Source organism: Lactuca serriola, chromosome 1 (assembly GCF_051521515.1).
Source record: "Lactuca serriola cultivar US96UC23 chromosome 1, Lser_US96UC23_V15, whole genome shotgun sequence".
NCBI classification, from domain to species: Eukaryota; Viridiplantae; Streptophyta; class Magnoliopsida; order Asterales; family Asteraceae; genus Lactuca; species Lactuca serriola.
The window spans coordinates 218,091,094-218,163,182 of NC_136408.1; positions in this window are offsets into that span (position 1 = coordinate 218,091,094).

A 72,089-nucleotide genomic window follows, 5' to 3' on the forward strand; every position below is an offset into this window, starting at 1 on the left:
AAACTATGTATTTATTCCTAATAAATCTATCATAACTTTCTAAGCTCAAAATCTGATCTTCGAATCCATGCGACGGTGATCCATTTCTTCGTGATCAGAATAATCTTGCTTTTTCATCAAGCTTCCTCTCTTTTCTCTGATTCTGCAAAACATTCAAATGTAATCTTGTCACAACTGTAAATTTTGAGCCATGTAATCTATACATTCAAGTTAATGTGAATCAAAAACTTCAATCAAATACAACACGCTAGTACTACAAATAGTCATCAAACAATTGGAGACCCTAAAAGTCCTTGTTAAGTCCATTTTGGATTAGGACTCCCCTATTGGATCCAAATGGACCAATAAGCTTCCAATTAGACTATCATGGGCTTAGAACCCTAATTGGGCTCTAATTGGACCCACACTTATTTATTTCAATATTTTGGGCCATATTGGGCCTAGGATGAAATGAATTGAAAGCTTTGATCCATGAATACCCTAAACTAGTTCAACAAAAATGGAAAAATCATACTACATTCTTTTAGGCATAAAACACACTCTAACTAACTCTAATTTTGGGCTTAAGGGAAAAAGCCCAAAATTTTCTTTTCCCTTTCAAAAATCTCGGCCCAAGGCCCAAATCCAAGAAGATAAGGAAGAGTTGACTTTAGTATGCCACCTCATTATTGTCCCTTGGATATCCATGCAATTTAGTCCATGTTTCCATGTAACATCACTTCAAAATCACTTCTTTCTTCTCTCCTCTCTCATTCTCGGCCACAAGCACACACACACACCACAAATTCTCTCTAGATCACTCAAGAACATCTCTCCCTCTCCACTCAAAAATCTCGAGTTTTAGGAAGCATTCAAGAGGAAATCTCCACAAAATTCTTCATCTAAGGTAAGATTATACTTGGATCTATGGTTTAGATTCTTTTGTTATCAAAAATCCTTTCCTAATCTATGCAAAAATCGTGATCTTGCACCCTAGAACCATCTCAAACTCGAGATCTACCAAGGAAAGGTGTTAAGGCCCAAAAATCATCAAGTTTCCTTCCATCTTTTCTTCCAAAAACCGAAACCACACCCAAGGTGAGCTTCATACCCCCTATTTTCTGTTTTTATGAGTTTTATGGGGGGGGGGATACAAGTGAAAGTGTAGATCTATATGTGATTTGTATCCCTTGTATGATTTCCATACTTATGTGTATACATTTGTGTGTTATAATGTTGGATCTAGCCATAAAACCCCTCAAAACTGAGATATATCTTGTGTTAAATGATTTTAGCTTCAAATATATTTCTACATACAAAGTGTTTCAAGAAAAGTGGGTAAGTAGGTTAGTAACAATTTTCTTTGGGTTAAAAACACAAATTTTGGGCCTAAAATGTGAAAAATACAAAATTAAGGGTCCAAATTGGCTTATCACGAATTCTGTTGGATGAAGTGTGCCAAAACAGTTTCCATAAATCAATTTCTGGAAATATACTCATTTAGGGGATTAAAAACATAAATTCCAAGCTTAATGGGCTAAAAATGACATTTTTGGCCCAATGAGGCCCATTATGCGAATTTTTCTGTTTTGGAGGGCCAAAACTGTGATTTTCTGTAAAACAGTGGACCATAAGTGATCCAAGTCCTTTTCAAAGGTTTAAAATGCTTTTTAAATTTAAAAAGGACCAAAGTTGCAAAAATTTTCCAATTTGGGCCAAAATTGTCAAAATTGCGAAAAAGAAGGGTTAAAACCGAGAAAACTGCATTTTCAGGGACTTAAACTGTTTTCTATGAAAAATATGCTGAAAAATATTAATTTCAATAATTTTTGGTGTTAAAATGTCAAGAAAATTAATTTAAGGACCAAACCGGGAAGTATTTAATAAAAGGGTTGAAAATGTAAACTTTACAAACAATGAGGGGCTGAAAACAGAAAAATTTCAAGGCTAATTCAATATACACAATTTGATCAAATAATGGCACCACCGCTTTCGACGAAATACAATACGTTACAATACCAAAAGTCGTTGTTTAACGAATTGGCTCGGTCTCGAACCAATAGAAACCTACAACTACTAACACTACGACACTACTACACTACAGTTCATACAAATAACGTTTGGGAACTTAGCTTACATACGAGTGTGCACAGACGTCTACGCACCATCTTCGGGCCCCAAAAGTGTAAAATCTTGCTTGTTGGGCCTAGCTAGCCCAATGACCTAATCTTAAGGCCCGAAGACGCATATTTTTCTACGAAGTGTTGAGTTTCACCGACTTGGCACAACGTAGAGGGACTTTCAATGGCTTGTATACCACTAGTCCCCAAGGGTCCTTTGGTATTGCTAGAAGAGTCTGCATATTTTGCGAGGCGGGTCGGGGACCCCTCGTACGCATATTATCCCCAACCGATTAATAGAGTCATCGAGGCCTTCGTGTCCTCTTACTCTTCGGATGTGGGACGACACATAGTCAGGGCGGCTGGATAACGTGATTTGTACGAACGACGCCTTCGGGATCGTTAGTATTGCTATAAACTGGGCGTTTGTGTAATGCGGGTTTGTAGTAAATAATCATGCTCAAAAATAATCCAACGTCGCCTGGGAATGACACTTCTATCTTTGTAATGGTTTCAACGCAACTTAATGGATTTCAAAGGATTAGGAAAACATCGGGTTTTCCTAGGTTTTTTCAAAACATATCGGATTCGAAACGCATATAATTTTTAATAAACAATTTTCACAAGTATAGAAACAAACAGGCATACCTATGGATCTTCACAACATTTTTGAAAGTCTTTCTTTTCAGAAAATATCAGATTTTCTGGTGGTTTTCAAACAATACAAACATTGGATTTCAAACACTACTTATGAACTCACCAACATTTCATATGTTGACGTTTTTCAAAATACTTGTATTCTCAGGGAACCAGTGAATCAAAGGAAATCATATTCAGTGACGGTTGCAGTTTATTTATGTATGAATCGAACAATTTAATTTTTGGGAATGTAATGTTTAAGCAATGTATGACATGTAAACGCTACTGGTTGTACTGTATTAATGAATGGTGACGAATGTTGTTATGTTTCATATATATTCAATGTTATGGTATTCAATTGAGTCACGACAGCCCCCGGACGTTTCCGCCGTCTGGTTCGGGGGTGTGACAAATCTTATCACATTATGTATTAAGAATCAATGAATAGGAACATGATGGAGTGAGATAGTGGATTTTATACCCGATGAGGAGTCATAGCACTAGACTCTCCCATCTCTTAGATCTCTCAGGTAGATAGGGCAGCTTCGTCTCCAATGCCCCTTCTCTTAGCAATAAAAGCAAATGGACTCTTTTGGAATGACACAAGGAACTATCTCAGAGTTTACCTTATCTGGATCTCCAATGTCATCATTTTCAATGTCCATTGAAGTTTGGGAGTTTGATTCACCAGACAAATTTGCTTGATCAGCACGCCAAATCATTGCTGATTCAGCAGCTATAAGCAAATAGGTGAGATCAATGAGGGTCACGTCGTGATCCATCATATAGTACTTTCTAACGAACTCACTATATAATTCAGGAAGTGACTGAAGAACCCAGTCAACAGCCAACTCACTTGAAATCTCGACACAAAACATGCTTAACCTATCAATGTGTGACTTCATCTCTAAGACGTCTGCACACACAGGTTTCCCATCTTCGTTTTTACTTGCCAAAAGGGATTGAGTGAGCTTGAACTTTTCAAGCCTTCGAACTTGTAGGTTTGGGAGAACAACGGGAGGAGGTGGAGGAAGTGGAATCAAGTTAGTCCACATGGTAGGGATTGATCTTTCACCTTCATAGTGGAACAAACTTTGAGCAGGAATACTTTTTCCTTTAGATTCGGGAAGACCATGGTTAGATTCAGACATCTACAAAAACGGGAGAAAATTCAAGTTAGTTGATAAGAATCTTTGATGTAACACCCAAATGAAACATCAAGACTAGGATCCAACACAACATTCCACAAATTGGAAGAGGGATGCCGTAATCCAATTTGCAGAATATTTGAAGGTAGGTAAATGACGATTTACCAATTTCCACCACGAAAAACGAAAAAAAAGGTTAAGTTTTAAATGTATTGGAAACTCCTAGATTCTTTGAGATACATTGAAACTATTCAATGGCATGTTTTAATCTCGGATTATGCTCTTCTATTTGTGACTGGGATGCCGAGGATCACAAACAAGATGTGAATAACCATGCAAATGTGCTTGGTAACCTCATTGTCTTTATCATTAACTATTGATGTGCCGGTAAACCACACACACTCCATCAAAATGACAATTATGAGATACCCATCACTACTCGTTATTAGTTCCTTTTAGCATACTTTTCACATTTTTTCTAAAGTAACTAGAGTTGGGATTTTATAAAATAATGTTCTAGTACTTTCTTTAATAACATTATACTTTTAATGAGATGTAGTTGTCCTATCAAATCCGTTCTGCTAACGACCCTCCACTAATCAAGGAAGCGGTGGGTGAGAGTGGGCACCCATTCAACTACCATTTTATAGGCAGTTTCCTTATACCCCCCCTTATAGATTAGCTTCGTAAATGAGGCATACTAGCGATTTGACTGACCATATTCTTATACATATATAATATTTAACTTTTAATTATAATATATATAAGGTGTGTTTTAAAACATTTTAAAACTCCAAGGGTTTATATAAATTTTTCGAAATTTAAACTATTAAATTTTAAATTTAAGTAAACCAATTAATTAGATTTAATATTTATCTATTAACTTTTAATTAATTTTATTAAATCTTTTAAGGATTATCTAATTAAATTAAACAATTAACTTAATCCTAATTCATATCCCTTCTAGATTTCGAAAATATGGGGATAGGATAATTTCCTTATTTATCTCAATAATCCAATAAGGCAACTATTATCCAAAACAAAGAAACCCTAAAAGAGGGAGCATATTTCGAAATTACAAGGGGAGGAGGCTACGGTTTTGGAAACCTTAACCCTAATTTCGACTAGGGTTCATGGAGGCAAGGGTTTTCAAAAAAACCTTTGATCCACAACCCTAAAAATCGAAAAGAAAGGCCTTTAGGGTTTAATAGCTATAAACCCTAATTTGCAATTCAACAATTGTAACAATTCAATTTAAAAACAACAATGGCTCTGATACCACTGATGGGTTTTAGGTAAAACAAATAAACTAGAAAAAACAATTCCTAAGTTCACATGCAACCTACTTTGGATCTATGTTTTATCTATTGAACATACAACTTTGAATTGCATAACAAGAACCCTAGAGGAGAAAGGCTATAATCGAAATTTACAACCTAGGGTTTAGTAATTACATACCTTTCAATTGTTATAGTAAACAATTGATAATTCCCTTGATCTTGATCTTGATCTTCTTGGAAGCTTAGCACCACAAGTGTAATGCCTCTAACGGAATCACACCCAAACTAGAAAGAAGGAAAGTAGAAGGAGAGAAAGGGAGTATGCAATTTTTGGCCCTAAGGGTTTCTTCCAAAGAAAGAGTGACCAAAATGTGAACCAGGAGGCTCCTTATATAGTTGAGGGATCTAGGGTTTAGGAAAAACCCTAATGCTCCTTACTTAGGGCCTAAGCAAAGCCAAAGGCCTTATCCAAGCCCCCTTGGACGAAATCCTTAGGGTTTCCCCTATAGATTTCGTCCACCTCCTTCCAAGGAAGTTCTGGAGCCTTCCACTCAACTATTAGATAATTGCAAACTAGTCCCTACACTTTATAATTAATTCTTTTAACCCCAAAATTAATTCTAATTAATTTACGGCTAACAATTAATTAAACAAAATGATTTCTTATTAATATATTAATATTTTAACATATTAATAAATTCATTTATATTAATTTATTAATCTTATAATAAATTAATATCTCTCCTTTCATAATTTCCTTGTCCGGTTGCTAGATTTGAGGGCAACCCAAAAGGACTGTGCTGCTATCAATTCAAGTATATACCAAGTATAGTTATGGGCTTAGAAACCTAATCCAACATCATGTGTATATGTCAAAGCCAGTGGGAGTATAGTTAGCTTCCTCATTTTGTATGTCGATGACATACTACTCATAGGAAACGACGTCCCGACAATAAAAGAGGTTAAGTCCTGGCTTGGGAAGTTCTTCGCTATGAAGGACCTCGGAGAGGCTTCCTATATTTTGGGAATAAGGATAGTGAGAGAACGAAGTAAGAGACTAATAGGACTTAGTCAAAACACTTACTTAGATAAAGTACTAAAACGTTTTAGTATGGAAAATTCGAAGAAGGGGAAATTACCGATACTAAGTAATGCCAAGGATAGTAACACTCAAAGTTCGAGTACCGAAGCCAAGATAGCATAAATGAGCCGAGTACCATACGCTTCCGCAGTTGGCTCAATCATGTATGCTATGACTTGTACTCGCCCGGATGTAGCCTTTGCTTTGAGCATGGTCAGTAGATATCAAGGGAACCCTAGCAAAGCTCATTGGATTGCGGTCAAGAATATACTTAAGTACCTTCGGAGGACGAAGGAATGGTTTTTAGTCCTCGGGGGGAGTGATGACTTAAAGGTGCAAGGGTATAGTGACGCCACTTTCCAGACCGACAGGGACAACTACCGTTCGCAGTTGGGCTGGGTCTTTACCTTTAATGGAGGAGCAGTAACTTGGAAAAGTTCCAAGCAGGAAACCGTAGCTGATTCAACGTGCGAATCAGAGTACATTGCAGCGAGCGAAGCGTCAAAGGAGGCAATATGGTTGAAGAACTTCATTGGTGATCTTGGAGTTGTACCTGCCATAAAGGAGCCTATGGAAATTTTCTGTGATAATGAAGGAGCGGTTGCGTTGACCAAGGATTCGAGGGATCATGGTAGATCTCGTCATATAGACAGAAAATATCACTTTATTAGACATCGAGTAGAAGAAGGATACCTCGTGGTTAGGAGGATATCATCAGAAAATAACCCAGCAGATCCGCTTACGAAGGGACTGAGTAGGGTTAAGCATTTGCAGCATGCTAGGAGTATTGGACTGAGAGATGATATTAGATTAGATTAGATAGTTTAGAAACTTATAATAGATAAATGTAATTGACATTTGATGATTAAATAAAGGAGTATTATTTATAAGTAAATTTACTGTCTTATGTTAATTGGTTAACTATTGTTTCACTTTGCATGTTTTGACTTCCAGAATAATTGAGTTTAGTAAGAATAATCGAATTATTCAAACAGTCGACAATCGTTCATATGTTGGAAGTAGGTATGAATGAAGATTGTCATGACTTGGTGTGTAGATTGTCTAAATGGTATTATACATAGCAATAGTTTGCTACAACGTTCATGAGTGCTTATGAACTAGTTTTGAGCATTGGAACAAACCCGTGCTTGCTGGAATCACCTTATGGAATGTGATAAAAAGGGTGATCGCAAGACGATAATATCATATGGTCTTAAAACCTAGATATATGGTTTGTTATTTGTTAATTGGTTGTACATTGATAATGCGAAACCACATCAGTAAATTGATGTTATAAAACGCATTGTTGTGTATAATTGATTAATGAATAAGTAAATGCATATAAGTCGAAGTTTATCTGTTACTTTTATCCTAAGAGGGTAAAAGTGATATCTCGGCCGCTCGATGATTTGATTTGACTTATGTGGCAGGCCCGGTCAGAACTAAATTGATGTGTTTGATTAAGTTCTATGTCGAATAAATCTGAGATCAAGAAACCAACTGCTGGACAAATGATTCCATAGAATTGTCCGCGTAATATTTAAACAGAGGACTATACGATCCCTTATCTAAAGGACAGGACTGATAAGATCAGAGTTTGACAGCGTCTTTGAGAGCTACAATTGCTAACCGGATTATGCTTATATAGTTACTAAACTTATCCAAGTGGGAGACTATTGGAATAGTGTCTAAGGCTGCAACTATAATTGACAAGTACTTGACCCGGTTGTGCATGGTCCTTTTAGGTTGCCTTCACCATAGCAACTTGATAGGATGATTTATAATGAGAGAAGAAATATTATTAATATATTATGAGAATAATATAAGGAATAATAATATTGTTATTTGATTAATATAAGTCATCAATTAATTAGGAATTAATTTGGTGACTTAAAGAGATTAATTGAATAAAGGGGCATAAACTGTCAAATGTGTGATAGTTATGTTTTAGGCTATGAATCCTTAAGGATAAGGGGTGAACGATTTTAGGGTTTGGAAGAGCCTAGAAATCGTCCAAGGCCTAGTCCGTAAGGATTATTGGATTGCTTAGGGCCTAAGTTATTCAATTAGGGATTAAGGTGTAACCCTAGTAGCCATTAGTATATATATAGACCCCTTGGGAGGAGGAAATCGGCACTCTTGCTAATGAAGAAACCCTAGAGCCAATTTTCTCTTCCTCCTCTCTCTTTATTATCATCCTCTTGCTAGTTGGTGTTTGTAAGCCATTAGAGGAGTGACAATTGTGACTCTGAGCTCCAAGGACAAGAAGATTCAAGCAAGCAACTCAAGGTAATATTCTAGATCTGTGTTTCATATATGATTTGAATGTTTTTCGTTAGATCTATCAATCAAAGTCTTGGATACACTGCATGTTCAATTATAGAAACCTAGATCCAAGCATTAGGGTTTGCATGTGCACATAGGAATGTTCTTATGGCTCAAACCCATCATACTGCTGCTGTTACAGCAACTTGGACTGTAGCAGAGTCCAATTGCAGGAGCGGTGTTTCGTAGGTATGGTTGTTATTCCTGTGGGATGACCTTTTCCTGCTGCACGTTAATAAGCCAGATCGCAAGTAATGATCACCATTCCTGGTTGTACTCTATAAATTTCGCGTCTTGTCGTATGATTCTCATTGTTTCCATCTACATTCCTATGACGTATTTACGGTAGCAGGTAATCGCAGACTTGGCACGATCGTTACGTCTATCCCTAGAGTATATGGGTTGTTTCGGTTTTGAGATCCTTAAGTGTCTAGCGGTTTTGAGGGTTCGGTTGTGCATTGAATTTATGTAGTAATTTGAAATAAAGATAGCACATAATTGTTCCATTGGTAAGTACCATCTTAGTACACGAAAGAGAGTCACATCGGATAGTAGGGGGGAAGAAAATAAAAAAGGTTGATCCTAATTGTGGCGGAAAGTGTCTGGTTGTGATGCTGATGAAGTGGATACATCTCGGGGGCGAGCTACTTGTTGTTCGGTATCTCGTAGTCGTAATTACCAAACTAACTGTCTTGCTCGAGAGTCTCCGTTCACTTCCTGTGTTTTCTTCTCATCTCTCTCAATAGCAAATCACATTTGTTCTGTTCGATTTGGGGTGTCCTGAGCTTGGTTATCAATACCTCGGGTGCGCCGGACCATGACTGGGCGGGCCCGATCAGCTGGTCCTCTATGACTAAGATTGAAGAGACCTTGGTTCCTACCGTAGTGTGGTCGTATTCTCTGCTGGTGATTCTGTCTCTAAATATTGTGTGCCCAAGGGGGGGGGGGGCATGGGGCACCGAAGCCCACACGATAAGTCGGTACTCTGGCACTACATAGAGGATTAATGGCATCAGATTCTGCATCCAAGTCATCATCATCGTTTCCCTCGAGCTCTTCCTCTTCGAGGTCCACTATTGACTCGGCGGGTCCATCTGCGAGTTCTACTTCGTGTTCCTCCTCTGGTTCTTCCTCTGAGTCTCATTCTGGGCCTTCCTTTGGGTAGAGCCACCCTAGTATTCCCTGACTACAGAGATAGGGGTTTCCTAGCTAATAATACTCATCTATAGTGCATTGCACGAAGGGGTATAAACACTAGAAATAAATAGCATACCAATTACTCCTACAATAATTTAGTTTTGTTTAGGTTTTGTTCTATAAGCTCTTTGGGTAATTAAATGGTAAGTTTTTGATTCATTGTCCATCATAATTACTCCCAAACACATGTTGGTCATATTTTGAATTAATGTAGTTGATCATGCTACATTCACCCCCAATACGACTACATAACAGCCCGGGGTTTAATAGCGATGTTCAAATCCTCCAAAGACTTTTACTGTTCTTGTTGTGTTATTATTCTAAAATGCACACAAAGGTATGTATCTTAATTATTATGTTCAGATTTAGGTTAGTCCCCTTTTTTTTGGTTTATAGTTGCATATCAATGTGTAGTTAGAGATGCTAGTTCACTATAAACAATGCTCTGATACCTACCTGTCACACCCCCGAACCAGCTGGCAGAAACGTCTGAGGGCTCGTGTGACTTTAATTGAATATCATCACAATAAATATACATGAATTATAACATAAGCGTCACCATGCATCAATATATTACAATTGGAATTGTTTATATCAAGTACATTGTTTTAACACTACATATTCATAACCTAAATAGTTTGAGTACATTTAGCAACATACATCTAACATAACTTCTTAACCCTTCTGCTTACCTGTTACCAGAGAATACAAGTTATTTTGGAAAAACGTCAACATACGAAATGTTGGTGAGTTCATAAGCAATGTTGTGATAAAATGATTGGTGTATTTTTTAAAACCCAGAAAATCCGATATTTTCTAAAAAAAAAACTTTTGTTTACCAAAGTGTGAGATCCATAAGTTGATGCATGAATGATTTTAAATACATATATATATATATATATATATATATATATATATATATATATATATATATATATATATATATATATATATATGAAGGGTATTTCGTATTATAGTTATAATATTTCGAACTAGTAGTATTGAATTCCCCGGAAAACCCGATGATTCCCGATGCTGAAATGTATTCGTGATTACTGATTTTTGTATTGTCTTAACGAATGAATATTGAATTAATCCATATTGTATATTGTCCTAATTTTATCTACTTTGATTTCTCGTAAGCCTTAACAAATGAAGTGAAGGGGAGTATTATGTCCCACTACTATCGTAAGTTCCTTAGGCTGTCGTGGATGCGAAAGGCATGATGGTCCAACTTGCATTTGATTACGGTGACTTTACTAGCTTTTCTAGCGGGACACTTTCGCCCACTAGCACACAAAGCTATTGAATGTCCTTTTATAAAATATTGGGTCATTGAAGGCCCAATAACATATAAGCGTTATCCCTTTGGGCCCAAAGATCATGTTGGTGGGCTTGCAAGGCCCAACAAGCATAATTTGAAACTCATAAGCCCAAAGTTTGTAGAATTACTCATTGTAGTCATCACGTATCTATTGAAGTGTTTTGATTTAACGTTTGTTGTTTTGTATTGATTCGAGACCGAATCAATTCGTTTATAACGATATTTGGTTTTGAAGGTGTATTTGTTTTTCGTTTTTTCACTAGCCGGATATCTTGTATTTTGTCTTAATGAATTAATTTGTTTAGAAGTATGACTTTGACCCTTTTCACTACCTTTCTTTTATAAAAATAACACTTTTAGTCCTTAAAAATATTTTTTTGACACTTTTGTATCATAAAATTGTTGAAAGACATTTTTAACCCAAATTATATTTAGTAAACAGTTTTAGCCCTTCCAGAATGGTGTTTCTCGGTTAGAACCCCAAATTTTGCAATTTTTATAGTTTTGGCCCCAAATACAAAAAGATTACATTTTTGATCCTTTTTGGAGTTTAAAAGCATTTTTGACCTTAGAAATAGTTTTATTTCACTTCATGTCCCCTGTTTTACAGAATATTACAATTCAGCCCCTTAAAACTTCAATTTTCGCAATTTTGGGCTTGTTGGGCCGAAAAGCCCATATTTAGCCTAATGACTCAAATTTTTGCATTTTAAGTCCTTTGAAAATTCTAATATTCAGAAAAATAATTCTAAAAACTGTTTTGACTCTTTTGACCCACATGAAACTATGACTTGGCAATTTTTACCCCAAGTTTTGTATTTTTAACATTTTAAGTCCTAAAATGAGTTTTATGTTAAAGTATGTTCCTTTTAACATTATAAGCTATTTTTATTGACTTGATTAGTGTAAAATAATGTAGATTATATTTGTTTCATTTCTCATGTCATAGATCTCGAATTATCACCCCTTTTTGTTACATATTTATCACAAAAACACATAACATCACACACATACATGCATAATATAACACATAGCATACACGTACACATAGATCTACACATTTCTTGTATTCTCCCCCATAAAACATATGAAAATCGAAAATAGAGGGGTATGAAGCTCACCTTGGGGGTGATGGATCAGTTTTGATGAAGAAGTGGAAGAAGATTTTTGATCCTAGCAAGCTTTCTTGAGTAGTTCTTGAACTTAGATGGTTCTCAGAACATAATCCACAAAAATATGGGTGTGAGAGGAGATTTTTGAAGAGATCAAGAAGTTAATTCATGGATCTAAGAAAGAACTTACCAGAGTTGATGATCTTGAAGAAGAATCTCTTGAAGCACTCTCTAATTCTCGAAAATTTAGAGGAAAGTGTAGGAGTGTTCTTGTGGGTGTTTGAGATATTTTTTGAGAGAGTTTGTAAGTGAAGTGTGTGTGTGTGTATCTTGGCCAAGAGTTAGAGAAATAGGGGAGGAAGAGAAGGCCTTGCATGGAGGGTAAAGATTTCATGGATGTTTGTGATGGCCTAGAAGTATGCTAGACAATTATGAGTTGTCATCACCTCCTAATTCTTTCCTTAATTCCTTTTTCCCTTTCTTTTTTCTTTTTAGAATGGGCCGAAAATTGGGCTTAGAAGGTAGGAATGGAATAGTTTGAGCCCATTAAATTTTTTTGTTAGGATTTTTGGACCTAATCATAAAGTTTTCGGCCCATTGGGCCTTTTGGGTACCTCACGGCCTATTTTAGCATAAAGGAATGGGTTTGAGTCTATTAAAATTATTTGGATTTGTTATGGCCCAATCAGGCCCATTAGAAATAACATGGATCATTTTAGGCTTATAAGGCCCAAAATATTATGTTTCATGCGTATGGGTCAAATTAGGGCCCATTTGAGTGTTCTAGGTTCAAGATAGTTAACATAGTTGTTGTTGTTACAATGAATCAAAATTTCCTAGTTGTGACAGGAGTAACCTTAGCAGTGAAAGTAACGTTTTCGACTTGACAGTGCCAGTTGTCTACCCATTCGACTAAGCTTCCTTTATATACTTGTCCGCTTTTGAGTTCTACTGCCACAATGTGACCAGCGGCCTCGTGTAGCAGCTTCACCGGTAACCCTAAGCTCTGACTCATCCCGAACTTATCAGAATCTCTCTCTCTAGAATCTTTGTAGTACTTTGACCAAGAGGGTAGGGTGGCGGCCGGTGCTGGGAGGCATAAGGATGGAGGTGACGATTGGAGTTGGAGATGGTTTGATTAGGGTTACGGTTTACATTGGAGGTGGTTTTAAAAAGAAATTGTTGAAGTCAATGGTTAGCATAATTATAAGATATTATTTCTGGAAACTAATTAGAAAATTACCTATTTACCCTTATTTATCTATATAATTATTTATTTTTATTTTAAATTTTGATCAGCCAACATTTATGCACACAATAACACAATAAACACTTTAAACACCTGAACCTAGCTCTCTCTCTCTCTCTCTCCATATATATATATATATATATATATATATATATATATATATATATATATATGCTTAGGTCATTCTATTTAAACTAATTATTATGTTATTGTATGCGTAAATGTGAGCCAATCATGTTACTTATTTTAAGAAATTGATTAATACATATTATTAAATTAATGATAATTGAAAAATACCATCTAATTTCATTCGAAGGGTATTTTAGAAAACTGTGATAAATTTAGAAAAGGAAAATTCCATATTTTTTGGTATAATTAACTCTCTTGATTTTAAAATTCTAATTTTTTAATTACTTTAATTTTATTTATAACGTAATTTTTATAACTAAACACAATTTTATTCTGTTAGAATGTCATTTTGTTAGAATCATATTCTCTAGGAATTTTAGGATATATATTTCTATTATAATGATATTCTATTAGAATGCCAAAACCGACTAATAACAAATTTTTGGATACAACTTCAAATTTTTCATTACATTCTTAAAAATGTAAAAACTTTATATAATAGTCTATGACAATGAAATACTCACTAATAACAAACAAATCCATGTATATTATTCGACCTGAATATTCTAGCAGAATATATTATTATATATATTCCTATCATTCTACTGTAGATTATTCTATCGGAAGAATAGCTCTTTCCTTTGTGAATACCAGTGACAATTGTTCAGTCTTCATCTAATCTTTAAGCCCTTGATCATCAATGAAATTAAACATTAACTGCCATGAATCAAATCATGTAATAATAATATTATCTAAGAATGCTTTTGCATGGCAAATAAATAACACAAAATTTTAGTAAATCTGACAGAATGAATACCATATGGTATTGTCAAATTATTTTTCAGGAACTTCCACAAACACCTGTCATGCATCATAATAAGCTCTATGACAAATTTCACCAAAAGATTGTTAATTTGCAAATTCTAACAAACCTGAAGTGAAAATAAAATGAATTGCAAGTATGTAAGCTACCATGCTTCTATGATTCAATAGTAGGCTACAAAACCTCATAATATATGTCAATCAAATCATATGTTGCAATCATCTCCCCTTTCCCTGAATATATGAGTGATACAACTTTTTTGGATTTCTTACATCTTTCTTCTTGCCCTAATCACAGCCGAAACAGGACTTTCCAACATCAACTAACCAGCAAACTACATTTTTTTAGCCATGCTTTACTTCAAAATTTACATTTTCAAGGCTGATCAAGGGGGATATATAGACGTGCACGCACATACACACCAGTGATGAAGATTGCATAGCATGTAAGGAGAAACATCCCTTATGGTAGCCACATCTTTCTATTATGAGTATGTTCACAAGAGCAGTAACGCTTGGGATTCAGGGAGATAAAAGTGTTACAACAAACAACTGATTAAACTCTTGTACAAAATCATTTTCAAATCAGTATATATTAAAGGTGATGTGTACACCTCAATTTAGTGAATGTTTTATTGAGAAGACAAAGAATGAAAATACACATACACCCTGGTAGTACCATGTCTTGAATTGATAAATGATGACCATGAGGCATATCCATCTTGACATATGGACTCCCATACCCTGTGTACCATTAGGATTTTGACGAAGGAGTGAAAATTAGAAACGCAGAAACAAAGATGATGACTTCTGGCAAGGATCCGTGGGTCTGCGACAACATATTTCAAAAGAGTGGAGATGTATACTAGTTTTGAAATTGGAAGTAGAGATTTGACAACAAACATCAATTGAATCCACTAAGTAAACAGGGATTTATATCATGAATCCGCTGAGAATCGACATACCGATCATCAATTTCAATGGAAATTAAATCGGTAAACTGAAAGAAAAGGGGTTAACAATGAATTACGAGTTCACTGAAGCACCAAAGGTACGGCTTTCTCAAAGGGGCTGAAACGAGAATCGACCAAGAAACCTCACAACACACTTGCCATACATACGCTAATGAGTTCAATGAACCAATTTCCACCTCTTCATCTCGTCGATTGAACCACCCACCTCTCTTCCCTTCACACACTATGCCAAAACCGAGAGAGAAGCAGCCGATAGTTGAAGATCTACACCTAGTAACCTACAACAAAAGGTAGGTACGGGATTTGATTTTCTTCTGGTTGACTTCGCCAAACCGAATGAAATTTCATCGAGTGTTGACTCTACCATCCCATTCTGTGAGCTCCCAATATATTTCTGTAATTTATGTCAGAGCAACAGACACATGAAAAATAATTGGTTGGCTTAATCTAAAGCAACAATGAAATTGAAATTACCTTGAGGAGATCGAATAAATTGAACTTTTGGGCTTCGATTTGAAGAAGCTGATTGCGGATCATAGATAAGTCTTCAAATTCTTGTTAGATTGAATCAATACTAGAGCTGCCAATGTTCTCTGCAACTTTGTAGCTTGACCTTTCTTCACCTTTCATCTGATCTTTGATTGATTGTAAAAGGTCGATGATTTTTTCAAGGATTTTAAAGCGGTAAATGTAAAGGATTTTGCCTAAATTAAAGGGTTTATGATTTGAATAATTAATTACCAAAATTAATTAAAAGCTAAGATTACAATTTTACCCTATCTAGGCTTTTAAATTGATTGGTCCATATTTATACATACAATAACACAATAATTACTTTAAACACCTGAACCTATCTCTCTCTCTCTCTCTATGTGTGTGTGTGTATATATATATATCCCCTAATCTAATAAATAAGTATTTTTATTTTATGTGGCATTCTGTTATCCTCCCCCAATTGATTTTTCCCGCTCCTACCATCTAACCGTATTTTCAAAATTGCCCCTGCTTTGTTTGACTTGTATCCTTCATCCTTATTTCGTTCCTAAAAATTAGGAAACAAAATAGGAATTGGAATGCAACCATTACTAATTTCGATTCCATTTCAAACTTTCTAATTTATAAAATGTCTCTGTTAACAAAACCCTATGCTGGTTGCCTTCACCACCACCATCTCTCCTCCTTCATCCTTCTTTTAAATATATTTCTTATTTTACTAGTCTTGCTTAAGAAATCTACTGCGACCTTCTATGTCTCTCCTTCTTTGTCTCGCTGCTCAATTTTTCTTAATGGATGACCGCTAAATAATGGCTTTGATGTGCAGGTTTGTCATTACTTTTTTATAGTTAGGTTAGACTCTTCCCCTTTCTCAATTCTTTTTCTATTTATGTTATTTTTTTTTTATGATTTTTGGTTTCAAGGTTTGGTAGAACTTTAAATGATGTTTTTTTTCTTCATATGTAATTAATTAGCCTGTTGTAAGTAGGCAAAAAGGGGTTGGTTTTTTTTTTTTTTTTTGTATTCATGTTCTTATGTCTTATTATATTGTTGTTTTATAGAGATGCTCTTGGATGCATCTAAGATTCGAAGAACTCAAGCAAAAAAAAGGAGTTGTTTTTTTTGTATTCGATGATCTCAATCTGGATTCTTTTGTGATAATCCATGGTAAATGTGTAGATTTAGGAGTGATCTAAAGGTGTTCGACAAAATATCTAAGAGAAATACAATTACAGGATCACTTATGAGACTCTTTATTTTGGTTTAGTAGCTAAATTCGTCAGTTTGGGTACTACAGGTTTGTTTTCTTTGCAATTTTGTATTATTTTATCTATTTTTTTTTATTATTGATATGTTTGTGTATAAATGTATACATCTATGTCGTGACAATATATAATTTGGGTTTGGTTGGAGTTGATACCTTTAAAGTTCTAGTTTTTTTCTTTCTTTACACTACATTTTTTGTTCTTCATATAATTAAACCCTGCGATGATTGTTAACATTATACTAATTGACTTGTGCTTCATTGCTTGTAGATGTTTCATGTCTTCTAATTTCACATTGAGTATAGTGGAATGGGAATATGTGAGTTGTTTTCTTCTTTTTCACGTTCTTTAGTTAATTATTAAAAGCTTTGTTTTGATATAGAGAGATATGAAGAACGGACTCCAGTTGCTTTAGAAAAAAAAATGTGTAATAACTTACATTTGCACTATCTTCATTTGGTTTTATTAAGTTGAATTGCAATGTAGGTAATTGTGGTTTGCTCATAAAGTGTAAAAGGATTTCTTGATATTGGTTAGTTGGTTACTAATTATAAAAGGTCTACAAGAATTAGGCTTAAATGTCGGAATTCTTTGCTGCTCAAAGTCTCCATTAATACTTTATTTTCCTTCTTTTTTTCATATTATTTTTTATACTAATTTTGGTGTTTAGTTTTATACAAGCATAATGCATTTAAAATCTTTGATTTTCTCTATTTGATTGCCGACAGGTTCGATTTTTCTACAAATGGTGAACTTTTCCAAGATAGTTAACTATACGTTTCTTTATTTTCATTGATTTGTTCATTATTTCATTCTACTTTACTTTTCCTTTCTATTTATTCTAAAATAACAATATACTTTGAACGTATGTTCTTATATTTTAATAAAAATTTCATGTGATGTGTAGGGACATTGGGTAAATCATTCAAATGACTACATAGCAATATAATTACATTTCATTTGCTTAAAATCATTAAAATGACAATATATAAGCTATTTTGCCACATATAAATATATACTTTTATCTGAATTGTGAACTTTTATTTAAATACCCTATAAAGGGCATTTTTTCCATTTATAATGATGTACTTCCATTTAATTTTGAAAATTTTTACTAAAGTTATCATTAAAGTTGTTTTCTCGTTTGTAGCAATATGTTTTAGTTTGATTTGATAATGTCACACACCGCTAAAGCATAAACATGGGGCATGGAAGTACAAAGGGTCTCATAGCAAAAGTTAAAAGACAACACTAACCATAGTATTAAAAGCATTACAATTTACAATGTGTTTGGACATCTTTTAAAAGAAATTACAATGAAATTGAAAGACAACACATGTGAATGCTCCTAAAAGTGATGTGTCCCTAAGTGCCATCTTATAGACGAGTTCCTGGAAAAGCATATAAAATGAGCTGTCAACTACCGAAATAGTTGGTGAGTTCACAACTTAAAAATAATATTGGTTTCATAAATTGAAATCAAAGTTTTGATAAAAAATTCCATGAATAAAAATATATTGCTAAAATGAGTAAATAAGTTTGCATAAACAAAGTTCGTTCTCATCATGAGAAATAAAGTACGTTGCCCAAATGAGATGCAACATTCATATTCTCATGGGAAATAAAGTTCGTTATTAAAATGAGCAAACAATTTCGTTGCTACAAGGAGCAAACAAGTTCGATGTTACAAGGAGCAAACAATTTCTTTGCTAAAACAAGTATATATAAGTTTCTAGTAATAAAAGTTCGTTGCTATAATGAGAAACAAAGTTCATTGCTATAATAAGTAAGCTAGTTTGTATGTATATGAGCAAATAATGAGTTTACAACCAAGCCTATGACTGATGCACAATCAAGATCTATGCTTATCGTTGCATAGATGATATGGTATCATGCACTCCAACAATCGGGCGAGTGAGGAGTTGTCAATTCCGAATAGTGCTATCCATAATGACCATTGGCACAAAGAGTAAATGGCTAGAGTAAATTGTAAGGGAAGGGACTTAAGACGATAAGGCCTCATGTTTCAAGTTGCATAGACATACATAGCAAAATATGTTTATCATGTTTGATACAAATCAATTTAAATACAACGAACAATAAACAATTTTTCGGACATGCTTTTCCACCCCAACAGATAAAAACCGAAAACAGGGGAATGCATGAATCCTCACAATGCATTGAGATGATGCAAATGAAGCCTTGATCTAAGTTTCACTTGTACCACTACCGATTCTACAATAATGGTATACACTAGTGAGTCTCTAATCGAAATCTAACACTAGTATACTTACTACTACAATAGAATTATGCCAATAATGGGTCTCAATTTTGATATTGATAAGTTATAAACATTTTTCTGTTAAAATTAGATTTCCATGAAACAATTTGTTGAATAACAAATTCAAGTGGAATTTCCCATTATTGAAATGTTAATATTTAACATTTTAAGAGGTGTTCCAATGAATAAATATTCAAAAACTAAATCAATTTAGTTCTAAAATTTCCCAAACTTTGTATTTCAGTTTCAAATGAAGTCAAAGATGTTAAGATAAATTTTATTGAATTTTTGACATGTCTAGCTATTTTTCACCATTTCAATTAGTTTAATAACCATAAAATCATGAATAATACTAAACAGTTGATAAAAATTACCAAATTTCATATTTTGGTTCTAACTGTGTTAAAAGACTTCTAGATAAACTTTCATGGATTATAGATATGTATAGCCATATTTCTTATATTTAATTCTCTAAATAGATAAAAATTCATGAAAAATAGCAAGCAGTTAAGAAAATTTCCCAAACTTTGTGCATTACTGTTATAAAACATATTCAATCTGGGAAAAATATAAAAGCTGATTTTAAAATAGTTTAACATGATTTTTCAGATATTTGTGTATTTATTCTATCAAAATAGAGATAAATCGAAAAAAGTGTCAAAAATTCCCCAAACTTTTTTACTATTGTTATTAAATATAAAACATCTGGGAAAAATATAAAAGTTGGTTTCCAAACAGTTTAGATAATTTTCTTGGTTTTATTCACTTAAATAGTCATTAATTCAAGAATAATTATTAAACATGTAATAAAAATTACCAAACTTTTTGTAAACTTCATATATAGTGTATATAATCTGGGAAAAATACCAAAATTGGTTTTCAAATAGTGTATCCTGATTTAATGATTTTTGTGTGTTTATTTTAGCAAAAATGAAGATAATTAGAAAACAGTTTATAAATTTTCCCAAACTTGGTGTTCCACTTTTATTAGACATGTGTAATGTGGTAAACATTCTAAAGGTGATTTTCATATATAGGAGTCTAATTTTCATAACTTATCTGTATTTGACAAATAAAAATTAGAATAAATAGTAAACAGTTAAGATAATTCCTGAAAGCCTTAGTAAAATTATTTGATATTGTATATAATACGGGAAAAATATCAATAGTCATTTATAAATAGTGGATTCCAGTTTTTGGCTTTATGAATGTTTAATATTTGGAAAATAAAACAAAAATAGCATACAGAAGAAAAAAATTATCCAACATTTTATATAGCATCCTAATATAATATACGATGTTCTAGTAAATGTGCATGAATTTTGTATCAGTAAAACTATTTTTCCCTATTTTAGTCCATTATATACTCAAAAATCATGGAAAAATATAAATACATTATGAAATATCCTCAAAATATTTTTTTGAGTGTGTAACATGACCTACACAAAGAGAAAATTATTAAATGGTCTTTTAATATCAAGGAACTTAGTTTTATGTTTTATTTAAGTCAATCTTAAAGAAAATTAAAAATCATATCAAACAGTAACAAAAATTGATGAAACTTCATCAGAGATGTTTATTAACTTTATGGGTCATCGAATAATTTATTCAGGATTGATGGACCTCAAAAAGTATTTTATATAGTTTATTGATCTATTTTCTTGGAATAATTATAATAATTCGAGAAAAATGAATTACTTTCTGACACTATATAGATCATGTTAGTTTGTTGTTTGGATTATGATAAAAATCATATTTAAACAAAAAAGAAGTTTTAGATATTTATTTGGGAATAAATTCTTTATGAACATATTTGAAAGCTTTAACAACAAACTTTGATCATCTAGCATCTAAGCTTGAAGATCATCACATGCATGTTGGTTTGAAGGCCATTAACGAGTTTGAAATGTTCAAAAGTCAATTTTGAAATAAACTTAGGATGCGTGTGGTGTTTTCCACCAAAACGTGTAGAAAAGTGGATTTCCTTGATTTTTACTTAGGTTTAGGTCATGGATCTTCACCATTTCGTAACATGGAAGATGTTTTTGGTGAAAATCTAACACCATCATCATCAAATCCAAAGGGTAGATGAAGATTCATAAGATTTTATCATAAAGAAAGATGAAGATGAAGATAATACTAAAAATATGTCGAAAATAAAGATGTATAAGAAAACTTAGAAAATTATTATGGATCTTCAAAAGATGTATATAGTTTACCTTTTCTATGATTTGTGCCTTCAAAAACACCATCTAAACTTGTAAATTTCGTGTCCTTTTTGGTTGATTCATAGAGGGAAAGAATGACGGTTTTAGAGAGAAGAAAAGAGTGAAAGAAGGATTTCATCTCTCTAGATACCCAATTTCTCTCGTCATCTCTTTGGGGTTTCTATTCACTAAAATGGGTCACCAAAATACAAAGATGTGTTTGAAAACATAAGTAATGAACTTGAAAAATCTCTCCTACATAAGTTGCTTCTACAATTTGATTTTATTTAGAGAGAAGGAAGAAAGTAATTTAGAGAGAGAAGTAGAGTGGTAGAGTGAATAAGTGAGTGAATTGATTGAGTTTTGGGGAAGAGTGGTCTTGGGAAGGATGAGGAAAATTTTTGAGTGGAGAGAGGAGAATTTATTTTGTTTTATTTATTTATTTTATATTAATTCCTTAATTTTTATATTTTTTGTTCAATTTATATAAAATGTGTATTTCATATAAAATTTGTTCGTAACTCTTGAATTATTAACTTAGAAAGGTAAACTGTTAATGTATTAAATTAATTTCCTTGATTTTATTTCAAGATTTTGAATATATTAATTTGAAATTTTATTGTTTATACTTTTTTATTAGATTTTAATATAAAACTTCATAAATTTGAGTTTTTATGACTTTTAGGATTATAAGGAATTTTGTAAATCTTTGGATATCAAAATAAGTTGAATCTTCGAGACTTCTAACTATTTTTGAGTTTCATAACTCTTATTCAAGTTAGAAATAATGTTTGTAATTTATTTTTATCGGTTTATTGGCATTCTATGTAGTGGTTTCGAGATTCATGCGAAATTGAGGAATCAAGTATACTAGTCCTAGTTTTTAACTTTGACTTATGTTTCTATGAGACTTTGACCTAATTTCTACTATTAGGTCAAGTGCATGATGCGTTTATATGATTCATGAAAAGGTGGTTGAGTCAAAGAATGACCCGAATACGTATATTCATTATAGTTAAGTAGTGGTAGAATTCACATATCAATGTGAAATCTAAGTACACTTTCCTTCAATTCTACTTGTTTCCAAGTTTCTAGTAGGTTATAATTGAGCTTCTAGTTACTAAGTCTAGTATGTGTCGTGCCTACATGTGCAACTAATTTTATCAATTCTAGAACCGGCTCGGATTTTTGACGGTTGTCACAAATAAAAACAATAAAATGACCATGTGGATTTTTCTTCAATTTATAACAATGTATTTTCATTTATTTGAATAAAAAAATGACCATATAGGGGCTGTTTTGTCATTTACAACAATGTACATTTATTTTATTTGATTAAAAAATAATAGCAAGCCTAAACAGGGGTAGTTTTTCCATTTATAGCAATGTAGTCTACTTGATTTCCAGAATTTTGTTAAAATGACGGTCATTCCACATGGGGGTTGTTTTTCCCATTTACAATAACGTAGTTCTTCGTTGTTTTTTTTTTTTTTTTTTTTTTTTTTTTTTTGTTTTGTCTTTTTTGCATTGCCAGATAGCATATCCCTATTTATAGCATTATACTTTTAAAGTGCGTTGTCATTCCATATGGTGGTTGTTTTTCCCATTTGCTAGTTCTTTATTTTTTATTTCTAAAATCTAAGTTATGCTAATTTATCACCCGTGTAGCAAACGGCTTTTAACCGTGTATATATATATATATATATATATATATATATATATATATATATATATATATATATATATATATATATATATATATATATATATATATATATATATATATATATATATATATATATAACCAAAATAAGTCATACAGCCTTAAAACCACCTATAAAAATAAAAATCTATTATTTCTGTTTAATTGTTAACCAAAATAATAGGATATCATTAAAATACACATTTATGGTTATTTATGAACATATGTATGCGTTTATATCAAAACATACGTATATTTATATAACTTGTTGCCAAATTAATATTAATAAGTGAACATTTACTTGTTGCCAAATTAATATTAATAAGTGAACATTTATACAGAAACTCATAATTAATCAAGTTCATACATGTTAACAACTAAACATATAAGAATGTTATGATTAAACATGAATATCAAATATATGCAATTTGCCTATGTTCATAAATCAACATTATGTTCATAGACGAACATTGACACCGATAGTAATTATAATCATTAAAACTTATAGAATATTCATATGTTCATCGATTAACATTGTTACAAAACCCCAAAAATTATAATGTTTGTACAATTTCAATACTCATGTCGATTACGAACATACACATGCTTGGTTATGAATAAATATAAACTTTATGAATACATTGTTTGAATATGTTCATGGATGAACATTTCATGTTAAAAAATGAATACCTATGAATGTAAACCATTGAAAAATTTCCAAATAAGTAAATTCTACCATATGTTGAATATAATTACTTGATTTGCAACAATAACTCATCAATATTTTTTATGAACAATAAAAAATCTACACACAATTGAACTAAAAAGAATCGATTAAACCTTATCTGATTATGAAAAAACTAAGAAATATGAAAAAAAAACCAATAACCATTGGACATATGAAAAAAATTATGATATATGCACTTTAAGTCTGCATGACGACTCTATTACTAAATATCCAAAGCATATTCAGTCAGGAAAGTGCTCACAAGACGAAATCAGGTATGCTTATGAAAAATACTTGAATTGTAATGCTTGGTCCAAGTATGAATTAATTCTAATTATTTTTAAATATTGAAAGGAACTCAGTGATTTGGGAGGCTCCAACTCGACGAGTAGAACGCTTTCCAGCCATGTAGATTGGAGGACCTACTCGACGAGTTGGAAGTGGAAAGGAAAACCCTAATTGTTTGGAGGAGTGAACTTGGATCCAGAAACTCTACATCAAAGGTTGCATCTTGGAGCTATAAAGTCATAACCTTGACATAAAGCTTATTAGACCTCATCTTTTGACTGAAAATGTTAAAATTTCTCAATCTAAGCTTTAGATTTTGAAATGAAGTATAATATTCTCTCCCTTAATTATATTAAAACAACTTTTCAACCCATGCAACTTTGCAAATTGAATCTTTGTTTTTCTATAATTAATATTGCTAACTTGCAATACTCGCCATAATAATCATACAAGCATAACACTTATGCTCCCACTATCATGATGATTATTATCATATAAGCATAACACTTATGCTCCCACCAGCTTTGACATGTATTCAGAAAACAAATGAACTTTCAGAAAACAATGCCTATTGAATTTCTGAAATTCATATTTCTAATACCAGATGCTTCGATAAGCCTTTATCTAGGCTTCTTAACCTTATACACCTTTGTCTTAGATAGCTCATATGTGTGTTTAAACAATTCAGAACTTATGTTACTAAGTTCCAAATGTTTGAAACTAATTGCCAAATCTCACAATTCGAACTATGGAAAGGGATGCCATAACCATAATCGAATTTGAGAATACAATTTTCACAATTGCTATCTTCTTAAGATCTCTCTTAGTGAAAGCATTTCCTCACAGTCATTTTCATGAAGGAGAGAATCTTATGACACTTAGATCTTACGGTGTATTAATTCCTATCCATGTGAATTAGCCAAAACCAAGGTTTGCGACAAATCCAAACTCATATGGACTGAACTTTCTTAATCTTGATTTCTTGCCTTGTGGTAATACGAGTGCCCACCATGTCTTCCAAGCAGTTTAGTAATTTGTCCTTACATATCAATGTACTTTCCATCGACTAAGGCTCTAGTATGCATTCAAATGAGATCTCATAGAACTCACATACACAATTAACTTAATTGGAATGGCATAGAAACAAAATAATGTCAGTACGACAGGTTGTAAACCTCAAGTCGTGTGCTAGTGATGATCAATAAGGTTTATTCTTGATTTGTTCTTGAAACCTTTCAAGACCATTAAGACTCCCACTGACTCCTTGACATATAAGATTCTCTTGTCAAGAAACATTTCTTGACAAAGCAAATGTTCAAGAGTTAGTGTAGTTCTTATCAAGACAAGACACTTCACATAATTGGTCCTAGTTGGTCTCTGTCTTATCCAAGACAGCATAACTTACCAATTTCAAATGTGCAAGAATAAGAAAACATTTCCAAATTCCACATTTGTTAAGTGTTATAAGCCTACTTAAGACTTTTCACTCAATGTCACAATCTTGACTCTAAGACTTGATATTGGAATGAAGTATGATTGACTTATTGATTTAACCATTTCTACAACACTTGATTCCTCTTCTTAGACATGCAATTGCACTAAGGCTCACTTAGAGGATCTATTGAGACATGGTTCTTAATCTTTAAGACTTATCATAAAACACAATAAAAGGTACTCTCCCTTCTTCTTAGAAAAGAGAAACTTTTATCTTTCTGCCTACTTGATTCTTCTTTATTCATTCTACTATTCATTGAAACCTTTTCAATCAACTCAGAATTACACTCAATCTTATAAGTATAATCATATTTACTAAACTTTAGTAAATCATGACGAATATCTTTGTCACTCTTGTGGTGGACTAGATCAACGCACAACCTTGTGTACTTGATCTCCTTGTCCTTCAATAGACACTTTGCCAAAGAATTAGTCTAAGTTTCCCAAATGTGAAAGTTTTTTCATTCATCATGCAATACACATTGCATGATTCCAAGTTTCTGTCCAATTGAAACTTGGGCGATGAGAAACTCTCCCTATTTGGTAAACTTTTGAGATTTCCACAAATAACATAATTAAGAATCAAATCCATTGTTGCTAATAATAGAAATATCAAACATCAATTCTTTCATACATGCCATTGCAAGGATAAATAAATAAGATAAAGTCAAAATTCATTTTATTGCGGAAAAATTTGTCCTTACAATGCAATTCAATTGAAAAACTATGTTATTACATATTTCTTAACAATCTATTCTAACTCCAAGTAGTAGCTCAAGAATCCATTCTTCAAGTAATGCGATCGAAATCCATTTCTTCACGATTAAATTCAGCTCACTTCTTCCCTTAAGCTTCCTCTCTTTTCTTCGATCCTACAAAACATCAATACGCAATCTTATCACATCATGTAATAAGAATCTAGAATAGGAACTTAAAAGAGTTAGATAATGGATTTTACCTGAAGTAGAGCCATACGTCTTGACTCTCCCATCTCTTAGATCTCTCAGGTAGTTAGGGAAACTTCGTCTCCAATGCCCCTTCTCTTGGCAATAAAAGCAAATGGACTCCTTTGGCACAACACATCGGACAATCACAGACTTAGTTCTTTCTGGACTTCCAATGTTGCCAGTGTCCATTGAAGTTTGGGAGTTTGATTCACCAGACAAATTTGCTTGATTAGCACGCCAAATCATTGTTGATTCAGCAGCTATAAGCAAATAGTTGAGATCAATAAGGGTCACGTCGTGGTCCATCATATAGTACTCTCTCACGAACTCACTATATGATTCAGGAAGTGACTGAAGAACCCAGTCAACAGCCAACTCACTTGAAATCTCGACACCCAACATGTTTAACCTATCAATGTGTGTTTTCATCTCTAAGACGTGCGCACACACAGGTTTCCCATCTTCGTGTTTACTTGCCAAAAGGGCTTGAGTGAGCTTCAAGTTTTCAAGCCTTTGAACTTGTGGGTCAGGGAGAACAATTGGAGGAGGTGGAGGAAGTGAAGCATGACTCTCATTTCCTTGATCGTATCTCGGAACGTCATCTCCATTTGGAAAACTTGTTCCATGGGATTTGGGAAGACCATTGTAAGATTCAAACATCTACAAAACGGGATAAAATTCAAGTTATGTTTATTAGAATTCATGATGTAACACCCAAATGAAACATCAAGCTAGGATCCAACACAATATCCTACAACCTAGAAAAGGGATGCCGTAATCTAGTTGCAAAATATTTAAAGGTAGGTAAATGACGATTTACCAATTTCCACCATGAAAAACAAAAAGGAAGATTAAGTTTTAAATGAATTGAAACTCCTAGATCTTTTGAGATTCATTGAACTTTTCAATGGCATGTTTAATCTCGATTATGCCCTACTATTTGTGACTGGGATGCCGAGGATCACAAACAAGGTGTGAATAACCATCCGAATCACGTGGTGCACCCAATGCTACTATCACCTAATCAATGTGCCGGTTAGCCACACACGCTCTGTTGATCTATGACAAACATCGAGTCACCCTTCGCTACCAAAGTCATCCCCAAATTAGTGTGCCGATTAACCACACACGCTCCACTAACGTTTGACAGGGGTACGAAGTGTAATTCTATGGATTAGCATACAATTTCATATTTTTCCTAAAGTAACTATGATTTGGGAATTTGAAAAAGCATTTAGATACTTTGTACTTTATTATACTTATAATGGAAGGTTTCTGTCCTATCCTACCCATTCGGCTAACGACCCTGCACTAGTCAAGCGTGCGGTGGGTAAGAGTGGATACCCATTCAATCGCCATTTTATAGGCAATTTCCTTAAACACCCCTTATAGACCAGCTTCGTGAATGAGGCCTACTAACGGTAAGACTGACTGTTTACTCATACATATATAATATTAGACTTTTAATGTTATATATAGTATAGGGTGTATTTTATACTTTTAAAATACTAGTTGGTTTAACATAGTAAATTATACTTTTAATTTAATTAAATGTAAACCAAAACTTTATGGGTTTATTAAATCACCTTTAATTATACACTTTAATTAATTAATAAAACCATAAGGGTGTGATTTGAACTTTTCAAATTACTAGGGTTTTAGAATTTAACATTTCAAAATTAAACTTTTAATCAACTTTTGAATTTCAAAACTTGAGGGCAAGTTTTGAGACATTTCAAAACATTAGAGTTCAGAATTTAAATGTTTCAAAATTAAACCTTTTAATCAAAATTTAAATTCCAAAACTTGAGGGCAAGTTTTTGAAAGTTTTCAAAACATAAGGGATCAAATAACAAATAACATAAATTAAACAATTAATTTCATAATTATCTATATTTGACCTGATCTTATTTTAGTCACTAGATAATTATCAAATAACTTTAAATAATCCATATTTATCACATAAACAACTAATATTTAAAAGATTTGAAATTATCTATTGTTTTGGCATGGATAAACACTTTATTAAGATAAAATTCGGATTTTAACTTCATAAAACAAATTAAGCATCAAGTCCAAGTCAAAACAGCAGCAAAAACCTGAAATTCCCTCTGTCTGACCCCTGGACTCGCCGAGTCAGGGACTGGACTCGCCAAGTCAGGTCGGGCAAAGGCCAAAAATCATTTTTTCAGCAAATAAAACATATAAGCATCAAATACAACTGAAACCAATCAAGGCTCTGATACCACTGATGGGTTTTATGCATAAGAAACAATCATATGTGCTCATACAAACCCTAATGCTTGGATCTAGGTTTCTCTATTGTACATGCTTTGAATCCAAGACTAATAAACTTAGATCTAACATATTATAAACTGAATTAGGGTTTAGTGAATTACCTTTAATTGTTATATAGCAATAACAATCAATTCCTTGCTTGGATTGGCCTTAGAAAGCTTAGTGCCTCAAGTGCTGCACCTCTAATGGAGTCACAAACACCATATGCAGCTTGGATGAAGAGGAGAAGAAGAGAGGCTGCCCAAAAACGACTAAAAACCCTAGAGAATTAGTTGTCCACGTTTTTGGGAGCCTAAGGGTCCTTTATATACTTGTGTGGGCTGCTAGGGTTTCAGTCAAAACCCTAATGGACAGCTTAAACTCTAAGCAGCCCATGGAACCTTCTGGATAAGGCCATGGACGAAAATATGATGGGCTTCCATCATAATTTCGTTCACCCCTTATTCCTTTAACATTCCTTAGCCCAATAACTCAATTATCCAATAATTGCAGTCCAGTCCCCTAAATTTAATTAATCTTTTTTAGCCACAAAAATAATTCATAATTAATTATTGACTAATATTAATTAAACAATATGATTTCTCCTTTAATATATTATTCTCATAATATATTAATAAATCATATTTAAACCTCTTTCTCCTTAATTCGTCCTACATATTGCTATGGTGAAGGCAACCCAAAAGGACCATGCTCATAATCGGGTCAAGTACATACCAAAATAGTTATGGACTTAGACACTAATCCAACAAAAACACCTTAGGACCTTAGACCTATAATATGGAATGTTTAAGCAAGGGTTAGAGGCTTAATGGGTCAAGACCCTCCTCAAACGAACTAGGGTTTGGGTCTAAAGCTTATTAAATGATCTTTGGGGGTAAAGTTGGAAACTTTACCCTTCTAGAAATCTCTATGGTTAGGGATATGAAGTTTGGAACCTTTGGATTCGAGAAAAAGGGCTTAATGCGTTAATTGAGTTGATAGACTGAAGAACTCGACGAGTTCGCAGGGGAACTCGGCAAGTTGGGTTTAGCTTACCTCGATTTTGTTGTAAAACGGAGGAACTCGACGAGTTTTAGGAGAACTCGACGAGTTTTAGGAAAAGTTGACGAGTTTTAGGAAAACTCGACGAGTTGGATCGCAACATCGCGATTCTGGATTTGGGATGGACTCGATGAATTAGGTCAACTCGGAGCGTTGACTTTGCCCTTGACTTTGACCTTGACTAGAGTTGACTTTTAAGGGTTTGAAGGGTTGAGTTGTATCTAAGTAGTTGTTTATGATTAGGGAGGTGGCACAACTGATACTCGAAGTTTAGACCTACTAAGCTACAATTCACATTTGAGGTGAGTCTCCTACCATACCAATGGGTCGAAGGCACCAAGGTCAGCCCATTATGTGTTATGTGGTATGCTAGTTTGTTTGTATGCATGGCTTATATGATTATGTAAATTATGTAGGGTATGCTCTGGGGAACTCACTAAGCATTAGCTTACAGTTTGTTGGTTGTTTCAGGTACTTTAGGATCTAAGCGCAAGAGCCCGACGTGATGGCACGACATGTACTCTCTAGCGATTTGTTTGTGGACACTCTGATTTTATGAATAATTTATCTGATGTTACAGATTTTGAAGACAAATGTGATGAATTTTATAATTTATGGAGACAAATTTCTTAGTTAAAAATGAAAAGTTTTATTGGAAATTTGGGCTGTTACAACCGAAATATGAATGATTATGGGCAATAGGAGATCGTCGCCTATTACCAAGATTGGGGTTTACTCTTTAGTGCTTAGTAATGGGTTGAGTTTAGATTTGAAAAATTGTTGCTAATCGTCAGAAATGACAAGGAATATTATTTCTTTTCATGGTTTATATAGACAAGGTTTTAGATATTCTTTTGATAATGAGAATGGTTTTGTTTATGCTTATTACAATGGTGTATTTTACTTTGAAGCATTACCTTGTCATTGCATGTATGAAATTGTGATGGTTGTAGACAATTTAAGAAATAGTGTGTTGCAAATTGATTCATCTAATAGTTTAGATAAGGCATGCTTGTGGCATTGTCGTCTTGGACATGTCAACAAGAAACACAATGCCCAACTCCAAAAGGATGGAGTGTTGGAATCATTTGACTTATGGTCGGATGATACATGCGAATCTTGTTTACATGGAAATATAAATAAGTCACCTTTCACTGGTTCTTGTAAAAGAGGTGAAGGATTGTTAGATCTCATACACATGGGTGTGTGTGGGCCCTTCTGATCCACCACAAGGGATGAAAATTGATTTTATGTGCCTTTTACCGATGGTTATAGTAGATATGGATATATTTTTTGGGTTTTGGTATAATACAACATCCTATGGTGCACATACAACCCTAAATACCTTGGATCTATGTTTTCACTAATTATACATGCAAATGGTTTTCCAAGGCATTAAACCTATAACTAGCATGCATTTGACATAAACCATATAATATACTAGTTAGGGAAACATACCTTTTATGTGGCTTAAAGTCTTGATGTATTTGGCCTTAAGAGCTTAGCACCAATAGTATGAAATGCCTCAAATGGAATCACAACACACCTAGGACAAAGGTGGCTCTTGAGAGAGAATTCCATGCACCAAAACACCACCATATTTCTCTAAGAAAAGAAGTGGTGATTTTCGCTATGGAGTAACCTATTTATATGTAGGATTCCAAGGGTCATGGGTATAACCCATAATCCATACCCATGGGTTTTATGATCCATGGTTCATGTGGCCCAACTCTTTATGTATCCATACATAAACATGGTCCAACATGGGTCATAAGCCCAACACATATAAATATAACTAATTATCATAATTAGTCCCCATATATTTAATTAGTCTCTTTTGATCACTAAATTAATTCCAAATTAATTCTTGATCGATACTAATTAAAACATATGATTTCATATTAATATATTATAACTTATAATATATTAATAAACCATAAATAACCTTATCTCAAAAGTCCATCCTAACAAATTGTCCTGATGATATGCAACCCAAATGGACCATGCTACTCTCGGGTCAAGTACATACCAATAATAGTTATGGGCTTAGACATCTAATCCAATAGTCTCCCAATTGGATAAGTCTAAAACTATTATTGCAAGTACAACTTCATAACCAGACTAGCAATCGTAGCTCTTAAAGCCGCTGTCAAACTCTGAACAAATCAATGACGCATCCATTAGATAAGGGATCATATATTCCTCCATTCTAGATATCATATGGACTGAGACATGGATTATAATCATTCTTTCTATCCATTTGTTGTTTCCCGATTTCCGATTTATGACGACTGACTAATTGAACAAATCAAATCAGTCCTGACCCGGCCGAGCACTTCCATTTGTCATCATCAAATCATTGAGGGGCCCACAGATATCGCTTTTATCCTGAAGGTAAAAGGAATGGATAAAATTCTACTCATATGGCTTGTTCTACTACTTGTTGAATCATACACAAAGGCACGTTTTATAACATCAAGTTACCAATGCGTTTTCGTGCAATCAATGTATAACCAACTCATAGTAACAGCTCATATCTCTAGGTTTGAAGAATATAAGATATTATCGTCTCATGATCACTCGTGATAAAATCCATGAAGTGATTCCAATGAGCGCGGGTTGAATCCAATACTCAGAACTTATGAGCACTCATGAGTGTTGTAGCACCACCATGTCCAACACCTTATACCTCTACAAACCAAACCCATGTCAGTCTTGATTCATATCTACTTCCAACATATGACCGACTGTGGATGGTTTGAATAACTTAGTCAATCAGAACAATGACCTAGTTATTCTAGAAGTCAAAACATGCAAAGTGAAATACAATAATAATCGAATCTAATATGTTCTCAGAACTTATGAACATAAATAAAACACCTTTTATTTATCACCATATGATTACACATTATTCATTGTATACTGTTTCAGCTATCAACTTTATTCTTGAATTAAAACAATAGTTGTCCCATGCTCCAAGCATGTACACTACGTTTTTCTAAACACTAGTCATGCCACACACCAAGTATGCATACTATGTTTGTCTATGATCTTTACTTTGTGAAATAGATCAATTGAACATAACTCCAATGATTCTCATTTCACAGTCCCAAATATAACTGCAAATGCAAGAATTCCAAATCCATGCCATTTACTGAAATGTGTTAGATTCTAAAGTTATATGCATTGATCCTATCGTAATGATTATGCACAATTCACAAAGACTTGGCAACAATCATTACAGAGTATTCGAAAGGAGATCAACTACTTGGAAACATCCTTCTTGCATTAAGTTTCCTAATCATACATATTGAATACTTTCGAACTTTGAAGCATTTCCATATTCCATTTTGAGTATCACTTTTGAACAAGAGTTGCCTCCTTACAGATTATGTCAATATGGTCCTTCTAGAATTAATACTATACTTCCAACTATTCTTGAGCAACCAATCTTTGGTAAACCTTAGATTGTCCTCAATAATTGCTTAATCATTTTAGTCATATCAATTTCTAGCCCTTTTTCCCTTCTTCATGCCCCAGACATTTGGAAAAACTTAGAAAGAGTGAATATAGCACATGTAATCGATCCTATATCCGAAGAATATGGGAGACGATTCATGATGTCTCACATAAAGACTAAACCAATCTTTTTCTATAATATTTCCATTTCTATTTGCCAAGTTCTCATAATTCGGATTATGAAAAGGGATGCCGTAATCATAATCGAATTTTAGAACGCAAATAATGAACCCATATATAGAATTTCCTTATGTTGAGCCATCCCAACATGAAATTCATATATATTCTTGACTAAATATGATTAAGACCTCAATATAAGGCTTTAGATTTGAGATGGAGTATAATTTCCTCTCCCTTAATTATAGCAAAACAACTTTTTCAACCCTTGCAACCTCACGAATTGAAACTTTTGTTTTCTATAATTAACATTGCTAACTTGAAATACTTATCATAATTATCATGCTCCCTCTAACATGATGATTATTAGCATAACACTTATGCTCCCACTAGCTTTGACATGTATCCAAAAATCAACTGAACTTCTAGAAATTAATACTTTATTGACTTTCTTACTGTCACACCCCCAAACCAGAATGGCAGAAACATTCGGGGCTGGATGACTTCACGTAGTATCACAACCATTGAATATTGTAAAGAAAGTAACACAACCATCACATATATAATGAAAACGTATGTTGTTGCGTTATACATATTTAGCAAAAGAATATTACAATAAGATGATAAATGTTCAATAATAAAACATCCTTAGTGTTCCCTTCTCCAAAAGCTGGTGGTTACCTGTATTACTGATTCCCTGAGAAATACAAGTGGTTTCGAAAAAGTGTCAACAATTAAGTTGGTGAGTTCATAAGTGTTTTGCATTGAAAAATATGTCCTTTTTGATAGTAAATCGATGAACGAGGTTTTTAGAAAATCCAATATTTTCTATAAATGATTTGAAAAGTTTCCCGTGTTGGAGTGCGTTAGTGTTTTCCATACTTGAATAATAGTGATAAAATTTGTGTTAACAATAAAATGGAAAACTGAAATGCATATATGAATCTCGTAAATCAAACTCGTTTTTATACTTTTATGTGAGTTTTATAACCATACTATTGACACTGACGGCCTGTAACAACATTCTTCAGGTGTTGTAGTGTTATGACATTTGTCACCCCAGACCTGCCGGTCTAACTATAGCTAATAGTTTAGGTGCGAGGTTGTCAATCCCGTATAGATCTATACACAAGTATCACGTTCTCTCTCCTAGAGATTATGGTATATAATACAGGACTTGAAATGCATACATATGAGTACGTTGAAGTTTAAATGTCTCACATTACTTGGTATAAACAGATTTACGATAATAAAGACTTTACTTCTTTTGAAAGCATTTCATTTGTCGAGATGTATATGTAAAATGTATGAATCACCTGAATACTACACTCATTATAGTTTCTCAAAAGTATGTTTCCATTTAGTAAGAGCAACTTGGTGATATAATAGCCCTTTAGACATAACGTTATTTTTGCATCAAAACCCTATAAGAACGATATTATAATTATGTTTATGAAATGATACTTTGGCTTGTAATGTACCTGTGTTCCCCCCCCCCCCCCCCCTAAAGCGTGAAAAGAATTGAAAAGTAGGGGTATGAACTCACCCGTTAAGTTTGAAGAGAGAGGCTAGAGTTAAGCAGAGTTTCGACCGTGGAAAGTTGCGTCTTCGGGTTCTCGGGAATCTCTGCAGCATAGATCCTTCGTCGGGGGCTCGAGTGCGGAAACCAAGGTAAGGAAATGGTCTTTGGAGCTGGGAGAATGGCTGAGGAATTGTGAAGGTGTGCCAAAACTCGAAGCTCATGCCATCTATTTATAGTGCTGGAAGAGTGAGTACGCGGGGCGTACTCACGTACGCGGCGCATACCTCGTTACGCTGGGCGTAATATGGCGTCATGGCTTACGACTCCTGGCTAGCTAAGCGTAGAGGGGGCGGGCCGATGGGACTCGACTCTGGGTCTCGTACGCGGGGCGTACTCCCAGAGAACGAGGGGCGTAATCCGGCCTGTCCTCTTCTAAATTCCGTAACTTTCGCGTACGAGCTCCGTTTTTCGTGTTCTTTATATCCACGCGTAGGTGAGATTATGCTCTACAACTTTCATTTAGACTCCGTCGGCTAATTTTGACTTCATTTTTAATGATATATTTTTAATAGGCCGGGCCTCCTAAAGTTCGTAAGAAAATTCATAGGTTCTTTATTCGACGTCGGTTTTCGTTTGTCTTTTTATCGTTTTATTACCACTGAGGAGATCTTCAACTTCCATTTAGGCGGCGATAGCTAAATAACACTCGATCTTCAATCCGAGTTTTTAGCCCTCTACTACTGTTACGAAACTTTGAAAATTCGTAACTTCTTCATACGAGGTCCAATTTGGGCGATCTTTTTATGCACGCTCACCTTTCAATGAGATCTACGACTTTTGTTTAGATACTTAAGGCAAGAATGTATTTTATTGAGATTTTACTTTTTACGTCAAATAATGTTTTAATGTCGTGTCGTAAATATACGAGTGGTTATACTTTCTTCAATATAACCCGGTTTTGAGCATTCTTTATGTTTTTGGAAACCTTGGCATGATATCAAATATTTGAGGCATCCCAACTTAGATACCTGAACACTTTATTTTCGAGGTTAATTCCGTTGTATTTGGCTTTCGAGTGTTACAATGCTTTTGGAAAATATAGGGTTGTCACACTTACCAAAGTTCAGATTTCTGATACTAGATTGCCTTGATAATACTTTATCAATATCATACACCTCTCTTAGATAGCTCACATGTGTGTCTAAACAATTATGAATAGGGATGCCGTAATCATAATGTTTAGACCTTTTGTCATTCCCATAATTGCTATCTACTCAAAATCTACTCAGTGAAAGAGTTTCCTTACCATCATTTTCATGAATCGAAGAGAAACATTATTACACTTAGATTTAATGGTGTATGTGTTCTTATCCATGTGAATTGTCAAAACCATAGTCACAAGACAATGATAATGACAAATCCAAACTCATATGGATTGAACTTGTGCAATCTTAACTTCTTGACACCTGGCAGCTCAAGGGCCTGCCATTGCTTCCAAGTAGTTATGCAAACAATTGAGAACATGTAGAAACCAAATGTATAGCCAACTTAACTGGAATGGGCACAGAAATGTCAGCACGATAGGTTATAAACCTCTACTTGTGTGCTAGCGATGAAATACAGGTTTTATTCTTGATTATTTCTTGAAACCTTTTTCAGGATCTTTTAGAATCCCACTGTCTCCTTGACCTATATGACTTTCTTGCCAAATATTCAAGAGATAGTGTGGATTCTAATCAACACAGACACTTAACACAATTAGCCTTAGTTGGTCTTTGTTTTATCCAAAACATCACAACTTACCAATTTCAAATGTACAAAAGTAGAAAACTTTTACTCTTACATTTGACAACTGTTTTAAACCTTCTTTAAGACATGTCACTCAATTTACAATCTTAGAGTATAACTATATGAATTGTTTTGGAATGGATTATGAATCATCTTCTTGATTTAACCACTTCAACAATTCATAACTCCTCTTCTTAACTATCAGAATGTACTTAGAGGATGAATTGTGATAAGGTTTCAAAATCATTAAGATGACCTTAAAACATGATACTAAAGTACTCTTTCATCTTTTCAGATTTGAGAAAATTTTATCCTTCTAGCTAATTTGATTCTTCTTATTCGTTCTGTTATAGATTGAAAATTTTCCAATGTTTCAGAATTATACTTAAGCTTGTAAGTATAATCATATTTACTAAACCTTAGTAAATCATGATGAATAGTCTTATCCATCTTTTGTGGTGGACTTTGACAAGTGCACAAGAAAGTGTACTCGATCCCTTAGTCCTTCTCTTGACTCACACATCCATGTGAACAAGTAGTTAGTCTTAATTTTTCCATTGCTCGAAAGTTCTCATTCATCATATTATACAACTTGCATGATTCCATGTTTCGGTCCAATGGAAACTTGGGTGATGAGAATCTTTCCTTATTTGGTAAATTTAGACACTACCACAAATGAACGAATCAAATTCATATTTCCAATATTGCTATAAACATACAAACATCAAGTTTTCATGAATGCCATTGTAAGGAGATAAAAATAAAGTAAAACAAACTTTTATTTATTTTAAAATGCGGAAAAAGCTTTTTCCTTACAATGTAACTTGAAATGAAAACTATGTTACTACTTGTTTCCTAGCAATCTATCATAACTCCTAAGAGTAGCTCAAGAATCCAATCTTCAATCAAGCGATAGAAATCCATCTTTGTGATCAGATTCAACATACTCTTTCTTTAAGTTTCCTTCTCTTTTCCTTTGATTCTTAAACATCAACATGTGACCCAGTCACATTTTGTAATAAGAATCTCAGAATAGAAACTTAACCGAGTTAGATAGTGGACCTTACCTGAAATAGAGTCAAACTTATTGACTTTACTAGCCTTATGATCTTTCAAGTAAAATTGACAGCTTCGCAACCAATTCCCTTTCCTTTTGGCAGTAGGACCATATGGACCCTTAGGTAATAGTACATGGGACTATCTTAGACTTAGCCTTTCTCTTTACCATTTGGTCAACCGAGTTGACTATGGCCGATCCCTTTCCATTGGGAAGAGAATGCTTTTCTTGATTTCCTGTGTCACTATTGTCTCTATCCATAAAGTTTTTGGGAAGTTGATCTCCTAATCAAATTTTCTTTACTAGTACACTGAATCATTTCTAATTTAGCAGCACCAAGCAAATAGATAAGATCAGTAAGGGTCTTGTCATAGTCTGTTTCATAGGAGTCCCAAGGAACTCACTATGTGACTTAAAAAGCGATTGAACCACTAACTTTCTTAAGACTTTGACACCGAACACTCCCGACTTGTCAGTATGTGACTTCATTTCCAAGATGTGATCACACCTAGACCTTGCCTTGCCAATAAGGCTTGAGTGACCTTGAACTTCTGGGTTAGGGAGAATAATTGGAGGAGGTGTAGGAAGTGAAGTTCTAAGATATGTGGGAAGATCATAGATGTCTGAACTAGGCATCTTTTGGGAGATATTCAAGATAGTTGATTTAAAATCCTTAATATAACACCCAATATGAAATATTAAGGCTAGAACCCAACAAACTATTTCATAATTTAGAAGAGGGATGCCGTAATCCAAGCTATAAAATATTTGAAGGTATGTGAATGATGATTCACCAATTTCCACCAAGATAAACGAAATGTATTATTAGGTTTTAATTGGATTTGAAACTCCTAGATCTTTTGAGATTCATTAAACTTTTCAATGGCATGTTTCAATCTCGAGTGTGCCCTTCAAGTTTTGTGACTGGGATGCTGAGGATCACAAAAGAAGGTGTGAAGTAACCATGCAAATATACTTGGTACCCTTAAGTGTTTACCCCTCAATCGATGTGCCGGTTAACCACACACGCTCCATCGATACTATGATAAACATTAAGTTACCCTTTGCCTACCTTGTTAAATACGAGTTAGTGTGCCGGTTAACCACACATGCTCCACTAACCGACTTTAACAAAGTGCAAAGTGTAATTTCATGGATTAGCACATTATTCACATTTTCCTAAGTAACTAAGATTGGGTATTATTAAGAGTCTAGTTACTTAGTATTTATCATTAATACTTTTAATGAAGGGAGAATTATAGTCCTATCAAACCCGTTGGGTAACGACCCTCCACCGGTCAAGGAAGCGGTGGGTGAGAGTGGACACCCATTAAACTGCCATTTTATAGGCAGTAACCTTATACCCCCCTTATAGACCGGTTTCGTGAATGAGGCCTACTAACGGTAAGACTGACTTTACTCTTATACATATATATATATATATATATATATATATATATATATATATATATATATATATATATATATATATATATATAAATATTATTAACTTATAATATTATAAAGTATAAGGGTTGAATTTTTACTTTTAAAATTCTAAGGGCTAGTTTGGAATTAAAGTATACATGGGGAGTAACTTTACAAATTCCAAAACTTGAGAACAAGTTTGGAAACCTTTCAAAACTCTTGGCTTTTTCATAACTTATGAGTTTAATTAAGGTTTAATGAAAAAAAAATCAAGTTCCATAACTTGAGGACAAGTTATGGAAGACATTAAATCATTTAATGATGACATTAAAAATAGAGACTCTTCTATTTTCGTAACCTATGAGACTTAATGACACTTTAAAAAGAAAAACTCTTCACTTTCCATAACATGAGGACAAGTTATGGAGTTCATAAAAACCATTAAGATCAAATATTCCAATTAACACAATAATAAAATAATTTTTCTATGATCTAGATTAAACTCATAAGTAAAGATAATTCACATCAACAGTTTTCAAGAAATTAGATAATCATATAAACTAATACAAATCTTGAAACTTTGACAATTATCCTTTGAAGACTCTTGGATTTCATAACCTAAAGAGTTAATAAATCAGACATTTCACATCCATAACTTATGGAAGTTTCAAAACTCTTAACATCATAACTTTAAAATAAAAACTTTTGATTTCCAAAATTTTATGACAAAATTTTTTACTCCTTAAAACCACTTAGATCCAACTTTTATAACAAATAAAATAATCATATCATTCTATCTTTTAATAAATTGACTTAATTCAACTCTTGTAGTAAAGTGACTCAAATTTTACAAAAAATTAGTTTTTCATAAAATCAAGTAATTATCATAAAATTTGACAAACTTCATGTTTTTTTTTCTTTTTTTTTTTTCATCAAATTGAAAAAAATACATTTGCATCAAATATAGTAGAAAACAACCCATGGCTCTGATACCACTATTGGGTTTTTGTATAATACAACATCCTATGGTGCACATACAACCCTAAAGACCTTGGATCTATGTTTTCACTAATTATACATGCAAATGGTTTCCAAGGCATTAAACCTATAACTAGCATGCATTTGACATAAACCATATAATATACTAGTTAGGGAAACATACCTTTTATGTGGCTTGAAGTCTTGATGTATTTGGCCTTAAGAGCTTAGCACCAATAGTATGTAATGCCTCAAATGGAATCACAACACACCTAGGGCAAAGGTGGCTCTTGAGAGAGAATTCCATGCACCAAAACACCTCCATATTTCTCTAAGAAAAGAAGTGGTGATTTTCGCTATGGAGTAACCTATTTATATGTAGGATTCCAAGAGTCATGGGTATAACCCATAATCCATACCCATGGGTTTTATGATCTATGGTTCATGTGGCCCAACTCTTTATGTATCCATACATAAACTTGGTCCAACATGGGTCATAAGCCCAACACATATAAATATAACTAATTATCTTAATTAGTCCCCATAGATTTAATTAGTCTCTTTTGATCAATAATTAATTCCAAATTAATTCTTGATTGATACTAATTAAAGCATATGATTTCATATTAATATATTATAACTTATAATATATTAATAAACCATAAATAACCTTCTCTCAAATGTCCATCCTAACAAATTGTCCTGATGATATGCAACCCAAATGGACCATGCTACTCTCGGGTCAAGTACATACCAATAATAGTTATGGGCTTAAACATCTAATCCAACAATATTTACTTAATCAAGCATAAGTCAGAAACATTTGAAAAGTTCAAGGAGTTCAAACATGAAGTCAAGAATCAATTGGGCAGAAAGATCAAGATGCTCAAATCTGATAGAGGTGGTGAGTATCTTAGTATCGAGTTCCACGACTATCTTAAGGAATGTGGAATTGTTTCACAATTGACATCTCCTATGACACCGTAATTTTATGGTGTGGTTGAGAGGCGTAATTGAACCTTGTTAGACATGGTTCGTTCCATGATGAGTAGAGATTCCCTTCTAATCTCTTTATGGGGGTATGCCTTAGAGACTGCTACCCACATTCTTAATCTAGTCCTAATAAAGAAGGTTGTGAAAACACCTCACGAGATGTGGACAAGGAAAGTTCCCTCGTTGGCACATATCAAGGTTTGGGGTTGTGAAGCTTTCGTGAGATGAGAGACTCACGACAAGCTTGAAGCTCGAAGTGAGAGATGTATTTTCATCGGCTACCCACAAAAGTCCTTTGGATACTTGTTGTATAGACCTAGTGAAAACTTGGTTTTTGTATTACGAAGGCGAGCCTTTCGCGAGAGAGAGATCTCATATGCAAGGAAGATAGTGGGAGTACAATTGATCTTGAAGAAATTCAAGAGTCAAGCGATGAAGGAACCTCTAACACTAGACTCAACCTGAAGAAGAAATTGTTGTTGAACCGATTGACGAGTCATTACCTCTTAGACGTTCCAGTAGATTTAGAATGACACCAAAGTTTTATGGTTTCCATATTACTATATATGAAGATACGTTTATCAGTGATAGTACACTGGTAAATTTGGATTAGCTTTCTAACTACAAGGAAGCCATGGCAGGCCCTAAGTCTGCCAAATGGAAAGAGGCAATGGACAGCAAGATCAAGTCCATGTATGACAACCAAGTTTGGAATTTGGTTGATAATGTACTAGGTCGTAAGTCAGTTGGGTGCAAATGGATCTTCAAGAAGAAGACCGACATGGATGGAAAGGCACACACTTTCAAGGCTTGACTAGTTGTGAAAGGATTTACTCAAACCCTTGGCGTTGACTATGATGAGATCTTCTCACTCGCGGTTCATATTAAATCTATTAGGGTTATATTAGTCATAGTTGCGTTTCATGATTATAAAATTTGGCAGATGGATGTCAAAACCACTTTCCTTAATGGAAAGTTGGCTGAGGATGTTTACATGAATCTGCCAGAGGATTTTGTGGATGCTAAATACCCCAATAGAGTGTGTAAGCTTGAGAAATCAATCTATGGATTGAAACAAGCTTCTCGCAAATGGAATCTTTGCTTTGATGAGAAAGTCAAAGAGTTTTGTTTCTCTAGAAGTGAGGACGAATCTGGTGTATATGTCAAAGCTAGTGGGAGTATAGTAATTTTCCTCGTATTGTATGTTGATGACATACTACTTATAGGAAACGACATTCCAACCTTGCAGGAAGTTAAGTCCTGGCTAGGAAAGTGTTTCACTATGAAGGATCTTGGAGGGGCTGCTTATATTTTGGGAATAAGGATTTTGAGAAATAGGAGTAGAAAAAAATTGGACTTAGTCAAAGAACATATATGGATAAGGTGCTAAAGCGTGTTAGCATGGAGAATTCAAATAAAGGAGAGTTGCCTATCCAGAGTAATACCAAGTTGAGTAAGACTCAGAGTCTGAGTACCAATGTAGAGATAGCATAAACGAGTCGAGTTCTATGCTTCCGTTGTTGGATCGATCATGTATGCTATGACATGTACTCGCCCTAACGTGGCTTTTGCTTTGAGCATGGTTAGTCGATATCACGGTAAAGCTCATTGGATAGCGGTTAAGAACATCCTTAAGTATATGTGAAGGAATATGTATTGGGTCCTTGTGCTTGGTGGTAGTGATGACTTAAGAGTTATTGGGTATAGTAACGCCAGCTTTCAGACCGACATAGAGAACTTCTGTTCTCAGTCAGACTGGGTGTTTACCCTTAATGGAGGAGTAGTGACTTGGAAAAGTTCCAAGCAAGAGACCATGTCTGATTCTACATTTGAATAAGAATATATAGTTGCGAGCGAAGCGTCCAAGGAGGTTATATGGTTGAAGAACGTCATTGGAGGCCTTGGAGTTGTACCATCCATTAAGGAGTTGATGGAGTTTTTCTGCGATAATGAAGGAGCGGTTGCCTTGACCAAGGAACCAAGAGATCATGGAAGATCTAGGCATATCAACAGAAATATCATTTTATCATATATTGAGTAGAAGAAGGTCACCTCATCATAAATAGAATATCATTAGAAGAGAATCCTGTTGATCCCCTCACAAAGGGTCTTAGTAGGTTTAAGCATGTTCAGCATGCAAGGAGCATTGGTCTGAAGGATGATAATAGTTTTAGTGATTAGATAGATATTTAGAAACTTGTAAAAAATAAATGTAATTGACATTCGATGGTTAAATAAATAGAGATTTGTTTATAAGTATTGTTTACTATGTTTTGTCAATTGTTTATCATTGTGTTTCACTTTTGCATGTTTTACTTCCCGAATATTTAGATTATTCAAATATCAATAGTTGACCATACTTTGGAAGTAAATAGTGAATTAAGGCTTTCATGAATTGGGTTGTAGATTGCGTAACTGTTTAGACATAGCAATGGTTTGCTACAACATTCATGACTACTTTGAAATGGGGATTTATGTATTGGATTAAACCCACGCTCAATGAATTACTTCATGGAATTCATCACGGGTAATTCTGAGACTATAATATTGTAAAATCTTTAAACCAAGTTATATTAATTGTTGTTTACGAGTTGTTTATGCATTGATAATGCGTAAATGCATCATTAATTTGATGTTATAAAACGTATTGTTGTGCATGATTTGATGAGTAAATAGTGCAAGAATATAAGTCAAAGTTCATATGTTCCTTTTTCACTAACGGGAAAATCGATATCTTGGGTCCCTCGATGATTTGGAGCTGACTTATGTGTTGGGCCCGGTCAGGACTAAATTTATGTGTTCCATTAAGTTCTTTGTCATTACAAATCAGAAATCGGGAAACAACCTATTGGACAATGATAATGATTCTGTTCCATGTCATTTGTCCACGTGATATCTTGCAAAACAGATGATTATATGATCACTTATCTTAGGACACTTTACTAACCAGGTTAGAGTTCGACAATAGCTTTGATAACTACAATTTGATGGTCAATTTTTGAAGTTATACTTGCAATTATAGTTATTAGACTTATCCAAGTGGGAGACTATTGGTTTAGATGTCTAAGCCCATAACTATAATTGGTATGTACTTGAATTGATAGTAGAATACTCATTTTTGGTTGCCTTCACACTAGCAACTAGACAAGATGATTAATTGAGGAAGAGGTTGAATTTATTATTTGGAATAATAAATTCATATATAAAATGATTTATTGATATGTTATGAAAATAATATATTAATTACAAATCATGTTGTTTAATTAATATTTAATCAGAAATTAATTTGGAATTAATTTTGGTATTAAAGGAATTAATTAAAAGTTCATGGGTTGTTTTGCAATTAATTAATAGTTGTGGTTTGGGCTCTTGGATCACCCTAAAGAGGGTTGGCAGAAATTTCTATGGGAGGCCCTTAGGATTTCGTCCAAGGCTTTAAGAAGGTCGATCCATGTGCTGCTTAGCCCTTAAGCTGGGAATTAAGGTTTCTACCTGAAAACCCAAGCTTCGGGACTAAGCAACCTTAACTACATAAGGAGCATCACCCCATCCAAGTTTCAGCCACCTTAAAGAAACTCTAGAAGAGACAGAACTTTGAGTGCCTCCCTCCTATCTCCTATCTCTTAATCATCCTCTTGCTTTCATGTGTTTTGGAGACAGTAGAGGTGTTACATTTGTGGCACTTGTTCTCAAAGTCAAAATCCTCAATGGAATCATTGTTATTACTACATAACAATAAAGGTATGTATCTATACCCTAGTTTTATGTTAATTTCTAAAATTGTACATGCCTCCTAGGGTTTCTAGTTTTTGTGTTCAATGCTTGTATGTCTAATAGAGAAAACCTAGATCTAATCATTTAGGGTTGCATGCACACATAGGATTGTTTGTATGCTCAAAACCCATCGAATCCAACTTGAAATTTTATGAAATCTCTTTAACTGAATTATTATCAAAATTTATGCTCAAAATTGTCACAAGTGGCATTTTAGCTAGGAAATTATGTGATCATGTAAACATTAACTATGATAATCCTTGTAACCCTAACTTGATGATATGCAATGTGTTCATTTTAATGATAGAAAATTCAATCAAGGTTCACCCAGTAAAATTCGAAACCTAATACAAAGCATTTCAAATGGACAATTATGAGTTGGAAACCCTAGAAACCCCGGTTCAAGTTCCTTATGGACTAGTATTTTCTTATTGGGCCTAACAGACCAATAAGCATTCAATTCGACTATTGTTGGCTTAAAAACCCTATTTGGATTCTAAATGGACCCATTTCATAAATCTATAATATTTTGGAGCATTTGGGCCTAGAATGGCTCATTCTAACCCTAATGGGCCTTATCGGGCCATAAATGAATTAATTAGCCCAATGGGCCAAAAAGTAATAATTTGGGCCTTATGATTTCGATCTAATACAATTAATGGCCCAAACTATTCCACTCCTTTTCTTCTAGCCCAATTCTCGGCCCATGATAGAAAAAAAAAAGAATAGAAAAATTGTGCATGGAGTTAAATGGTTCCACCTTAAGTTTACCTTGTGGTCTTCCATGTTAATTACCCTCCATATAATTAACCAATCCCATTTCAAGGAAACTATCTCATCTTAACCTATCCCTTCCCTCTTCTTCTTCTCTCGGTCGGGACCCTCCCGTCACCACTCTCATTTTTCACTTGCAATCTATTTCAAGAACTTCTCAAGGACTTATTAATTTTCCTCAAAAATTTAGAGATCTTGTGTGTTCCCGAAAGTCCCTAATTTTCCCGTGTATCAATCAGATCCGTTTGATGGTGTGGAATCCCAACCAAATGGATGATGTCAGATAAAAATAGAAGAGATTGAGAAGAAGAAGATGATGAATCTTAATGTATTGATAATATGAATTAAATTCCTTACACAAGATTCACACACACAAACGCTCCTTTCTCTTTACACCGTAAACTCTCTTCGTGTTCATCAAATCAATTCCTCACACCCTAACACCTATATTTATACTAGGGGAACATGGGCCGGAAACACATGGGCCGTAAATGAGTTTACGGCCGTAAACTCAGCCGTAAACTAGACCATAAATTCATAAATATTACAGAAAAATATAATTGCCTAGAAAAGTAATGTATAAACCATATTTTGACCAAAAAACTCCCCCTTGGTTTATAACTTTCTTTTCTTAATTGACCATTTAACTGACTACAACCAGGGATATTGTTGTCCGCCTAAATCGAGCAGCGAGATATACAGACAATCTGTATGTGTTCAATTTGAAGTGTACTAGAACGTGTTTCCCGCTTATTGATATGCCCCAGCCATCAAGAACTTCCAGAGTACTCTTTACACTAGGTGAGCAGACAACCATTCAGAGAGAGGATAAATTCACAATACTATTACTTATTGTTTTAGAGGGGTTGACAAGTAGAAGGTTGCATATGCTGTGTACCAGGTCGGATTAGAGGTCACGCAAAGGAGACAACATATGGCTAACAGATAAGAGGAATTTCATATATATATAACATGCAGAGAAATAGAGTTGCATATGTTGTGTACCAGGTCGTATTGGAAGTCAAGCAAAGGAGACAACATATGGCAAATAGATGGAAAGAAAGAAAATGATATTCTACACACCTAATTTATCGGAATTTACCAGTCGCCCCATCTAACCGGAATTAAGGACAAAATCCGCACATCGAGGAAAAGTGAATCCACAGTTCTAGATACAGGTTATTTAATGTGACCGGTAGATTCCCATGTATATCTCCCTGCTCAACCTATCCGAGCGTCGTGTCATCAGGTTAAACGGATCTAACTAGGTCAAACTTTGTCAAGTCCTTAAATTCATTAGGTTCAACTCTCCCTAATTAAGTCCATTTAAAATCTTTCGTGCCTACCAGCACATCGAACACAGAGCGTAGACGATTCAACTTAGGTATGTTGCGCCGATTTAGATTGCCCGTTATCACTTGCTAATTTCATTTCCCAAAACATCTCCTACAAGCACATTCCATTAACACCACATTTTTGATTTCATGATTTTCTAATGTTTTTGGATTTTTTTTTTAATTTTCTAAATTTTGTTTTGTTTTTATTTCTCCCCCTAAATTTGTGCATAGGAGAGAAATGAAAATAAATGCGCAAATTTAAACTATCCTAAAATAAAAATTAGTCTTTAAAGCGAATCAGCTTAAGAAAAACTCAGGAGTATAGAGAAGAAAAACTCAAACCGTAAGTCACCGATTGAATTTGCATCCAGAAGGTCTGAGAACAACACCCATAAGCTCAGAACAGATCCGAAAATTCTTCATGTCATTAAGCAAAAATCCCGTGAGTGATCACTTCTTTTCTTCCCTTCCCGCAAAGGACACATTCTCCCAAACAATGTTCTGTGTGTTGTACAGTTGAGAGGTGTCTCCTATTATGTGCCTGGAGCAGCCACTACCAACAAACCGAAGGCTGATGATATGCCTCCATAGCTGCTCCGACATAGAGCGGGATTAGTTGGTCTTTGGAACCCAATCCATTTTGAAACTGGGTCAACCTTTGTCATCAACGCACGATACTCTCTCCGATGACATATCCTGCTTATCACAAACAAAAGATGTAGAAACGTTAGAAGCATTAGGAGATTTGGGAGTTTTCACCTTTGGTACCCATCTATATTCGGGTTTAACCCATTTCTTGTTCGATCCGATGGGTGCCTCAGCACTTGCTTTGGAACTTGAAGCCGATCTTCGAGATGACTTTGACTTAGGCAATCTTTGTTTCACTGGAACATCTCTTGGATTGTGCTTCTTGGCTGACACTCCCTTCTTGCCCTTGGCATTCGGATTCTTGGCCTTCATGGCATTCCAGTCGGCGTTATCTGAACGTCACCTTGAGGGTTTTCTTTTGAAAAATCTCCTTCTTGGCGCGTTCTGCCATCCTTGTGCGCAGTAGGGAACGTATGCGCGATTAGGACAATTTCTGGCAATGTGTCCAAGTGTTCCACAGTGAAAACATGTCTTTTTCTTCACATTGAAGTTATTTCTTCCTGTCCCTGGTGGCGTATCCTTGCCTTGTCTCTTGCTTTTCCCACACGCACAGTTGCAACAGGCACTCTGTTTAGCTTGAAATGGTGGCATGTATTTACCAACGGCAGGTTGATTAGAAGCAACATATTTAGAGTTCAAAGGGTCGGTTGTTTGTTCAGAAGAACTCTCCTTGTTCTCATCCTCTGTTACTTTACCTGCACATGAAGCAGAAACATTAGTATTTTCAACCTGAATAAATCCTCCTGACACAAATCCAGCTGGTTTGCCATATCGAAGATGTGCCTCCCTGTCAATTTCATCCTGTGTCATAGTGATGGATGTTTAGTTATGTGACAACCCAAAATTTCCATTCTGAACAAACCATATCAAGCCAATAGAAGTTAGAATAGTTACAGTGAAATTCTAGACTTTGGGCATAAGTTTGACCATTTTTCAGGATTTACACTTAAGGAGATATCAGGAGAGTGGGATGCACTAGGGTTTTGTGCAACACTGTTATTCCAATACTCTAGGATATTAGAGTTCATTCCGGGAATAAAAATATTTTCTGCCAAAAATCCCAGGACTATATATAGAAATCTGAACCAAAATAATTCGTTAGTTACATTTCCAATTATAGAGAAGCCAAAATTCTCTCTCACGGAACTTCGGGTTTTATCCCAAATTGTGAGTACTTCTATCTAGTTATATTATATAGCTTAGATTGTGATTTATAACATCAAAATCGGATCAAAACCCCAAGATTTGGGAGTTTACCGCCTAAGAACACCTTAGGGAGTAAACTCCTTTTTAAGGGCCAAAAGTGTGCCCAATGTCCCTCAAATCCTCGGAACTCAAACTAGAAGCCTCCATTACATGTTTTAGACCACAAATCAATTAGAAACAAAGGAAAGAAGCGAGTTCACGGCCAAGGAAGTTCTTGGGCCGTGAACTCCATGTTTAGGTGCCAAAATGCCTTAAAAACCTTCCTTAAGCCAAGAGACTAATTTAGACATGTACCCTAAAGTGTTTATAGCCTAGAAAACATAAGGAATCACAAAGATAAAGGAGTTTATGACCAAGACAAGTTCTTGGGCCGTAAACCCCTATAAACGGGACAAATGGCACCCTAACTCCTTCCTTATGCCTAGAACCCAACATAGATCATATCCTTGAAGTGTTAGGAACCTCAAAACATCAAATGGTACTCCTTACCATGAGTTTATGGCCGTAAAATCATGGGGGAGTGGTCCCAAGGCCGTGAACTCCTAAATGGAGTTAAAAAGAGGCCCAAACACTTGTTTAAGCCTAGAAGCATTTCACCACATAAGTTGTAATAATTCTAAGCTTCATTTAGGGACCTTATTGAGAGTTTACGGCCAGGAGTTTACTCCCCTGGGCCGTAAACTCCAACATATATGGTCTTTTGACAATAAACTCCCATTAGAGGTCTTGCACTCCTTTGTTGCAACCCATTAGCCTCCTAACACTTGACCAATAGTGATTTCCTCGCAGTAAAATGTTTATACATGTATAATTATTGTTTTAATCACTAATTATTTATATAAATATGTCTTCATATGTAATTAGGATCATTGTGTGTGTCTAAAGTCTTCACTTGACACCAAGCACTTGTCCGATCCTTCCTTACGATACAGTCCGTTCAATTCCAATCACTTACTACAGGTGAGTTCATACCCCTTAATCAATGTTTTAAACTGTTTTTAAATGTTTTATTGGGGGATACAAGTAGAATTATGCTAATTATTATATCAATCACATGTGATTAATAAGCAGCATTCAAATGATTGGCTACTAATTAGCCGTTTTACCAAACAGTTTCCTTCAAATGTTTTTCCATAAACACTTTTGGTGTTTAAAACTCTTTATTACATTGTACATTTTACTCTGTATATTACATTTCAAACTTACTTTCAATCGTGTTTCAAATAAACGTTTCTTTATACTAAACTGTTATTATCAAACCCATGCCTTCAAAACCATTTTATAGATTTACATCAAGTCGATCTTTTCTTAGATAATAATTATGTTCAAAGGTTACAAAACTTATGTTATGTTTTTATATTATAAATTGCATGCCTCTATATGTATAGTTATATAAGAAATGTTTAAAAGACTTAGGAAGGCTATCCACCTTGTTTCCTTTTCCTCGATTTGGATGTGGTCTGATGGGATATCGGGTACCCGTCCGAAGGTCGTTTAAGTATTAGTTATATATCATGTGTACATATATAGTCATAAAGGTCCTTCCAGTTCAACCAATTCCCTTGGGTAGCAAGGGTATACATCCATGTTCATACGTACCGGTTAGATTACTAGTACATTACTATACTTTCTAGATAGAGAGAGAACACACATTACAGCTAGCACACGTAGAACATTTCCGTACATTACATATACATAAATACATTGAAAAAATTGTGATCCACTGTATCGGAGCATGCCTTAAATGTCATGGCCCGAGTTGTAGCGAGAATTCTCTTGGAGGGAGAGCATGAGTTTGCGTATAGATCTATACTAGATTGACTATCCTACACCTTGCTGCTAGCAACAGCCGGACCTGCAGGTCTGCGGGTGCCAAACGTCATTCCTTTTTACGACCATACTTATGTCATTGTTACCAGTCAATAGTATGGTGCAATTAATCACATGATGCCTTAATATAAATCCGGTTTAAGGTAGTTAGTACAACAGTAGTTCTTATAGCACTACACTTCAGTACTACATTAATTTCCCCTTTACATATATTTGGTGATCTTTTCACTTAAACAATTAATGTAAAAACTATATTTTGTTAATGATAGTTACACTTGGAAAATTACTCACTTTTACAAGAAACGAACATTCAGAGCAGTTAGGTCTTGGTAGAAGACTACATTCAAAGCAGTTAGGTCTTGGTAGAAGACTACATTCAGAGCAGTTAGGTCTTGGTAGAAGACACCTTTATATAATAGTAGGAATCATAGGGATTTCTAGAGTTTTTCAAACATTTACAGTTGTTTTACAAACATTTTCATACTTACAGTTCATATACATTTTCAATACTTACAGTTCATATACATTTTCAATACTTACTGTTCATATACATTTTCAATACTTACAGTTCATATACAAACAAATTCTTACCTACAAATTAAGACACTAAAATCTTATGATCTCACCAGCTTTAAAGCTGATACTCTCTTTCAAAATAACTTGTATCCTCAAGTCAAACATAGACAGGTACCGATGCAAGGTTTAGAGAAGATGGAGCTCGTTCAAGACTCATCTTTCATTTTGATTTATGCTTTAGTGTTTATCAAAATTTGACAGAACACACTTGTATAATATTTACATTATTAATTCAATGGATGATGTTGTTGCTTGTTTACTACTTTTCATTGTTGTGATACTGTACATGACGTCCTCCGCCCCAGAACGTTTCCGCCGTTCTTCGTTTTGGGGTGTGACAAGTTATGATTGAAAGGAGGAGAAACAATATCATACACTAAACCCTTGCTTTAATTTTCTTTGAATTTTAATTGGGTTTCATATAAGGACTCGACTGTCTGACTTGATGCAGTATAATTTTTGAAACTGACATCAGTTTTTCCACACTTAATTTTTAAATCGTCAAGTTCTTCAGTTACAGCACCAAGTTGTCTCTTATCATAATCATATTTTTCACACTTGTTGCTATACTCTTCCTGAAGTTTCCTAAAGTCCTTGGTTTTTGCTTCTAACTCAACCTTCAGGGGTTTTTGTCCTTTCCTGAGTTGATATCCTTCATATCTCAGGTCCTCAACTTCTCTTTTAAATAAATCAATTTGTTCCCGAAGAAATTTAATCGTGGCTTCACAAGCTGGAGTACATGTAACTTCAGTGACCGAAATGTTTTCAGAAGTCATTGTTTCTCTACACTTCAAAACATCAAGTTCTTGAATTACATCAGCAAGACTAAGATGATTGAGATCTTTTGTCTTCTTGATGATAGCCACGTTCATATCCCACGATTTCGGAAGTGAGTTCAATAGCTTTTTGTTTATCTCAGATTTAGTCAAGAAGATCCCAGTTATATTCATCTCAGTAGTGAGTGTGGTAAATCACTGCAACTGAGCTTCCAGGGTTTCTCCAGGGATATAATCGAACATGTTGAAATTTTGTTTTAACATCTCCTGACGCCTCTCTTTCATGTTTTCCACTCGCTCGTAGACCTTAAAATCAATTAAAAAGCACAACTAGAAGCTAAAATAAAACTTAAAAGTCAAACTAAAATTTAAAAATGCCCTTTGATTATAAACCTCAAAAATCAAATTTAAAAAGTAAAACACAAAAGTCAAACATTAAAAGTCAAACTGGAAAGCTAAATTTGAAAATTTAAAAGTTAAACGAAAAAGTCAAAGTTTAAAGTCAAAGGTCAAACTTGAAAGTAAAAGTCAAAATTTAAGGTCAAAAGTTAAAAAATAAAAGTCAAAAATAAACATATTTTTTTATTATTATTATTATTATTATTATTATTATTATTATTGTTATTATTATTTATTTAATATTTTATTTTAATTTTTTTTTTATATTTTGGATGAAATTTTTTTTTTGAAATTAAAAGGAATTGAATTTTTGGCTGAAAGTGTAAAAAATGCGAAACCTGAAGCAAAAAAGACGGGTTATATTTTAAACTTCGGAGGAAAGGAACAAGGAATCAGCTAGTTGAGTTGGTTAAGGCACAGGCTTGAAGACTTTGAGGTCGTGGGTTCGAAACCCAGCACCCTCAAAATCACGCCCCTTTTTTTTTATTACAGCGATGATGCTGCTTAGCCGGCTTCCTTAGTCGTGATCCGAGCCGAGCCGAGGCCGTAAAATCCAGCAGCAAACCTCCGGCGACCGTGAACAGTTTCCGGCCGTAAACTCCGGCCGCGACCACCGAAACCCTAGCCGTCGGCCGCAAACTCCGACCAAAAGCACCGATTTTTCGACTTTGAAGCTCCAAAACTCGATCAAAAACCATTTTTTATGAAAAACACAAAGAACAAACCTCCTTATTTTTGCGAGATCTATCCAAAAACGCAAAAATATTTCGACAATAAGATCAAATAATGCCCCAAATCTGACAAAATTTACTGATACAACTTGGCTCTGATACCAATTGAAAGTCCCTAATTTGCCCGTGTATCAATCAGATCCGTTTGATGGTGCGGAATCCCAATGAAAAGGATGATGTCAGATAAAAATAGCAGAGAAGGAGAAGAAGAAGATGATGATGAATCTCAATGTATTGATAATATGAATTAAATTCCTTACACAAGATTCACACACACAAACGCTCCTTTCTCTCTAGACCGTAAACTCTCTTCGCGCTCATCAAATCAATTCCTTACACCCTAACACCTATTGATAAGTTATTAACAAACATAAAGATCGATTAGATCTTCTTAACAGGTAATGCGATGGATGTAAAAGCAGTAAATAACACAAGTATGGATCAATATGTGTCGAATGATTAGATCAAACAATCCTCAGCAAAGCTCGATTAAGAACTTCCGCTGTAGAAGATTTTAGGGTTACAAGAACGATAACAATAAACTTGTTGAATAATTCTCTGATCGTTCTATTCTATCGTTACTCTCTAGGAAGCATGCAAGCTCCTATATATACTAAACCCTACTAAACTCACGGATGGACAGGCCCATACCGGAGATACAAAATGGACTAACTAACGTGCCCAATAGACACAACTCATTACACAGAACACGACCCAACAATCTCCCCCTTTGCGTCAAATTGGAGCGAGACTACTTCTTCTTCGGGCCAGCAGCGGGAGCCTTCTTTACAGTATCAAACAGACGTGTGATAAGAGCGAGAATAGTCTGTCTGAACCGAATGTACCATTGAATCATATCATCAAAGTACTTGATATCATCCGCTGTGTTCTACTTGCATCTGTGGATGATCCCCAAAATGTGCTCCAAGCATGCAGTGGTATAGAGATGTTTGTCAGCCAAGGCGAAAAGACATTTCTGTCCTTCGTTCCTGGTAAACATGACCGAATTCCTCCTCGAGTCAATCTTCCCCATCTGCATTTGGTTGAGATCACTGGCAAACCCAACAGGAGATATTGTAGGGTTCTTCTTAAATACGCTCGCAATCTCTTGATACATCAATGCAACTTCCATGATGTAGCAAACGAGTATCCTCTTAAAATGGTCGATGATCGGACCGTATTCAGCTTCGTTGGTGAGAAGGATGTTGTGCAAGATAATCCAATCATGGGAATTAAGGTTGGGAAGATCTGCAAGGGAAATAATATGTTCTGTTTTGGCAGATCCCCGAAGTACCTTGAACCGAACGTTGATGAAGTTACCTTCACTGTACGACTTCAAGACCCGAATGTTGACAATTTTCTGAGCGCTCCAAGTCTGATATTGGGGTTGAGCAGCCTTCAGATAGAAATCGATTAGGTCCCGATCAACTTGTGGATGAGGATGAGGGAATTCTGCAATGTTGGAAAAGGCATGAAAGATAAAAGCCTTTCGGGTCAGTGGCATGTCGAACTGTGAGTCGACAGTATTGGAATGATCTAAAGAGATCACAGGTTCCAGCCACAAGATACTCGGTGTGTCAATGGCTTCTTTAATCATCCTCTCAAGAGTCCAGGAAGGAAACAGAGTTTTCCTGCTCTCAAGAAGGTCGTGGGCTTCCTTCTGTTTACGTTCGGCTTCTTCAGCCTCTCTTGCCACACGAGCACTGATGTCAGCCTCATTGCGTCGACTTTTACGCTTCAACAAGTCGGCGATTGTTTCTTTGTCTTCTTCTTCTTCTTCCTCAACAATATTTTTGCCTTTGTCTTTCACACCGGAACCAGAGGCTTGGCCTACTGGAGGAGGTTCGGTAGTGTGAGTAGCTGCGGAAGTAGGAGGTGGTTGAGACATTGTTTCCTTCTCTCCCCCTTGTTTCAGAATGGACACGAAATCAAGGAGCCCTTCGATATTACTGAGTAGGGCGAGAGTGGGAGCGAGCTTCTCTGCAAGGTCACACCTCACAGTGTAGTTAAGAATTGGATCATGTGCTTCTAGGATGTTTGATATGGCAGGGTGGACATCCGAAACACACGATTTGATGACCTCCCTTTCAGATCAAAGAGATTCAATCTCCTGTTGAGAGTTGGAGAGTTGAATGCTCTTGACTTTCAGAGCAGTAATCTTCCTTGCGAGAGCATCCATGAGAGTGTTCTCGGCAGCCAAATCTTCTTGAAGCTTGGAGAGACGTTCCTCGATGGTTGTTCGGAAAGCTGAGTTGTCGTCAAAAATTGTTTGACGAAGAGAAGCGAAGGACTTCAACTCAGTTGCGACTGAAGTTGTCAGTTGGTGGACAATCGGTTCCAGCGTAGTCTTGGCGGCGTTGGCACTCTCCTCTAAAGACTTCAACAGGGAAGAGGCATCAGTAAATAGTTTATCAACATTTTCGGTCGCTGCCTGACAGGCTTTGGTAGAGGCATCTATGGCGGTGGTTGCAGAAGAAAGTGAAGCTTGCTGAGCTTTGGAGAAAGCGTCAACAATTTTCTGAACTGCAGCTTCAGATAGGGATGACTGAGAAGTAGAAGAAGAGGCAATGAGTGAGTCAATTTTATCATGGAGCTCCTGGAGATGCCTTTTGGTGACAGGAGCGTCATCATCGTCATCACTTTGTACTTGAAACGGGCTATAGTAGACCGAGTCAAAAGTCATATTCTCCCCGCCAAGGAATGGTTCTTCTCCCTCTGATGGTCGTGGTGAAGATGGTGGTTCGGTAGTATGGGTAGGTTCGGGTTGTGTTGTTTGTTCGGGTGCTGGGGTGGTTTCGGGTGCTGGGGTAGATTTAGGTGTGTTAGTATGAACCCCCGTATCAGATACGTTGGTTCTAGCATCTGCAGTGGTTGTTGTGGTTGCTTCGGTGAATATTGGTGTTGGTATTGGGATGGAAGTGGGTGGTATTTGAGTAGTGGAAGTTATGGGGGGAATAGAAATAGGAATGGTTTTAGGTGGAGAGGAAATTGGAGAAGTAGAGACATGAACTTCAGGGGTTAGAGATCGTGGTGGAGTGTTACCACGTTGATAGCTTTCAGAATCAGAACTATCACCCTCAAACTCGCTTGAGGAGGAAGCGATAATCAACTTTCGTCACGGTTGGGTTTTTCTCCTCTTCTGCTGTGGAGACTGAGCAGCTCTGGTGGGTTTCCTCTTCTTTGGAGACGGGCCTTTCGCCCCCTTAGCCACTTGTTTTCTCTTATCAGCCTTCTTGCCTCTTGGAGCAGGCTTGTCGGCGTCATGAATGGATTTCAGCATCTCCGGAGTAAGATCCCTCGGACCAGAACGTCTGAACTCTTTATACGTCTGAATGATCCTGCTGTCAGCCAGAACATCACCATACATCGTTTCCGGAATAGACCCGTTGAACGGAAACTTTGAAGCATCCGACACAATGATCTTCGTGGTATGGAAGGTACCAATCGAATACATTGGAGCACCAGCGACAATGGGGACGTGGTACTTGTCCATCACCCATTTCGTGATAATGGTCCAGAATCGAGCATACGAAATCTCTGAATGTCTAGAAGTGGAGGAGAGACTCTGAATGAGTTGTTGCCACAGAACGGACCCATAGTCCATGTTGATGCCATTGTAGATACCATACATGATGGAGAGAAATAAACGGCTGGCTCCGTCAGACCCGGCGCTTCGTTCAGATAAACCCTTGAACAAAACAGTGAACATCCCATTCCACCATAGTAAGCACCTCCGTGTATCCCATGTTGTAGAACATGTTGAACAGATGACCCATGGGGATGGATTCCGGATTGACCCTGGAAGAATCTGCGTTAAACCCTAACAATGAGCAGAACCGCTGCTTTGAAATCGACGCCTTGTGTTCAAAGATATCAAAGAATATTCTGTCGACGACCTTGTCGTAGTGAGCGGTGGCAAAGATCTGTGACAAGAATTCCATCGGAACAGTTTCAGCCCTGGTAAGTGCAGGAGCAATTGGAGAAAACTTCAGATACTCGATGATGGGGAACATGAATGCGTCATACGATTGAGGAGTTAAATCGATGATCAAGCTTTGCTGTGGGCGGATGGGCAAAATGTGGGATGTTGCATGAACTGAGGAAGAATCTTCCATTGCTATGATGAAAGTGGAGGAGATGATGAACAGAGAAGGTTTAGGGATTGTTTGCTCTCTGGGAATTTTAATTGCAGTAAAGAGGTAAACGGTGGAGGATGTTGCCTTTTATACTGTGGTTTAAGGAGAGAGAAAGATCTTCCCAAATCTTCTATTGAAAAAACGAAGGGTTTTTCGGAGTTGACTGATGCGTGACAGTTGGGGTTGCCGATGAACATGCATGAGAGAGAATGTCAGGTCCCTAATAACACGCCTTCCCATCAGGCGCCGTTTGGAGATGAAACGGTTCAGATTCGCACGCATCCCTCTTGCACCATTTGAAATCAAATCGATTAGACTCCCGCCTGAGTCATCATGTCATCATCTTATCCCTTTAGAATAAAACAACATCTTTAAAAAAAATTCGCCCACGTGGATCAATATTTACCACATCCTTTAATAAATCACCAATCCATTTAAAATGCCTTGTAATTAATAGAACCTGAATTTAGGAAAATCAAAGATTTTCATGCTTAGGGTGTAAAAGAAAAGAAATAAAGCAACACTTTTGGGAAAATATGTGATGTCAATAAAGACACGAAACAAATGATCCCGGACATGAATGTCTTCCTTCAAAGTCAAGAGAGACTTTAAAGTGTTTGTGTGGTTTCCTGTTGAATAACGATCAGACACTTATTAAGAAGTGTTGAAAGGCTTCTTTTAACTAGGCTTATGAGGGTGGATATCGCTTCGATTCAAAATTCCTAATCTTGATATAAGACAGAAATCGATCGAAGTACTTGTGAGACCGGTGTAGTCTGTTGAACAAGTAGGTTGGAGATAATTTTAATTTGGCTAGGAAATTTATAAAATCTCAACAAAAATTAAAACTGGATCCCAAGGGAAGAAATGTTATGGGTGTTAACAATTTCATAGGAATCACTCAAAAGAAAATTAGAGATTTCATGTGGTACCTTCGTCAATTCATTAGTGAAAGCTTGAGCTAATTAATTGTTCACCGTTAATGCATAACGGGTATTGAATTTTGGGTTTCACTTAGCACGTAGTGACACGAAGCTAAGATCATGAACACAGAGATTGTGCAACCATAAACCTCAGTGGTAATTTCTGAGAGTCTCAAGGGTTACATTTGTGAAGCGAATGTGATGGAGAAAGGCAACGTAGATGGTGTAAAGAAAACTCATATCTCATGTGAGAAGAGAGTTAGGTAGCTCATGATTAGAATAAATAAGAAAGCCTAATTGGGAAGACAAGGTTTGTTTATACCAAGTCAGTAAGGCCTATTATTCAGAATCAGGTGAGGCTTTGGACACATACAGCAACATGCTTCTAGAGACACTTAGCTAATGAAATTATATACCCACACAAAAAAAATGAATAAATAAAAAAAAAATAAAAAAAAATGAAAGCCAAGCTAAATAAAAAAAAATATTTTCGGAGTTTTTGAATTTATGAAAGAAAAAAAAAATATTTTTGGAATTTTCGATAATAAAAAAAAAATAAGACACACAAAAAAATTTGGGAACCGAACCCGAGCGTTCGGTCTATTTCGGTTGAGAAAAACTTTGGAACCGAACCCGAGCGTTCGGTCTATTTCGGGTGAGAAAATTTTTTGGAACTGAACCCGAACGATCGGTTGATTTCGGTCGCCAAAGAAAATAGATTTGAAAAAGAGAATAACTTTGACAATAAGAGAAATGAATTTGGAAAATTTATACATAAGATCTACAACCAAGGAAACTACCTTTGAGTGATGAGCGAAAAGCAGATAATGCAACCGAACCCGAGCATTCGGTTCACTTTGGTACATTAGCACAAGACCCGAACCCGAACGTTTGGTCTATTTCGCTTCTTCCTTTTGAGCTTTAAGAGGTAATTTTTGGTACTGACTCTGATTCCATCATACCTAGCCCTTGTAGTATTTTGTTAAAAGATGCTTCAGGAAGAGCTTTGGTGAAGATGTCAGCCAGTTGATCAGTGGTTCGAACAAAGTGTATTTCGACGTTCCCATCTTCCACATGATCCTTAACGAAGTGGTACCTTAGTGCTATGTGCTTAGTCTTCGAGTGTTGCACTGGGTTATGACATATCCTAATTGCACTTTCAGAGTCGCAATATAGAGGGATCTTTTTCATATTGAGTCCATAGTCCCGGAGTTGGCTTTGGATCCAAATCACTTGAGAAGTACAGGAGGCAGCTGCGATGTATTCTGCTTCAGTGGTAGACAGAGACACACAGGTCAGTTTCTTTGATTGCCAACTAATCAACTTCCCGTCAAGGAATTGGCAGCCTCCAGTGGTGCTTTTCCTGTCTAGTCCACAACCTCCAAGGTCTGCATCTGAATAGGCTTGAACGAAGAAACCTGAGTTGGATGGATACCATAAGCCGAGAGAGGTAGTTCGCTTGAGATACCGGAGTATGTTCTTCACTGCAAGCATGTGAGGTTCATGGGGATTTGCCTAAAATCTAGCACAGTAACAAACAGAAAACATTATATCAGGCCTGCTAGCAGTAAGGTACATTAAAGAACCGATCATTTGGCGATATAGCGTAATGTCGACTGCTGGCTTCTCCAAGGATGGAGTGAGCTTGGTGCCGAACGTCGTTGGAACTTTAACCTTTGAGAGTCCCATCATGCCAAATTTAGCAAGGAGAGTCTTTGTGTAAGCTTCCTGGTTAATAAAGATTCCTTCGGGTCCCTGTCTAATATTTAAACCAACGAAAAAGTTAATTGGACCCATTGAGCGCATTTCAAATTTAGTCTCCATCAACTTTCTGAATTCAGCCGTTAAGCTAGGATTCATTGAGCCAAAAATGATATCATCGACATAGATTTGAACAATCATAAGGTGGTTACCTTCCTTCTTACGAAAGAAGATTGGGTCAACCGAACCTTGTTTGAATCTGGACATCTTTAAAAACTTGGTTAGCGTTTCATACCAGGCCCTCGGTGCTTGTTTCAGTCCATATACCGCTTTGTCCAGAATATAACAGTGGTTGGGATATTTTTCATTGACGAATCTAGGAGGTTGCTCCACGTACACCGTTTCTTCGAGATCTCCATTTAGAAATGCACACTTAATGTCCATTTAGTAGACCTCAAAGTTCTTGTGTGCAGCATAGGCAAGAAATATTCGAACAGATTCCAGCCTAGCCACAGGAGCAAAAGTTTCTTCATAGTCGATTCCTTCCTCCTGGCAGTATCCTTTCACCACTAGACGAGCTTTGTTTCTAACCACGTTGCCTTCCTTGTCCATTTTATTTCTAAAGACCCATTTGAGACCAACAACCGAGGCATCTGGAGGATTTGGAATGAGGCCAAACTTTATTTCTTTCGAATTCATTAAGTTCGTCTTGCAGAGCTTGAACCCAATCGGAGTGATCAAGAGCAGTGTTAACTGTCTTTGGTTCAACTTTTGATACGAAGGAGTTAAACATACAGAACTCTACTTTTGAAAATAAGGAAGTTTGCTTTGCCTTTAGTTGAGATCGGGTCAGGACCTTTTCAGAGACATTACTGACAACCTGTGAAACAGGATGATCTCTGGTCCATTTGACAAGAGGAGGGTAATTTGGATCATGAGATAGATCCAATTCAGCATTTACCAGCTCTTGTAGCTCAGATTGACTATCATCGTCATAAGACATATCAGCATTCTCCCCCTCGACAGATGAGCTTTCAGGTATATCTTAACTTTCCTGAGCTACAGGAGTTTTGGGTGGTGTTGAGCTTTCGGGTACCACAAGACTTTCGGGTACAGCAGGGCGTTCGGGAGCAGCTGGAGAACAGTTCTCCCCCTCAACATGTGAGCCCGGCTGTGAAGAAGAAGGTGGATCCTCCCCCTCAATTGAAGCATCGTGCTATAGAGGGTCGTTGGAACTTGATCCTCCTTCATTCATTTGCTTGGCAGCATTTTCGATGAGTTGCTTCAGATGATCTACTTTGTTGTCTGTTGCACTAGCTTCCGAGAGAGTGGCCTTCTCTGGTTTATCGAATAACTCTACAAATTTCTCAAATAGGTTTGCAATCGAGGCTGTGACTTGGCCTGTTTGAGAAAAAATTTCTCCAAATGTGTCTTCACTGACCTTCATCTTTTTGACATAGCTGTCATCGAAAGTCACATAATAAGTTTCTTTAATTTTCCTCGAACGTTTGATCAAAACCCTGTATTCTTTCAAAGTGAGAGAGTATCCCAGAAATATCCCTTCATCGGATTTTACGTCAAACTTGTTACGATGTTCTTTAGAATTGAAGATGAAACACTGTGAGCCGAATACGTGAAAGAATTTGACATTTGGCTTCCTGTTGTTGATGATCTCATAAGGAGTGAGATTAAAGCGTTTATTGAGATAGGACCTGTTCTGCGTAAAACATGCTGCAGCAATAGCATCAGCCCAAAAATATAAAGGTAAAGAAGCAAAACTTAGCATGGTTCGGGCCGCCTCACACAAAGATCGGTTTCGTATTTCGACAATTCCGTTTTGTTGAGGGGTGTAGGGAGCTGAGAAGTTGTGACTGGTTCCTTTTTCTTCCAAGAAGTCTTCGAATTCTTTATTTTTGAACTCCAGCCCATTGTCGCTCCTGATGTTGCGAACGACTTTCCTCAGCTGCACTTCAACCTGCTTGATAAACGTCTTTAGCTTGAGAGTTGCTTCAGATTTGTGCTTCAGAAAGAACACCCATGTAAAACGTGAAAAGTCATCAACAATAACAAGAATATACTTGCTACCGCCGATGCTTTCGATAGATGATGGACCACACAAGTCAATGTGAATTAACTCTAATGGTTCAACAACTTTTGTGTTTACAATCGATGGGTGACTTTGACGACTCTGCTTCCCCATTTCACATGCAGCACATAAATGTTCTCGATCGAATTTGAGCAATAGAAGACCTCGAACATGACAACCTGTGACAAGTTTGTTGATATCCTTGAAGTTGAGATGAGAGAGCCTTCGGTGCCATAGCTAGCTTTCGTCAGATTGTGCTTTGGATAACAGGCAGATAGCTGGATTTCCTTTGATATGTTTGAGATTCAGCGGAAACATTTCGCCTTTGCGCTCCGATTTGAGAATTATTCTTTTTCTTTTCTTTTCAATTATCTCTGAACCCTCATCGTCGAAAGAGACCTTGAGACCGGTTCCTCCAACAAGCTGAGATACACTAACGAGGTTGTGCTGTAGTCCTTCAACATATGCAACATTTCTGATTGTGAAATCTCCATTTGTTATCATTCCATAGCCTTTTATCGTGCCGAATGAGTTGTTCCCGAATTTGACATTTCCACCATTTGAAAGAGACCGAAATTCCCTCAACTCTTCCTTCCTTCCTGTCATGTGACGTGAGCAGCCACTGTCAATATACCATTCTTCGTCAAACTGCTCGTCACTGATAACCTGCAAAAATTAAGCAGATTTAGGAACCCAAAGTTTCTTGGGTCCACGTGAGCCTTTCACAGGAACATGAATAGTAAGAGAGATGCCAACAAGATATGTTCTTTTTATTAAAGTTGTTTCATCTTTCTTTTTAATGGTGAAAACCTTAATTTTATTGGGATTTTTTACAGACGGTTTGGATTCAGGTTTAGGCACTGGGCCATTGGAATGCTTTTGATCAGTCTTGACTAAGGACACCTTCGATTTTCCTTTCAAATCTGTTGAAGATTTTGGATTTTGAGTATGAACAGAATTGGATTTAGAATGAGGTTGAGAAGAATTAGAATGAGAGAAGTTAGACTGAGAAGTTTGCTTGACTTGAGGTTCTAGGTATCCCTTTTGTTTTTGATTATTAGTGGGACCGAACCTTGAACCTTGATTGCTTTTGCTCTCGGAACCGAACTTTTGCTTTTGGTAGCTGGTGTTCTCTGAACCAAACCTTTCCTTTCGGTTATTGTGATCCTCAGAACCGAACCTTTCCTTTCGGTTGTCATTACTTTCTTTCTTCCTAACAACATTTTTCTCTGATGTTGGATTTCTGTCATGATAACAGAAATGGGCATTTTGAGATCTCCAAAAATGTTTTTGTTCAGAGAGATTTTTCTTGTATCTCTGATTCCTTTGCTGCTTCTGATCCTTTACTTGATTCGGCTGTCGGTGGATGTTGGCTTTTTGCTTTTGCTTCTTATCAGCTGGCTCACTTTGAACTGATGATGTTTTGTTTGAAGGAGTGACAACTTTTTCTGCAGGAACTCCTTTCTCTTCAGCAATGTCTTTTGTACCACTAGTACTTGGCACGTCGAAGTTATCAGGCTTGTTCAAAGGCTCTGGCACATATCTGCCTTTGGTTTTCCAGGATGTCCGTTCCGCCAGAAGAACTCATCACAGCCATCAGCATTATCTTCATTTACAATGGCTGTGAGTTTGGCTATCTGATGTTCAGTTACTCCTGTGACCTTATACACTTGATTTGGAGTCGTCCTTACCTTTTGGTATACAACAGCTTTTTCTTCAAGGATCGGGGACTTTTGGCGGGACAAACGAGCAAACTCCACAGAATTTTCTGAAATAAGATTTTTGTGGTTTTCGGGTTCGCTCTTGACAAACTCGGAACAGTCAATTCCATCCTCTACAGAAATTTCACTCATATCATCATCCTCTTTAAGCTCAGATGCATTTTCAACATCAATTTTATTTTCTGAGCTCAAGTTGGCATTCAATGAGTCAAACTTTTGTATGGTTTCAGTCCTTAGTTTCAGTTTGTCATTTTCATCCAAATTTTTTTTCAGCATTTCCTTATGGTCTTTGGACTTTATGAAAGATTCGATTTTGTCTAGAGCATATATATATGTTGGATTTACATCCTCAGACGAAACTACACTTTCGTAATTATATGCTTCTGCGTCAATTTCATCTTCCTTAAACTCAAGAAAGGGCAAAATCATACGATGAATTTTCTGTACTATTTCACAGTTAAGATGAAGTGGAGTGATGTTAGAATAAAGACGCTTAGGAATCAAACAAAACACATTTCTTTGTTTCAAAAGTTTTAAATTGTCTCTTTGTAAATAAATTTTTTCGCCTTAGGATTTGATCAACTCCGACTCCTTCAGCTCTATCCACATCCTCCGTTCCTCACTCTTTGAAGACACCCTGCTTAATTGGTCAGTCAGGTTAGAATTGGTGACCCGTGTTTGAGTTAAACTGTTGTCGAGATGAGAGATTCTTGAATTTACATTTTTTAGTTCTTTTTCATATGAATTTTGTGGGACTTTGAATGAAACAAAAATGGATTGTACCTTCTTGATTAATTCATCAAGCTCATTAAATTGCACGCTGAGAGGTTTTGCTGTGAAGCACAAGTCCTCTCGCTCCTTCGTGTCTTCATTCCCACCGTCTGTGTTGTATCCCCTCATTTGAGATACATCCAACTCCATCAAACACTTTCCACCGCTTCCTTCACCTTTCGCAACATAAGCCTTTCCATGAGATGGCTTTCTGACTTCATCATCCTCAGAGTCGGTTGACCAGACCTCCACGCCACCGAACACATCAGACGCTACCGAACCCTGCACAATTAAAGCATTCATAGAAGGGTTAGCAGCAGTTTTCTTTCTCTTGATCTCTTCCAGCTTTTTCATCAACACAACTTCTTCATCTTTTTCTTCATCCTTTTCTGCCATTTTCTTTAGGACACTATCTTTAGCATAGTGGATCTTTCCTCCACAGTAATAGCAGTTCACCCTAGTATCCCCTTCAACTTTCGGCTCTTTCTTTGCTTCTTCTGCCTTCGGTTCCTCCCTCACCTTTTCAGAACTATAGCTTCCCTGCCAATTCCGGTTCTTATTGGTAGGAAACCGTTTCTTAATAAACCTCTTTGGATTTGACACCATCAATGCATAGTCTTCAGAGGTAAGGTCATAGTCTTCTAAGTTATGGTCTTAATCTTCCATCACACTTTTGCTTTTAGAAAGAAGAGCTAAGGAAGCCAAGCTTGAAACCACATTCTTCTCCTGCAAGACAATCTTTTCTTGGGATTTCAAAATTCCTACCAGCTTAGCCAACAAATAAGATTTGAATTGCTCATGAGCTTTAACAGTGGACACAACCGCTCTCCACTCAGATCTAAGACCATTCAAAAATGTAACTTTTTGTTCAGTCAAAATCCTTTCAATATCGTGTTTAATCATCTTACTGAGAAGATGATTGAAGCGATCGAATGTCTGAGTAACAGTTTTTCGTGATTCAGCTTACATTCGCCAAACTCAGACAAGAGTAAGGTCTGAATGGAATGTTCTAGATCTTCGTCTGTGGAATATAACTCTCGTAGCCTATCCCATATTTCTTTGGCAGTGCTGCATGAACTCACTAGCCTGAAAGTACCCGCTTGAAGAGCGAATCTGATTAGTCTCAATGCTTTAATATTGCACTGAAACTTATCCTTTTCGTCTTGAGCAATATCTTTTACGTCCTTCAACAGATCATTATACTCTTTCTGTGTTTTAATGATTCTAGACATTGCTGAATGAGCGAATGGTCCAGACACGATTGCTTCCCAGATAAGGTATCCATTGTCTTCAGATCTAATGACATAATCTTCAAAGTGATGTGCCCAGACTTCGTAATCCTGGATGTAAAGGATGGGAATCTTCATCGTTGATCCAATGCTATTTGAGATGTTTATGGGATTTGATTGTGAGTCGTCCATGCTTGATCGTAACCTGTTTGAAAGATCAGACTTGTAATATATATAAGATTAGGGCAAAACAAATAAATGCTGAGTTACGTCAATTATGGGATGACGGCTCAATAAATATTAGTTAATGCGGAATAACCCTAATCGCAACCTTTTTCACAGAAAAGATTTGTATGTAAAAGCAGTAAATAACACAAGTATGGATCAATATGTGTCGATTAGATCTTCTTAACATGTAATGCGATGGATGTAAAAGCAGTAAGTAACACAACTATGGATCAATATGTGTCGAATGATTAGATCAAACAATCCTCAGCAGAGCTCGACTAAGAACTTCCGTTGTAGAGGATTTTACGGTTACAAGAACGATAACAATAAACTTGCTGAATAATTCTCTGATCGTTCTATTCTATCGTTACTCTCTAGGAAGCATGCAAGCTCCTATATATACTAAACCCTACTAAACTCACGGATGGACATGCCCATACCGGAGATACAAAATGGACTAACTAACGAGCCCATTAGACGCAACTCATTACACAGAACACGACCCAACGATCTCCCCCTTTGCGTCAAATTGGAGCGAGACTACTTCTTCTTCGGGCCAGCAGCGGGAGCCTTCATTACAGTATCAAACAGACGTGTGATAAGAGTGAGAATAGTCTGTCTGAACCGAATGTACCGTTGAATCATATCATAAAAATACTTGATATCATCCGCTGTGTTCTACTTGCATATGTGGATGATCCCCACAACGTGCTCCAAGCATGCAGTGGTATAGAGATGTTTGTCAGCCAAGGCGAAAAGACATTTTTGTCCTTTGTTCCTGGTAAACATGACCGAATTCCTCCTTGATTCAATCTTCCCCATCTGCATTTGGTTGAGATCACTGGCAGAACCAACAGGAGATATTGTAGGTTTCTTCTTAAATACGCTCGCAATCTCTTGAAATGGTCGATGATCAGACCGCATTCAGCTTCGTTGGTGAGAAGGATGTTGTGCAAGATAATCCAATCATGCGGATTATGGTTGGGAAGATCCCTACGACAAAAACTATTACAAGGTACCTAATCTAGGATTTTCATGGGGACGGACACTACTGCAAAGGGGTTTCCTCAGCAATGAATGTCCTAAGGCAACCATGGGGGGATAGAATACAATGACTAAATTGAAAGTCCCTAATTTGCCCGTGTATCAATCAGATCCGTTTGATGGTGCGGAATCCCAATCAAACGGATGATCTCAGATAAAAATAGAAGAGAAGGAGAAGAAGAACATGATGAATCTCAATGTATTGATAATATTAATTAAATTCTTTACACAAGATTCACACACACAAACGCTCCTTTCTCTCTAGACTGTAAACTCTCTTCATGTTCATCAAATCAATTCCTCACACCCTAACACCTATATTTATACTAGGGGAACATGTTCCGGAAACACATGGGCCGTAAATGAGTTTAGGGGCGTAAGGTGTTTACGGCCATAAACTCAGCCATAAACTAGACCATAAATTCATAAATATTACAGAAAAATATAATTGCCTAGAAAAGTAAAGTATAAACCATATTTTTGACCCAACAATCTCCCCCTTGGTTTATAGCTTTCTTTTCTTTTCTTAAAGGACTCAACAAGCTCCCCCTAAAAAGTACCTGGCTTTTCTTGTTAATCTTTAATGGGAGCTTTGGCTTCAGCTTTAATCTTCGATGACTTCACAGCATCAAGATGAACTTGGTGAATCTTCAATATATGACTTCATCTTGAGCAGTTGGGAATTTCTTCATAATTTGACATTGAACGCATGTTGGGTGAGGAGGCTTGATGTACTGATTCTTGAAAAATAGCGCTTTCAGCTTGAGAATCTTCAGAGAGAACATCAAAGAGAACTAAATCTTCTGGATCAATTCAGTAGGTTTAAGATAGCACAAGACTGATTCAGGAGGCTTCAATGCAATCCGTCACATAATCTTCAATTTCAGCTTCACCTTGCTTCTGGGGTTGAAAGATTGAATTTGAAAGAATAATCTTCATTTCTTGCTCCTTCGAATGCGAATTATTTGATGCTCACGGACGAGGCTTTGGCTCAGAAATTTTCAACACAAACTCCATGAGTCTTATCTATACCTGAAATCACTTTTCAAGACAAAACAAAACTAAAAGAAAACTTAGCACACAAATTAAAACAGAAAAAAAAATATTTTTGGATTTTTGATTTTTCTGAACAAGAAATAAAACAGAAATAACATTATTTTTGTTTTTTTTTTTTAATTTTTCTGATTTTTCTTTGATTTTTGATTTTTTTGATTTTCATTATTTTTAATTTTTTTTAATTCTCCCCTAATATTGAAATTAGAAGAAACTATGACAAATTCAACAAAAACAAAAATGATATCTAACTTTAAGGGAGATTTGGGATCAAAGTTTTTAGACAACCTTAATCCACTTGTCGGTATTGTTGTCCACTTAAACACAAAAAATTGTGACAAATTTAGGACATACTATTTGTTACAAGACAGGTGAACTTAAGTTCCTAGATATTATATCTGATCCTAAGTTCCTAGATACTATATATTAAGGACCATTCATCTGACGACGACCAGGGATATTGTGGTCCACCTAAATTGAGTAGCGAGATCTATAGACAATTTGTATGAGTTCAATTTTAAGTGTACTGGAACGTGTTTCCCGCTTCCTAATATGCCCCAGCCATCAGGAACTTCCAGAGTACTCCTCACACCGGGTGAGCAGACAACCATTCAGAGAGAGGATAGATTTAGAATTCTATTACTTATTACATCAGAGGGGTTGAGAAGTAGAAGGTTGCATATGCTGTGTACCAGGTCGGATTAGAAGTCACGCAAATGAGACATCATATGGCTAACAGATAAGAAGTATTTCACATATATAACATGCAGAGAAATAGAGTTGCATATGTTGTGTACCATGTCGGATTGGAAGTCATGCAAAGGAGACAACATATGACTAACAGACGGAAAGAAAGAAAATGATATTCTACAGACCTAATTTATCGGAATTTACCAGTCGCCCCATCCAACCTGAATTAAGAACAGAATCCGCATATCGAGGAAAAGTTAAACCACGGTTCCAAGTACGGGTTCATTTAATGTGACGAGTAGATTCCCATATATATCTCCCTGCTCAACTTATCCGAGCGTCGTATTGTCAGGCTGAATGGATCTAACTAGGTCAAGATTTGTCAAGTCCATAAATTTCCTTAGTTCAACTCTGCCTAGTCATGTCCATTTAAAATTTTTCGTGCCTACCGACGCATCAAACCAGAGCATAGACCCTTCAAAATTTGGTACCTTACGCAGACTCAGGTTGCCTGTTATCACTTGATAATATCACTTCCCAAAACGTCTCCCTCAAACACATTCCATTAACACCATAATTTTTATTTTCCGATTTTCAAATGCTTTTGGATTTTTTTTTAAATTAAATTTTTTGTTAGTTTTTGTTTTGTTTTTATTTCTCCCCCTAAATTTGTGCATAGGAGAGAAATGAAAGTAAATGCGCAAATTTAAACTATCCTAAAACAAAAATTTGTCTTTAAAGCGAATCAGCTTAAGAAAAACTCAAGAGTATAGAGAAGAAAACGCAAACCGTAATTCACCGATTGAATCTGCATTCAGAAGGTCTGAGAACAGCATGCGTAAACTCAGAACAGATCCGAAAATTCTTCATGTCATTAAGCACTAACCCCGTTTGTGATCTCTTCCTTTCCCGCAAAGGACACATTCTCCCAAACAATGTTCTGAGTGTTGTACAGTTGAGAGATGTCTCCTATCAAGTGCTAGGAACAGCCACTACCAATAAACCGAAGTCTGATGATATGCCTCCATAGCTGCTCCTGCACAGAGCAGGATTAGTTGGTCTTTAGAACCCAGTCCATTTTAAAACTGGGTCGACCTTTGTCATCCTTGCACGGTACTCTTTCCCATGACATGTCCTGTTTATCACAAATAGAAGACATAGAAATATTAGAATCGTTAGTTGATTTGGGAGATTGAGCCTTTGGAACCCATTTGTAGTTAGGTTTAATCCATTTCTTTTTCGATCTGATGGGTGGCTCAGTACATGCTTTGGAACTAGATGTCGGCCGTTGAGATGACTTTGATTTTGGCTTCACGGGAGCATCTCTTGGATTGGGCTTCTTGGCCGACATTCCCTTCTTGCCCTTGGGATTCGGATTCTTGTCCTTTGGAGTTTGATTCTTGGCCTTCTGCGCGTTCCAGTCACCATGGTCTGAACGTGACCTTGAGGGGTTTCTTTTGGAGTATCTCCCTCTTGGCGGGTTCTGCCAGCCTTGTGCATAGTAAGAAACGTATGCGCGATTTGGACAATTTCGGGCAATATGACCATGTGTTCCACAGTGAAAACAAGTTTTTTTCTTCACTAGGAAATTGTTTCTTCCTGCCCCTGGTGGCGTATCCTTGCCTTGTCTCTTATTGTTCCCAGATGCACTCTGTTGCGCTGGAATTGGAGGCATGTATTTCTCAACGGCAGGTTGATCAGAAGCTGTTGAGTTCGAAGCAACATATTCAGAGTTCAAGGAGTCATTGGTTTGTTTAGTAGTATTCTCCTTGTTTGCATCTTCTTTATTTTACCTGCACATGTAACAGAAATATCAGTATTTCCAACATTAATAACTCCTTCTGACACAAATCCATCTCGTTTTCCATATTGAAGATGTGCCTCCCTGTCAATTTCTTTCTTTGTCATGGGGATGGATGTGTAGTTATGATTGAAAGGAGGAGGAACACTATCATACCCTAGACCCTCGTTTTGATTATCTTTAAATTTTAATTGGGTTTCGTATAAGGACTCAACTGTCTGACTTGACACAGTATAATTTTTAAAACTAACATCTGTTTTCCCACACTTAATTTTCAAAGTGTCAAGTTCTTTAGTTACAGCAGCAAGTTGTCACTTAACATAATCATAATTTTCACACTTGCTGCTATACTCTTCCTGAAGTTTCCTAAAGTCCTTGGTTTTAGCTTCTAATTCAACCTTCAGGGGTTTCTGTCCTTTCCTGAGGTGATATCCTTCATATCTCAGGTCCTCAACTTCTCTTTTAAATACATCAATTTGTTCCCGAAGAAATTTAATCGTAGCTTCACAAGCTGGAGTACATGTAACTTCAGTGACCAGAATGTTTTCAGAACTCATTGTTTCTCTACACTTCAAAGCATCAAGTTCTTGAATTACATCAGCAAGACTAAGATGATTAAGTTCTTTTGTCTTCTTGATGCTAGCCACGTTCATATCCCACGATTTCGGAAGTGAATTCAGTAGCTTTTTGTTTATCTTAGATTTAGACAAGAAGATCCCATCTATATTCATCTTAGTAGTAAGTGTAATAAATCTCTGCAATTGAGTTTCGAGGGTTTCTCCAGGGATATAATCGAAAATGTTGAAATTTTGTCTTAACATATCCTGCCGACTCTCTTTCATGTTTTTATTTCCCTTATTGACCTTGAAAACAATTAAAAAGCACAACTAGAAGCCAAAATCAAACTTAAAAGTCAAACCTTTTGATTATAAACCTCAAAAGTCAAGCTTAAAAGTCAAATTTAAAAAGTTAAACTCAAAAGTCAAACTTGAAAAAGTCAAACTTAAAAGTCAAACCGAAAACTAAATTTGAAAATTTAAAGGTTAAACTTGAAAGTCAAAGGTTAAACTTGAAAGTCAAAGTCAAATTAAATAAAATTTAATTTGCTGCTTAAAAAAAATTTATTTTT